Here is a 72089-nt window from a genome sequence, read left to right as displayed (position 1 = left end):
TATCAGAGCGGTATCGAAGACATACTGCAAGGTCTCTTGGAACTGTGGGAAGTCGTGCTCACAGAGCGCCCTGCCAGGGAGAATGACAAGGCGCAAGTGAGCTGCCAGGCAATGTCCAGCACGCCTGGGTAATGCCCACTTTCCTGGCGTTTGGAAGCTCCTGGATGAAAAGAATGAGAAGTTAGGGTATTTCCTCATCAGAATTTCACACTCATCAGAGCAGGGGGGTCCCAGTGTCTCCTACCCCAGGCCCAGAGCAGGTGACCCCAGATCAGCGCTCGCTCCCTTTTGTGTACTGTACTCGATGGAGACCACATTGGGCTTAGGGGCCACAAAGGCATGTGACTTCAGATGAACTTTGCTTTACATGCCCTGTGGAATAGAGGGCCCGAGTCTTTCCTGTCCCATGTGTGGGTCAGGTGGGGATGTCAAGACTGGAGTAAAAATTGGCCAAGATTCCATTTAGCAGAAGTCAAAGCGACAACATGGTGAGGGAAAGAATTTTCCTTGCATGCAGCCAACCTGGGTTTGATCCCTGGCATCCCATTGGGTCCCCTGAGCCTACCAAGACTAAGTCCTGAGTGCCACTCGGTGTGACCCAAGAACAACAACAACAACAACAATGTACCCCCAACCCCTCAAAAAAACAAAACAAACCCCTTCCGCAGATTCCAGACTGAGGAGGGCCACGAAAGCCAGAATCTCTCTCCCTCCATGGCATCCTGGCACTGATTTCTGTGCCCTGCCTGGAGTGGAAGGAACCAAAGGCTCTGCCATACTCCATGCCTCAGCTTCAGGATGGGAACCATGAATGTGCTGACATAGCGGGGCACTGGGATGTCTGTCCTTGTGTGAGCACCACCAGTCTGCCAGATATTAACAGACTGTGGGCCCAGACAGGCCAGAAAAGAGCCTCCCTTACATGTACCATAGTCAAGCACGTTCTCACAGTGGAATACAAGCCCAAGTCTGCAGGCCCCAAGACTCTGGGCTGCCCAGATCGACCCACAGCCCCCTTGACTCTCCTTCAGGAGCCCAGATACCTCTTCTCTTGCACTGCTGCTGAAAGGCACACCTCCTTTCCCCCTTGTTTCTAGGGCAGAGAGCACCATGCTGTTCTTTGACACCGCCCTGTGCCATGGCCACCCAGTGCCAAGGTGCCCGGGCAGAGGCAGAGTAGCCTCCACTCCTAGGCTGCCCCTTTAGGGGATAATCCTGGAAAGACTCAGCTCCCCAGGGAGCCATGTGAAAGGGGGAGAAGGATTTTGAGCCCCCAACGCTCTGTGGGACCCCCACATCACCCTCGTTCTTACTTGACCACCAGAAGGACCCCTTTCTTGTGGAACAGGACTTCGGAGAACTGAGCCCAACAGTTTTTCTCCTCCAGCTTCGTGTCCACATCCTGGAGCCCCGAGCACTGCAGAAGGACTCTCAGTGCCTCTTGGGCATAGCTGGGTACCCCCAATCAGAACAGAGACATTAGCACTTGAGGGGGCCTGGCACACACCAGGGGGGTCACTGCCCTCTCATCACAACCCAAGATGAGAGGAACATGGATGATGTCTCTCCTCCACCCACACAGGATCCAACTAACTAGGCCTCAAATCTGGGAACCACCTCCCCAGTGCCCTATTGCTGCCTCAGGCTGTGTCACCCCTAAAGTTTCTGGGAGCAGGTACAGCTGAGGATCAGGACAGCATGCCCTACAGCCACCTGTGCTTTGCTTCCATAGAGGCTCCAGATGAATATGGTGGGGTGCGACCCTGGAAGACCTCGGGAGGGATGGATCTGCATGGGGCTGGCTGGCTTCGTGAAATCTGCCTCATGAGGAATACGGGGATCCCCCAAGCAGTCTGAGACGGGGCCTTCAGGATCCCAGGAAGCAGCACAACTGAATAGAGCATCACTTCCCATCAGAGGATACAGGGCAGGAAAGCACTGCCCACCCCCTCTGGGTGTCCCCAGGACATGGTGGCTGGTCTCCATGTGAAGTCATGGCTCTGCCTCAGGGCCTGCTGCTCCTCCCTGCTCCCCTTCCTGGGGTCTCCACCACTATGGCCCAAGGGAGAGCACAAAGCATGGGCCATGCGCCACTCACCAGAACTCTGCCTCTTACCTGAGACTCAGTTTACTGTGGAAGAGGATCTGCAGCAGCAACGCCATCAGCAAGTTGGGGAACAGCCGTGCCACTGCCTTTCTGTAGGTTGCCAAAGGCAGCAGCGTACAGAGGGCCTGGCAGGCCTGTGGAGGGAGGGAGGATTCTGTGGGCAGTGCTGCCTGGGGTCTCACCATGCAAACCATGTCTTCTCTAGAACACTCTAATTTATTTTCTTGCTTTGGAGCCACAGCTGCCTGTACTCAAGACTAACTCCTGGCTCTACACTCCAGGAATTATTTCTGGCATTACTTGGGATGGGGCGGGGGGAGCCTATGGGATGCTAGGGATTGAACCCAGGTTGGCTGCATGCAAGGTAAATGCCCTCCCCACTGTGTTCCAGTACCCAAGTCTAGAACATTTTTGCCCACTCGACCTGTCTGCCTCCACTTGCACCCCCAATGTGCTGCTGCTGTTAACCACAGTGCCTCTGGCTTTCGCCTGTGTCTCTCCACTGGGAACAGGAGGGAGAGGAGCAGGCATGGAGGAGAAAGGGGGGTTGAGTGGCCTCCCCCAGCTGACCGTCACAGGCATCATGTTCCTGGGGTTGATGGAGAAGTCCGGGTGATCCTCTGGTATGTCTTGTGGCTTGTCCTTGAGCATTATCAAGATGCATTCGAGCACCTTCAGGGCACTGCTGGACTCTCCACCCATCGCCTTCCACATCAGGATCAGAGTCCTGCCAACACAGACATAGCAGTTGTATGTCTGTGTTAAAAGCCTGAAGCCCTGACAGACAGAAGATTGGTCCCAATTCCAAACGATTCTCTGTACCCCCCACACCACCCTATCCCACCTCACCCTTGTCTTTGGAAACAGAGAGGTTTCAATACAGGAAAGTGTGTGGCCCACATATCCTCCTTCAATTCCCACACCAAACTAGGCTGCAGGGCTCCTCCCCCTTGGGCTGAATTTGCTCATTCGAGTGCGTTTTCTTCATTGTGACCCTGGGTCACAGGTTTCACAGGAAAAGTTAAGGGACCAGGGGCCCCAGATTGCATATGAGAACTTGAAACTTTTCCACTGGCAGATGGAAATCTCTTGACTGGTGCCACTCCCCAGAGATGCCCAGGAGTCATGCCAGGCCACGATGGGATGGGACACAGGACTTTGCACATCAGGGACTCCCTTTACTGCTTGAGAGCACTATTTTCCCCACCCTCTCTCCCAAATCATCATGCCTCTGCCCTTTAGAAATTAGAAAGGAGGCTAGAGTGGGTAGTGCTCTTGCCTTGCCAACTCCGGTTCAATCCCTGGCATCCCATATGGTCTCCATGGCATGAGCTGGCCAGGAATGAGTTCTAAATGCGAGCCAGAAGTAATCCTTGAGCACTGCTGGTGTGCCCTCACTAATGTACTACACAAAACTAGAAGTGAGAAAGTTGCTGTACTTTTGACCCTAGGTAGTGATGACCCCTCTATAGACCATGGATATTGGAAAAACTTCAGGGAAATCTTAAAGTCAGCAGTGGTCCCTGGAGGATGCATGTGCTGGGTACCATCCAGAAGGTGAGAGCATCTGGGGGGTGTACAATCCAGACAGCTGGGCCCCATAATGCTCAGGCAGACGCACTCCAGGAAATGAGAATCCCCATTGTATCCTCAGAGAGATAGCATGGACATAAGGCCTTTGCCTTGCATACAGAAGGTTAGTGATTTGAATCCCAGCATCCCGTATGGTCCCCCGAGCATAGAGCCAGGAGTAACCCCTGAGCGCTGCTGTGTGTGACAAAAAAAAAAAAAAAAAATAAGCCCGTGTGTGGTGAGCTGCACCAGACCTTACCTGTCCACTGGAGAGTTCCATCTCACCAGCTCGAAGATGACATTGTTGGGATCGGTGCGGGTGAGCAGCGTGACTACCTGCAGAACGGCCTCCCTCAGCTCAGGCGAGGACAACTCCAAGAGCTGCTTGTAGATGGTTTCCAGGATCTGGGCCACCTGCACATAAACACCGAGTCCACTGCCCGCCCAACTCGGTGAGGAACTGTCTTCTGCTCGATTTTCATGGTGACATGAAAATTGCGACTTAATGACTTTATTCCTCAGGGGCCTGTTTCAGGCCCGCAACCCCAATCCTATCACCACTAGCATGACCTTCCCATCTGGGACATCAGTTTCCCACCTACCTGGGACCCCAGCAGGCGCGAACACATTAACAAATTAACATCCTACTGTTTGAGACAACACAAAGGCCAATGAAATTATCAAAACTTAGATCAACAAGATTCCCCATCAGATTGGCTATGATCCTCTGTGAATTCAGGCATTTCTTGTCCCAAGAATGCCCAGGGCTGCGGCGAATACCCTTTCTAGCTCTTTGAAGAAGCTACCCCACCTCTATTTTTGCATAAGAGATATTATCAATTCTCTAGTGAGCAGGGGTCATGCCATCTCTCCTGAAAGGTACCCATGGAGGTGTGTGAGCAGAATCATTGTTTTTATTTTTGCTGGTTTGTTAGTTTGGGGGCCACACCCAGCAGTGCTCAGGAACCACTCCTGGTAGTGTGCACAGAACTATATAGGATGCTGGGGATCGAAAGTGTTTTGGCCCAGTGCAAGGCAAGCACCCTCCCAGCTGGGCTATTGCTCTTGCCTCAAACCGACTGTGATATTTTGTTGTTATTATGACTTTAAAATATGTCTGCCACAATACGACTTCATCGTGGCTTGGTATGATATGTGAATGGACATTGTTGCTCCAGGTACCTTATCTCTACAGGGGAAAAAGATTTCACAGAAAAAGGCAGCTCTTGATTTACATCAACAGACTAAGCAACGTGGATGAAAAAGTCTGAAGAGGTGTGTGACAAAGAGGAGCTTTCTGGAACAAGTCAGCCCAGGGACTTAGACAGTGACTTGATCATGGTGGCCATATGTACTGTACTGTGGTGGTCTTGTGCATCTCACATCCCCCCTGGAACTGCACATCCACCCAGTGCTTTTGCTGCTTACGTCCCACACTTTACAGGAGTGAAATTCCAGGGTCAGATGAAGGATGCTGGCTGCCTTGGATGCTGTCGTGAAATCGTCCTCCGATATTTTTAAAAGGAGAGTCCACACGAAGTCGACCACAAAGTCTTTCACTAAATTTTGGCCTATATACTGAAACCAGGAAAGAGCGCTGTGATCTGGGCCTTCAGCTGTGGGTGCCTATAATACTTGCACCCAATATAAAGACACAGACACAGAAGCCAGAGAACTAAGCTTGAGCTGAATTACCTGAATGCTAAATTTATTGAATGTTAAATTTACTGACTGAATGTTAAATTTATTTCTGTATAACACATGAGGTTGAAATTCTGTCTCAGAGGTAGAAGGCAGGCACTGGTCGTTTCTGGAAAATTTCTTGTCTGGATAAAGGTCTGAAATGAGTTCACAATTGTTACTGGATACTTTCAAATAAGGAAACAAATGCAAATTTTTAGTTGGTTCATTTTCATGGGTTCTTTCCCCACAGCATCGCTTTTTTTTTTCCCCTTCAGATTTCTTCTACCCAATTCCAAAGGTCTGTAATGGGAGGGCTGGTGCAAAGGAACAGTTTACTCCCTCACTAGTATCACATGTGTGACTTGCCCAGACCCCAGTCTCTCAGTGTTTGAGAGCGGCCTCTGTGAAGATGAATGAAAGACAGGGACCGTTTTAGTCTTTTTTGGGGGAGCCACATCCGGTGTGTATGTACTATGTTTTGTTTTGGGGGCACACCTAGTGGCACTCAGGGTTACTCCTAGCTTTGTGCTCAGAAATTATTCCTGGCAGGCTCAGCGGATCCTACGGGATGCTGGAAATCAAATGCTGTTTCGTCACAAGCAAGGCAAACCCGTGGTGCAAGGCTCCACCTCCAGTAAATAATTGTTTGTATACATACAGACAGCCAAGGCCTCAAAGCACAGCTTTTCCTAATTCTGGTGCAGTGCTTGGGGTACCTTAGGTGATGCCAGGATCAAGCTTGGGTTGGCTACAGGCAAGTGCCCTCCCTGCTGTGCTATTCCTCTGGCCATCTGAGTATTTTGTAGGCCAACACAACAGACGATACTGTGACCCTTTGAAAGACCCCTGGATAAATGAATCGGCAATAATCAAAGCTGAGGACTTTCATGGCCTGGGAAATCTCTGGGTCCTGCTTTTAGAAATTCTAAAAAGGTTTTTATTTTGTTTGGGGGCCACACCAAAGGTGCTCAGAGGTTACTCTTGGGTTTGCACTCAGAAATCACTCCTGGGACCATGTGGTATGCTGGGGATTAAACCTGGGTCGGCAGCCTTAAGGCAAACACCACGAGCTGTACACTATTTCTCATGCTCCAGATTATTGTTTTTAAAAAACCACCTCTTCAAAAGAGAGTAGAGCAGTTGACCTGTGGCTGGAGTCAGAACCCCACAGACACCACCCCCAATACTGAACGAGCAACCATAGTACTGCCTGGTCCTTACCACTGTGGTGCTTGGCAATGCAGAGCAGGTGGTAAAGGGCCACGGATGCATGCTGAGCCACCTGCTCATTTCGATGGAAACACAGGAGGGACAGTTCTGCTGCCAGGACACCCAGACACGGGGCGTAGATGCTCTTCTGGAGTGGGGGATAAGAAAGGAGGGTCAGCTGTAGCCACACACGACCGAGTCTGTCTGCAGTACAGAGGAGAATCGAAAGAGGAGGCACCCCAGGATCACAGAAGCCTGGTTCTGAACCCTGGCTGGATGGCTCCTGTCCTTGTACCCCTCCTTGGACAAGGCCAGCAGATGGCGCCACCCCGGCTTCGTTGTCATGGGCACCAAGTGGAAGCTCCAGTGGATGTGCACAGAAGGAAGAGTGGTTTTCTCAGAGGCTTTATAGTTGCTCTGAAAAAGTTGCTCTTTCGGGGGCACACCTGGTGGCACTCAGGTGTTACTTCTGGCTTTGTGCTCAGTTGTTACTCCTGTCAGACTTGGAGGACTCTGGTAGCATTTTAGGGCTCCTGAGCTATGCAGGAATTGGACTCCGGTGTCTATGTATACAATCCCCCTACCAGGAGCAGGGTTGCCAGTGACGGAGCCTGACATTTAAAAATGAAAACCAAGCCCAGCCAGCAGGCACGGGAGCCCCGCTGCAGAAGAGAGCCTGACTGCGAGGACTTACGCTTCTGGAGGCTGTTTCGGAGGCAAAACTGAGCACCTGGCTGATGATCATCACAACCCCGACCTCCTGGCAGGTGCCGTCCTGAGACATCCAGGTGATCATTTCCTGAGGGAAACGAAAGTATTAGCACAGAGACCAGATGCACAGTTCCCCACCCCCCACCAGCATGCCACAATGTAAACACCTGGGGTATCGGTAGGGGTCACCTGAACCTTTATGGGGTGTTCAGCTACCTCCTGGGATGCAACCAGCCATGTTCGAGCACTGTGTGGTGTTAGGGATCTAGCCTGGGAAGGTGCACTAACCACTGTACCATTTCTCTGGCCCCTACACCACTCATTTGTCTTCTCTGTGATTTCGCCCCTTCCACCCTCCTCAGATAAATTTGGGTGAGGGCACCTGTGCCCATCATGGCTCCTAAAACAAGCTGCTGTGCCACTGTCATGGTGACTAGTGGGAGGGCCAGGTGAATCAAGCCCAATGTTTTCCAGAGAAACACAACCAAGGGGCCAATTGGCTTTTTACCTTTAGGATCTGCATTTTGTGGAGGTTTTCGGAGACAAGGATGAGGAGAGTGTCCAAAAATATATTTAGGACCCGTCGATATAAGTTCTGAAAAATAAAATCAGACCCAACACAAGCATCAAGAGAGGCTGCACCATTTTCCCCCTGCTCCCCGCAAGGTACAGAAGACATTTGCCCTGACTGTTTTTATTCTGATGCACCGAGTCCCTCCCAGAGAGGGAAGGAGGGAAGGAGAGAGGGCCCCATGGAGCCCAAGAACCCGCACTGACTTCCAGGTCCTCCATGTACTCTTCGGTGGCCGCTGCTTTCATCTCCTCCAGTTTTGTGGTGGAGAAGACCTCATGGAAATCGCGTTCCAGTATCTGAACCTGCTCCTGGTATTGCTGGTCTAGATTTTGGCTGCTGTCAAGGGAAGGGGGGGTGGGAGGTGTGTTAAATGAGGAAGAGAGCAGGTGGCCTTCCTGTCCTGCTCTCTCTCTCTCTTTTCTTTCTCCTGCTCCTCCTCCTCTCCCTTCCCCTCTCTCTGTACTTGTTGGCCATAGTCCACCATTCTGTCCTAATGTTAGAGTTCCCCTTAGTAGCCCTGTGGATCTCCAATGAACATTTGCTAATTAGACGTGCTTGAAAGTAGAACCCAGGCTTGCCTCACAAGGTTTGCTTGTAGCCTCCAGGGTCTTAGAATGCCATGATACTTCAGTGAAAATATTGCAAACAACAGAACTGCCATGCAGAACATTTGAAGAAAGAAAAAAATATTTCATCTCATTCTTCTCTTTCTTTAAGCTCAAGAAGATACTTATTTTAAAATTCAAGCTAGAGTTAGAATACTTTCAATTTTTTCTGGTTTAAAAAAATGAGAGGGAGCTGAGCAATAGTGCAGCAGGTGGGGTATTTGCTTTGCATGTAACCGATCCAAGTTCCTCAAGCCTGACAGAAGTGATTTTTGAACACAAAATTTTGAGAGATTTTGATTTTGATTGGAGAGTGCTGTTTTCTCCTTAAAGATGCCATTAGTCTCAATGTCATGGAGTGTTTTATCTACATATTGTTTTATATACCTTATAGTTTAAGATCTGATATCAAGGTCTTTGATCCATTTGGATTTTACCTTCGTACATGGTGTTAGCTGGGGGTCTGAATTCGCTTTTTTGCAAGTGGCTAACCAGTTGTGCCAACACCACTTATTGAAGAGGCTTTCCTTGCTCCATTTTGGATTTCTTGCTCCTTTATCAAAAACTATGTGGCTATATGTTAGGGGAACATTCTCTGATTACTCAACCCTAATCCACTGATCTGAGGGTCTGTCTTTATTCCAATACCATGCTGTTTTGATTACTATTGCTTTGTAATACAGCTTAAAATTGGGGAAAGTAATGCCTCCCATATTCCTTTTCCAAAGGAGTGCTTTAGCTATTCGAGGGTGTTTATTGTTCCAAATGAATTTTAGAAGTGTTTGATCCAGGGGCCGGGAAGGTGGCGCTAGAGGTAAGGTGTCTACCTTACAAGTGCTAGCGTAGGACGGACCGCGGTTCGATCCCCCGGCGTCCCATATGGTCCCCCCAAGCCAGGGGCGATTTCTGAGCGCATAGCCAGGAGTAACCCCTGAGCGTCAAACGGGTGTGGCCCAAAAACCAAAAAAAAAAAAAAAAAAAAGAAGTGTTTGATCCATTTCTTTGAAGAATGTCATGGGTATCTTTAGAGGAATCGCGTCAAATCTGTACAATGCTTTTGGAAGTATTGCCATTTTAATGATGTTGATCCTGCCAATCCATGAGCAGGGTATGTATTTCCATTTCTGCGTGTCCTCTCTTACTTCTTGGAGCAGTGTTTTACTGTTTTCTTTGTATAGATCCTTCACATCTTTAGTCAGGTTGACTCCAAGATATTTGAGTTTGTGTGGCACTAGTGTGAATGGAGTTGTTTTCTTAATGTCCATTTCTTCCCTATCATTATTGGTGTATAAAAAGGCCATTGATTTTTGTGTGTTAATTTTGTAGCCTGCCACTTTGCTATATGAATCTATTATTTCTAGAAACTTTTTGGTAGAGGCTTTAGGGTTTTCTAAGTAGAGTATCATGTCATCTGCAAACAGTGAGAGCTTGACTTCTTCCTTTCCTATCTGGATTCCCTTGATATCTTTTTTCTTGCCTGATTGCCACAGCAAGGACTTCTAGTACTATGTTGAATAGGAGTGATGAGAGAGGAGATTTTGATTTTGAAAGAAAGGAGTAACCCCTGAGCACTGCTGGGAGTGGCCCAAAACCAAACCAAAACCACAATTAAAAAAGAAAACAAAAGGCCAGAGTGGTGGCGCAGGAGATAGGGCATTAGTCTTGCGGGCGCTAACTTACGACAGACCATGGTTCGATCCCCTGGCATCCCATATAGTTCCCCAAGCCAGGGGCGATTTCTGAGCGTATAGCTAAGAGTAACCCCTGAGTGTCACTGGGTGTGGCCCCAAAACCAAAAACCAAAAAAATAAAATAAAATAAAAGGAAACAATAAGTGAAGCTTCTAGATTAGGATTTTGAAAGAATTACAGTGCAATCCCTTTGAAGGGGTGGAGGCCAAATGAGTAGAGTATAAAGTGCAAGAGAGGATGATTTCAAAAACATAATAGTCCTGGCAAACCCCAAGCAAGGTTTTCTGCCTTGTTATCGTTTTGATGATGGGGAAGTGTGCTCATGGCTGAGATGCTGGGACCACATTTCAGTTCTCATGCTCACATAATTTGTTATGGAGCTCAGGTCCCCAAATGCCAGTGCCTCAGGATCACACTTTGACACAGAGGTAGTACAGGGGATTGAGCTCAGTGCCTTACGCCTGCAAGGTACTTGGCCACTGAGCTACATTCTTGTCACCCTAGTAAAGTTACTTTTGGCTTTTGGGCCTACACCAACTGATGCTCAGAGATTACTCCTTGCTCTTTGCTCATAAATTATTCCTGGTAGCTTCAGGGCATTGTATAGTTGCCAGAGAGTAAACTCCAGTAGGCCGTGAGCAAGGCAGAATTCCTGCCTGCTGTGCTCTCTCTGTCTGGCCCCTACCTAAAGTTGTTTAAAAGAAGAAAAGTGGAAACAAATCAAGTGATAATTTAGCCTCAACATTATCTTTTATGTGTTTGTTTTGTTTGTGGCTACACCAGGTGAGACACAGGGCTGACTCCTGATTGCACTCAAGAATCAGTCCTGACTTGGCAGTGTTCGGGGAACCTGATGGGATGCTGAGGATCAAACCTAGGTTGGCTGCATGCAAGGCAAACAGCCTCTCTGCTGTACTATGATCTCCAGACTTCAACATCATCTTCTAAGGGGGAAAAAAAAAAAACCATAACTAAGAGAACTAGGAAGGCTGCCATCCAAATGAAAATTAAATAAATATAAATATTAAATGATAAATATTAAAATAAATATTAAATAAGTATTAAAAGAATGTGCTAAAAAAAAAACCTCCAGAAAGAAAGTACAAAAGAAAAGCAGCTCTGAGGCTCTCTTCTGCTTCTGGCTAGCGGCTGGGCACTAACTGGCCTTCCTAGTGATGGACTGAGAAAGACATGCCCCCTCCCCGCAGAAGGTAGCCACGGCTGAATCAGACTGATGGAGCCCATGAAGCACTGGAAAACATTTTGCGAGTGTGATTTCTTCCCCCCAGAATCCTGATTGCGCATTAGAATGCACATCGGTGAGATCAGGGAGTGCAGCAACTTTCTTACCTGGTGCCGCTCAGGATCTTTTTCTGATTGTCGCGCACCTTCTCATACATCTTGTAACATTCCTGGAGTCTCCCCTCTTTGTGAGCCTGAAAGTGCAGGGACTAAGAACAAATTTTGTTGTTCCCGGAGCTCTCTGGCTCCTCGACCATAGAATGTTTTCTCAAAGGGACCCGCAGGACTGAAATGCAGCCTGTATTTTCCAAATTGCATTGATTCCCCAAAGTAACTTAACTGAAAAAAATTTTTGACACTGGGTCACCCCTGGCAGTGCTGAGTGCTTAGGGATCACTTCCAGTGGGGCTCAGGAATTGTTGGTGGTGCTGGGGGTCAAACATGGGTCGACCATGTGCAAGGCAAATCCCTTCCCAGTTCCCTTAGGGCTCTGGCCTTAGCTATGCATCTCTGCACAGGACTGGAGAATTAGCCCTGGAGATGAAGGTTCTTGTATCCAGGCTTCTCCAGCATGGGTGCATGGCTGGCCCTCTAGGGGTCCCCTTCGAGTGAAGGTCACTCCACTCTAGATATGCTGCCATCTGACACTCGCCTGATGCACCTGGGGATCCTGGTCTGGGCAGAAAGAAGAGATGGTTAGAGGGCGGCCACCCACCAATGGGACAGAACCTCGAGGACCTGAGCAAGGGGAATCATGGTAGAACCCAGTGTGTGAGGGGTGGGGTGGGGAGGGGAGCCTGAATTTCATCATGAGGAAGTTACAGATTCTGAACAGATTCATTCATCCTATTATCTTATTAAATGCACACACACGTGTTTCAGACTAATGTGAAAAGGACCGCCACCCTTCACGGAAAGATTCTCACAAGGAGTAATTCCGTACCACGGTCAAGGCTGTTGACTCATAACCAGGGGGACATTTATCCATTCCACCCCTGCCCGGGCCACCCTCTCTCTCCTCAACATGGCTTAGCTTCTTATGTTTGTTGATTTTTGGGTTTGGGGAGACACCCAGCAGTGCTCGGGGTTACTCCTTGTGCTGCACTCAGGAATCAACTCGGACAGGCTTGGGGACCCTTTGCAGTGTCAGGACTGAACCCACAAGACTGGTGTGCAAGAAAACCTTCCAGGCCCGGAGAGATGGCACAGCGGCGTTTGCCTTGCAAGCAGCCGATCCAGAACCAAAGGTGGTTGGTTCGAATCCCAGTGTCCCATATGGTCCCCCGTGCCTGCCAGGAGCTATTTCTGAGCAGACAGCCAGAAGTGACCCCTGAGCACTGCCAGGTGTGGCCCAAAAACCAAAAAAAAAAAAAAAAGAAGAGAAAACCTTCCCCACTGAACCAAGATTCTGGTTTCGTTAGCAGGTTTTCTTGGGCAAGTGTTTTGTAATGGGTCCTTCCATTGACTTTGATCAGATGGGTTTTTCCTTTCTAGTGATTAGACAGGGAATACAGTTTTTAACTTTCACCCAAGAAACTGTTTTGTTCATAATGAGGAAGGTCCAGATTCTGAATTTCTTCATATATCTTATAGTTTCACCTTTCTGCATGCCTTCTTTTTTTTTTTTTTAATTTCCTTAGGTTGACTTTGCTGCTTTTTATGCCATGTCTGAAACTTAAAAATTGGGTGGGGTGCGTGGAAAGAAAGCACAGTGGTAGGGCATTTGCATTCATGCGGCCTACATGGGAGGGACCTAGTTTTATTCCAGGCATCCTATATGGTCCCCCAGCATTCCAGGATAAATTTCTGAGAGCAGAGCTAGCAGTGACCTCCAAGCACTGCTGGGTGTGGCCCAGAAACCAATCAATCAATAAATATAAATAAGTAACATTTAAACATTATTTTGGCTTGGAATTTTGGTACACTTATTTTCATTCTTTCTGATTGATTCTCTGAGACTATACATTCTTATTTCTGTTTCCTTTTGTCTATTTGCTGTCATTTCTTCTTTTTTGGGGATCACACCTGGTGATGCTCGGGATTTACTCCTGGCAGGCTCAGGAGACCATATGGGATGCCGGGGATTGACCCAGGGTTTGTCCAGGTTCAGCAACGTGCAAGGCAAAAGTCCTACCACTGTGCTATTACGGAGTGATCAGAATATTTTGCTGTTTAAGAATTTATCCAGACATTTGTCATTCACTTGCAGAACTGCTTTATGAATATATTTTAGGTTTGGGAAAACCTGTTGTTGCTTTTATTTTCATGAGCTGAGACTGCTATGCAGGTCTCCCTTCCCTCTCTCTGTGTCTCTTGTTTCTTGTCTCTCATCCCCTACACCCCTCTCGTATAGACAAGCATCACTTACTTGTTTTCTGGTGATGTTCCAGAGGCATACTGTGCTTGTGGTCCTTCGACATGGTGCCAGGAAAGTCAAGGTTCTTCTGTTTCTTTCTGCAATAGAATGTTTTGTATTAGCACAAAACCAGAAACCACACTTTTCTCTGCTTCAACAGCTCTGTTACTATAATCCATAGAGCCTATTATTTTTCTTTTTTAAAATAAATTTTGTGACCAACATGAATTACAAATCTTTCATGAAAATATTTAAGGCAGAGAGTGACAACGAATCAAAGGTATTCCCACCACCACTGTTGTCCTCTCTCCAACCCTGTTTCCAGCATCCCCTCCTTCACCCCCCGACTGCCAGTATAACTGGTCCCCTCTGTGTATGGCTTGTTGAAGATTGGGTATCGATTCTGTTGTCATTGACTTTGGATTTGGTGCTTAGGTCTGATCATTTTTGATTTCTACTCAATGTTCATACAGCTGTTGTTGGTTCTGGTACCACCCATTTCCCCCCCTCAATTTATGAGGCAGAACAAGATGATTCAAGTTATGTGGTTTTGTTTGAAAAAAAAATGAACCTAAACACACAAAAATAAAAACCCGAGAGGAGTCCGTCTAGAGGTTCTAAATATCAGTTTAAAAAGAAAGGGAAAAAATGAAAACATAACAACAACAAAAAAAAAAACCCACAAAAAAACCTCCAAAAAAAACCCATCAAACAAAAGACCAAAACCAGCATCTACAAAAAAAGCAACAAACACAACAACCAAACAATAACCACGTGAATGAAAGAAGAAAAAGAAAAGGAAGGAAAAGGGAAGGAGGGCTGGTGTGGCAAGCTGTTTTTTCTTGTTTTTCTTTTTGCTTAGGCACAGCAAACATTGGGGCAACTCGAAAGGGGATCCCCTTGGCCCAAGAGCTCAGGGTGTCTCCGCCCTTGAAGCATCCTGCCATCCAGGGGACCCACCCCAGGCTCCTTTTCACCCCCCCCAAGGCCTTGTTATGGTGCCAGGCGACTTCCAGCTCAGCAGTGGATGTGAGACTAAGGTCTCCAACTCGAGATCTCAGCATTCGCACAAGTCGCAGGCCGAAGCCTAGGGGAGAGTCTTTCTTGGCCATGCTGTGGGAAGGGAAGGCCGCTCCCTGGGCCCTCTGGGCGTTTGCCTTGCACGCAGCCAGCCCTTGGCAAACCCTGCTTCGAGCCTGCCAGGGGGACTTCTGCGTGCAGAGCCAGAGGAACCCCTGAGCACCCCAACAATCGAATCCAATGATGCCCAGCTGCCCCAATAGCCCACTGGCGGCGCTGTCTTCCTCCCACCATGTTTCCAGAGTCCCCCCACACCCTCCATCCTGCTGGCAGCAAGTGACTGAAGTTTGGGGTCAGGCTTCCTCACAGGAACAAGCTCCGCCCCCAAGCTCCAGACGCATGCGCAGAGAGCTTTGCTTGTGTGTAGGGGAAATTCCTGCAGAAGCCCAGGGAGCATGCGCAGTGGCTCTCAAGTGCAATTTGCACGTGTGCGGAATTCTGAAAGAAGTCCAGGGAGCATGCGCAGGGGCTCTCACGTGCAGTTGGCACTTGCAGGCATTCTGGCAGCGGGTCCAGGGAGCATGTGCAGTGGCCCTTACGCACGTTCACACGTGCTCGGGATTCTGACACAAGTCCAAAGAGCATGCGCAGTGTCACGTGCACTTGGCACGTGCTTAGCAGATGTCTTTTCTGGCACTGGGCATGCCCACACTGTGGCTGTGGCGCCAGAGGGGCGTGGCCTGCCAGGAGCCATCGTCTCTCTCTCTGCAGCCTGGGCTGCAGGCAACCAGACCTCGAGTCTCCCAGACCTTGGCGAGAGACAGCTCAGAGGTCTCTGATGCCGGATGCCTGTCCCTGGTCCCGCCTGGGGGCGGGCAGAGCAGGAGAACCTGGTTTGAAGTGGAGAGGTCCAAACCCTTTTGGGGGTTGCTTTTTCTGTTTGGTTTTTGGGCCACACCTGGTGGCACTCAGGGGTTCCCCCTGGCTCTGCACTCAGAAATCTCTCCTGGCAGGCCCAGGAGACCCTGTGGGATGCCGGGGATCAAACCCAGGTCCGTCCCGGGTCAGCGGCCTGCAAGGCAAGCGCCTTCCATCTGTGCTATAGCTCTGGCCCACCCTCAAATATTCTTTGGAAAGTTTTGCAGGTTTTGTTTTATTTTGGGGCCACACCTGTGAGCTCTCAAGGGTTACTCCTGGCTCTGTGCTTAGGACTTATCCTGACAATGCTGTGACCCTGACACTATGTGAGGCCGAGGATCAAGCCCAGGTGGGCCTCACCCGCTGTGCTATCACTCCAGCCCCAGATATGCAGTGTGTTTCTTTTTTAATCATGAAAATAAAAGCAGAGATAGCCCCGCAGAGTGCTTGCTTTGCACGCAAGAGACCCTGGTTCTCTCCCCAACACTCCCTATGGTCCTATTCTCTCCCAGAACCTCACTCCAGGCCCTGCACCACCAGGTGGGACCCCAAAACATGAACATTTTATATAAAAGTGAAAATACTCAGCATACAACCCAAAACTCAGTTCCTAGGTATTATCCCAGAGAAACAAAATTGTATGTTTATAGCAGCCTTACTTACAACTCCCAAGCCCTGGAAACAACATAAATGCTCCCTGAGTTGGAATAAATAAACCAAGGGTGGTACATTCATATAAGTTTCCTACGCAGCAATAGAAGAATAAGTCTAATGGTACAAGAAGCATCTTGGTTGAATCCTAAACACATTAGCTACGTAAAAGAAACCAACAGTGTGATTTTATGAGCTCCAAGGAAAGGCAAAAATAGGAACAGAAAAAATATCACTGATGGCCCTGGATCAGGCACGGGAAGTGGTTGGCTTTAAGGAGCACAAGGGGATTGGGAGGATGTGATGCAGCGATTCTGCATTGGATGGTGGCAGTGGTGGCATGTGTTTGCAACAAGAAGGCTGAGTTTAAATGTTGCATTTAAATCATGTTTAGAAGGCCCAGAGAATAGTAGAGGTACATAACTGTGTGCCTCTCTTGCAAGTATATGATCACAAGTTCAAATCATTGGTGTCCTACATGCACCAAGAACCAAAACACCAAAAGCCCCCAAGAAAAAATAAATTAAACATAAGGGCTGGAGCAATAACAGTGGTAGGGCGGTTACCTTGCACACAAAGGACTAGGTTTGATCTCCAGCATCCCATAAGGTCTCCCAAGCCCACTGGAGCTCAGAGCTACAATTAAACCCGAGCACCACCAGATGTGGCTCAAAAGCAAAAACAAAAACCAAAAACACACACACAAAAACAAACCAAAACAAAAACCTCCAAAAGAAGCTCAAGAGACTGGGCAAATATAGGGAGAAATGAGCAAAGAACAGAAAATATTTTCCCTGAACTAAATTATCTAAGTGTCCAGATTTGAAAAGCCCATGAAAAAAGGCCAGTGATCGATATTCTAAGTGCAGAGCCAGGAGTAAACCCTGAGTGCCACCGGGTGTGCCCTAAAAATGAAAAAAGGCAAGAAAAAGAGAGAAGGAGGAAGAACAGAAGGAAGGAAGGAAGGAAGGAAGGAAGGAAGGAAGGAAGGAAGGAAGGAAGGAAGGAAGAAGGAAGGAAGGAAGGAAGGGAGGGAGGGAGGGAGGGAGGAGGGAGGGAGGGAGGGAGGGAGGGAGGGAGGGAGGAAGGGAGGGAGGGAGGGAGGGTGAGGGTGAGAGGGAGGAGGGAGAGAGGGGGAGACGGAGGAAGGATTGAAAAGCCCATTAAAAGAGTCAAAGAGTGGGTAGGGTGCTTGCTACCTGTGATCAACACCTGGCATCTAAAATGGTCCCTCAAGCAACACTGGGATCGATTACTGAGTATATAGAGGCAGGAGTAACCCCTGAGTACCCCCCAGGTCTGGTCCAAAAACCAAAAAACAAAGGAGGGCAGTAAAGAAGATAGGCACTTGCCTTGGATGCAGCACACCCAGGTTTAGTTGCCAGCACCATATTATACTCCCCTGTGCACTACTGGTATGGTTCAAATCCACCCCCCCCCAAAAAAAAAGAAATGCAGTTCTGATATAAATCACAGCCTATAATGTCTCCAACACTGTAAAATGTTATGAGCTGAGAATAAATATAATCAAAATTCTTTTAGGGCCCATCTGCGAGTGGAGCAAGTCTGCTAACCAGCAGATCACAACACTGTATTAGTTATGGGAGTTATTTTTTATTTTTATTTCTGTTTGGGGGGGGCCAAACCTGATGGTTCCCAGGGCTTTCTCCTGGTTCTGTAGTTAGGGATTACTCCTGGTAGGGCTCAGGGGACCATATGGAGTCCCAGAAATTGAACCCCAGATCGGGTACAAGGTAATCACCCTACACTTTGTATTATCTCCCCAGTCCTAGAACTGTTTCATTCTTCAGCTTCATAGGAAGATGCTACCTTGAGTAGGAAAAGGAAGGACTGGCCTTTTTCACAGAGTAGGCCTTCTTTCCCCCTGATTCAGTCAAACTCTTTGGGGCCACTTTGGGAAGCATCTAGATGAACTTAAATGCTCTCATTTCCCCTACGTTCTCTCTCCCAAAGATTCATGACACCATGACTCTGAGTCCCTTCCCACCTGACTTCAGATCTGGTGTAGAGCGGTCAAAGACAGTACAATGGGGAGGGCATTTGCCTTGCACATGGGTAACTGGAGTTTGATCCCTGGTATTGTCTCCTGAGCACTTCCAGGAATAATTCATGAGTATAAAGCCATAAGTAACATCTGAGCATCACCAAATATGGTCCCCCCCAAAAATAGAATTGGTACAGAGGCCAAAGAGAGAGGACATCAGGTAAGGTGTTACCTTGCCTGAGTCCTATACCTCAGCACCCTGTGTGGTCTCTTGAACCCCACCAAGAAAGATCACTGAGCATAGAGCCAGTGACTGTGGCTGGTGAGAACGAACAAACAAGAACTGCTATAGAATCTTTCTAAACAAACCAATGGTGTTGTCCACTGGGAAGATGGCCTTTCAAGACCTTTGAGAGATCTCAAAGGCCAAGCACATGTTTAGCATAGCCTCGAACCATGCACAAATGCCTAAGAACTGAACTGGGAGTAGCCAAAGACAAACCAAAACAACAGCAAGCACAAAACTAAAAGATCATTTGTAATGGCACCATAGCAGTTCACTTCCTTCTGATACCTTAGGTAGAAATGGAAAGATAGTATAGGTTTAGTACAGGAGGTTACCATTCTTTTGAATAAAATAAATTATATATGGACTAGATAGTGTAGGGTTAATTTTTTTGTTATTGTTTTTGGCCATTTTATTTTTATTTTTTGGCCACACCCAGTTGCCCAGATCTGCTGTGCAAGACAAAAATAGACCTCGGTAGTGTGATTTCATGGTCTAATCTAAGACCTTATGTCTTCATTGCTTACTGCCCCTCCCTCTGTTCTTCACAATATAACAACAAGACATGATCTGTACCTATAATAAATTTGTTATTATCATTAATATTAATTAGTTTAGTTAAAATAATGCTCCATCAATATGCATGATATCTAAAGTCAGTTTGGGGGTTATTTTATATCAGAAGTATATTTTGATTGGTAAGTTTATACTTTTACTCTTGGATAGATTATAAATAATGAGAACATAAATGAATTTATGGGATTAAACAAAGTTCATATTTTCTAGATATGTCATTCTGAAATAAAAGTTTGCTTTTTTGTTTTATAGGTACCTATTTCTTTTTTTTTTTTTTTGGTTTTTGGGCCACACCCTGTGACGCTCAGGGGTTACTCCTGGCTATGCGCTCAGAAGTTGCTCCTGGCTTCTTGGGGGACCATATGGGACGCCGGGGGATCGAACCGCGGTTCGTCCTAGGCTAGCGCAGGCAAGGCAGGAACCTTACCTCCAGCGCCACCACCCGGCCCCTAGGTACCTATTTCTTAAAATTAATCCTAGTTCTTAAAATTGGGTTTTACCTTATTTTTTACTGGTTTACACATGCAAACTGTGTGTACATACATATATTCTATATAAAAAATAAAGGTATTAGTTGTAAGAATATTGAGGGCCCGGAGAGATAGCACAGCGGCATTTGCCTTGCAAGCAGCCGATCCAGGACCAAAGGTGGTTGGTTCGAATCCCGGTGTCCCATATGGTCCCCCGTGCCTGCCAGGAGCTATTTCTGAGCAGATAGCCTGGAGTAACCCCTGAACACCGCCAAGTGTGACCCAAAAACCAAAAAAAAAAAAAAAAGAATAAAGGTATTAGTTGTAAGAATATTGAAACACATGCAAATAGATTTATAGTTGAGACAATGTAAAGAATACTCTCCAAAATAAGCATTTTTTATGAGGGATGTAAATAGTCATATAGCAGAACAAATAAATTTTATCATAGCTGAAGTCTTTAACACAGATATCTGAGGATCTAGTTTCTCCCCTAGAATCAGCCTCCCTTTCCTGGTAGATGCATTAGTTAGATATATACTTTTAGATACTATTTTTAATTCCAGAATAAGTTCTCATTACATAGCTGTGTGCACTTAACTATTACATCTGTTTCATAGATATTCATTGAAATATTGGCCAGAGAGATAGCATGGAGGTAAAGCATTAGCCTTTCGTGCGAAAGGACAGTGGTTTGAATCCCCGCATCCCATATGGTCCCCTGTGTCTGCCAGGGGCGATTTTTGAGCATAGAGCATAGAGCCAGGAGTAATCCCTGACTTTTGCAGGGTGTGACCCAAAAACAAACAAAAGAAAATTTTAGATTATTTTGGTTTTACCATTTAAAAAAATCCTCAGAGCAAATTTAGTACTCAAGTTATTAAAAAGAAATTAATATATCAGATTAAAATTCAAACAGTTCTTAAAACTAGACTCATTGGGCCCAATAATAAATTCTTATCTGGCAACTTTGGTTATATTAAAGTTGTTCTTCAAAAGAGTTATTTTAATGTGTTTTCCTACTAGCAGAAAATTGTGGTTTATCTTTTATTTCAATTAATCTCTTTATTTTGTTAATATATCTTGATTACTAATATTGTCATAGATGTATAATCTATCAGTAATTAGTATTTTGGAAGTCATATGCACTTATTTACGTGACTATCCCTATAGTATATATATTTAATTAAATTATTAGTAATATTAAAAATATGTAATTTCATAGATACTTCTCCATTAAATTCTAAATTTATTTTAATATACTTAATAGAAAATTTGATTTAATAAAAATCTTGCAAAGATACAATTTTCATATATTAACCCCTTAAATTAGGTTTGGGTATGTTTATTATAATTAATGATCTTATATTGTTTATTATTATAATTAGAATATATGTTTTATTTATTTTTTAAACTTTATTGATAGGCCTTTATTTTATGACAACAATAAGGATAACCTTCTACAGGAAATACCTGCATTTGTTTACAGTATCATTTAAAATTCATTCCTTGACAAATAACCCAAAACAAAAGTGGGGAAAATATATGAATACACATTTCTTCAAAGATAGATAGTCAATAAATGCACAAAGAGATATTCGTCTGGGCCCGGAGAGATAGCACAGCGGCATTTGCCTTGCAAGCAGCCGATCCAGGACCAAAGGTGGTTGGTTCAAATCCCGGTGTCCCATATGGTCCCCCGTGCCTGCCAGGAGCTATTTCTGAGCAGACAGCCAGGAGTAACCCCTGAGCACCGCCAGGTGTGGCCCAAAAACAAAACAAAAAAAGAGAGAGAGAGAGAGAGATTCGTCTTTGGGTGTTGTGGAAATGCAAATCTAAGTCACATAGAAAGGTCTGGAGAGAGTTCACTGGTTGAATGCATGCTTTCATGTGGGAGGCCAGGATTTGACCTTTAGCAACACATATGATTTCCCAAGCTAGTGGTAACTCCTGAGCATAGAGCCAGCAGCAGCACCTGAGCACCACTGGTAATGGTTTCCGAAATAAAACCAACTTTTATATCCTTTATATCCAGGAATTCCATCAAGTATAGCATTTTTCTTTTAATTTTTCACTTTTGCTGTTGTCTTTCTTTTCTTATCAACTCCATTTTCCCCTTATACTTGATGACCTGTGAAGCTTTAATGAGTACTTATGAGTATTTGTAAATTTTCTCTTACCAAAATGTATCTGATATTTTATTCATCATTAGGCAGGACTCAATATTTGCAAAACAAATTCAGGGACAAAGTATATTTTTTTCCACTCCATGTCAAGAATATGTTACCAAAATTGGGGCCGAGTAATAGCATAGGTAGGGCATTTGCCTTGCATGCTGCCGACCTGGCATGAACCTGAGTTTGATTCCCGGCATCCCAGATTTATCACTGAGACTGCCAGAAACAACGCTGAGTGCAGAGCCAGGAGTAACCCCTGACCGCCGCTGGATGTGGCCCAAAAACAAAACAAAACAAAACAAAATTATTTATTACTGTTGAGGTTGTATCACAGTCAAAAGTTTTGTTTGTCAGGATGCTCCAATATAAAATTTCTCCACTTTGAAGAACCCACATGGATAAGGAGATTTTCACCTTTTCCTTGAAAACAATTTGTTTAAATAAAAGATCAATAGGAGATATTTATTTATTTTTTTTTTTTTGGTTTTTGGGTCTCACCTGGCAGTGCTCAGGGGTTACTCCTGGCAAGCACGGGGGACCATATGGGACGCCGGGATTTGAACTGATGACCTTTTGCATGAAAGGCAAACGCCTTACCTCCATGCTATCTCTCCGGCCCCAATAGGAGATATTTAAATTTAAAGAAGATTCTGGAGGGGAATTTTGATTGATAATAAACATATTATTCTGTAATATGTCAGTTATGAGTACATCGATCATTATTTCATATTTTGTGTTATAGACAAGAGATATTTTATTGTTCAAATTTTGTCTTTGACTGTTAGAAGTTTTTTCAGTGAATTATTTGACATTCCTCTATCATTCTAGGTGTTTGCTTAGAATGTTCTTCATTCTGACAATGCTAAATTTTCCAAACCTTGAGAATCATGTTTTAGCTTTCCTTTATGAGTTCTAAATGTATTACTTTTATCATGTTGGTCCTTTCTTCCACTTCTTCCAATGATACTCCCAACATAGTACTGTTGTTCTAGATCACATCAACATTGATACAATAGGGCCCGGAGAGATAGCACAGCGGCGTTTGCCTTGCAAGCAGCCGATCCAGGACCAAAGGTGATTGGTTCAAATCCCGGTGTCCCATATGGTCCCCCGTGCCTGCCAGGAGCTATTTCTGAGCAGACAGCCAGGAGTAACCCCTTAGCACCGCCGGGTGTGACCCAAAAACCAAAAACAAAAAAAACAAAACAAAACAAAAAAAAACATTGATACAATAAATAAGCATATATATATATATATATGTTATATAACCAGTATATATGCACACAAACAGAACTATTTTTTTGGGGGGGTGGGTTTGGGCCACAACCAGCAATGCTCAGGGGTTACTCCTGGCTGTCTGCTCAGAAATAGCTCCTGGCAGGCACGGGGGACCATATGGGACACCGGGATTCGAACCAACCACCTTTGGTCCTGGATCGGCTGCTTGCAAGGCAAACACTGCTGTGCTATCTCTCTGGGCCCACAGAACTATTTTTGACCTAAAGATACTATTACCTACATCTGTAATTCATCAACACATTGGGAAAAATTACTTCAAATAGTAATATTAACTTCTATTTACATACCAAATATTTACTTGTTCTTCTAGTATATATGCATAACGATATCAAAACATTTTTACCATTATTTAGAAAAACGACTTTAACTTTCTATTGATTCTAATTTTATCATTCTAAATTTACAATTTTACTAATTTTTAGTACGTCATATGTGGGCTACTTTTCCTTCCACCACCCTCCCCGAGATTGTTTGTATATTTAAAACAGAAAAAAAAAATTTTATTTTGGTTTTTGGGTCACACCCAGCAGCGCTCGGGAGTTACTCTTGGCTCTATGCTCAGAAATTGCTCCAGGCAGGCTCAGGGGGACCATAGGGAATGCCGGAATTCAAACCACCATCCTTCCGCATGCAAGGCAAACACCCTACCTCCATGCTATCTCTACAGCGCCAGAAATTATTTTTCTTAATTTTCTTTTCCCCTGTGATCTTCAGAGTCTTCAGAGTCTTTCAGATCTTCAGAATATTAAAAGAGAAAGAGTGTTGGGCCCGGAGAGATAGCACAACGGCGTTTGCCTTGCAAGCAGCCGATCCAGGACCAAAAGGTGGTTGGTTCGAATCTCGGTGTCCCATATGGTCCCCCGTGCCTGCCAGGAGCTATTTCTGAGCAGACAGCCAGGAGTAACCCCTTAGCACCGCCAGCTGTGACCCAAACACCAAAAAAAAAAAAAAAAAAAAGAGAAAGAGTGCTTTTATTAAATTTTTGTTGTAAAATATAAGGCTTTTGACTAAGGTAGATCAGTGAGTATTCACCTCATAAAATGATAAAGAACACATTTATTGTTCTAAACAATACCTTAATTCCAACCTATTCAATTAATTCTGAAACAGTAGCAGTCACAAGAACTCTACTACATCATTGGCCAAAATACAATATGCCTGTGCCACGTTCAAAACCGAGTTTAGCAATTATTTCACAGAGTTAAACATAGCTTACAAAATAAGACAGCAATCATACTTCATTTTCACAAATGAATTGAAACTTTATATCCACATTAAAGCCAAGACACTAAAGTTTACAACAGCTTTATCCTAAGTAATGTATGGCAACCATGGCAACCAATAGTTCCTTCAATAGATCAATGAAAAAGATTCTGTAGTGCAACTATATAACAGCATATTATTCAGCATTAAAAACAAATAAGCTACCATAAGACATGCACGAACTGTCAACGCACATTGATACATGAAAGAAGCCGTCTGAGCAAACTACAAACCACCAAATTCCACTTACCTAAGTTTTAGAAAATAACAATAGAAATGGTGATTGCTTACCCCCATGCTATCTCTCCGACCCCCAGGACTGTTTTTCTACAAAAAAAAAAAACAATGACAACAAGGTTGCTACGGAAAAAGAAAACTAAATATATAACCTTGCCCACAAAATAAAGAAAATAATAGATCTATAAAATAAATCATAAAACAAATTATTGAGAGGAGAGAAAACAAAATAAAATAGTATATGTGACCCGGAGTACATAAGAAAATTGCCATAAAAAGTTATGAGTGTGTTGAGACCAGAGAGATAGTGTGGAGGTAGGGCATTTGCCTTGCATGCAGAAGGACGGTGGTTCGAATTCTGGCATCCCATATGGTCCCCTGAGCCTGCCAGGAGTAATTTCTAAGCCAGGAGCCAGGAGGAACCCCTGAGCACTGCCAGGTGTGACCCAAAAACCAAAAATAAAAAAGGTATAAGTGTGAAATAAAAACTTGAATTATATTTACAGTATTATAGGATAAAACTAGAGCATACTAGACCATAAAGATAGTTCAGCTGGCAAGATGCTTGCTTTGTACACAAATAGCCCTTGTTAGATTTCTGGACTACATATAGCCCCTGAGCAACATCAGGAAGAATTTCTAAACACAATCAGGGTAAACCAGAAAACAGCAAGTTATGGCCCAAAACTAAAATAGTAATGCCCTAACGAAAACTTAGGATTAAATCAATGAGGTAAAATAAAATATTGAATGCAGTCTTCCAGAACACAGATAAAATGGCATTACAGTAAAGAATTGCTCTCCTGTAATATACTGTCTGTGTGGAATTCATGTGGTTCTCTTCAAGTCCCTCTGTGAGAAAAGGGATCAAGAAATGGTAGACATTGCCCACACTTCCTGCAAACATGGAGTAAATAAATTGTTTAAAAAGCTAAAAAAAGAAAAGAAAGAAAAAAAGAAATGGTCGACATTCTAATTCTCTGGTTAATGTTATTTCTGTGATTGGTAAGCTGCATTGTGTCACACACGAAGCTGCGCCTACGTTTAGCTTGAAAGGTACTTGAGGGCCCGGAGAAATAGCACAGTGGTGTTTGTCTTGCAAGCAGCCGATCCAGGACCAAAGGTGGTTGGTTCGAATCCCGATGTCCCATATGGTCCCCCGTGCCTGCCAGGAGCTATTTCTGAGCAGACAGCCAGGAGTGACCCCTGAGCACTGCCAGGTGTGGCCCAAAAACCAAAAAAAGAAGAAAGAAAAAGAAAGAAAGAAAGAAAGAAAGAAAGAAAAAGAAAGAAAGAAAGAAAGAAAGAAAGAAAGAAAGAAAGAAAGAAAGAAAGAAAGAAAGAAAGAAAGAAAGAAAGAAAGAAAGAAAGAAAGAAAGAAAGAAAGAAAGAAAGAAAGAAAGAAAGAAAGAAAGAAAGAAAGAAAGAAAGAAAGAAAGAAAGAAAGAAAGAAAGAAAGAAAGAAAGAAGAAAGGAAGGTACTTGAATTTGAGATACATTTCTATTCTATACTGTCTTATTGAAAATCTCTAAGGAAATAAAAATAAAGAAAATAAATTAAGGCAGTAGCTAACACACAAATTAAGGCGATGGCTATCCTGGGAAAGATAGAAAAGAGAAGGATTTGAGAGTGGAAAGATACTGTGGTGTTTCTGAAGTGTGGATGATATTCTTCACCTGATTAGCAGCTAAATGAAGGCTGGTTTTACAAAATTTGTCTATTTTTAGCTTATGTGCTAAAGATATGTGCTTTATGTGCTTTCTTTATGTTCTCATAATAAAAATTGTTAAAGTAGTAGATAGGTACTCTGTGTGGGCAATATATTTTAAGGCTTTAGTATAATAAATGCAAGAGTAATTTTATAGTGAAATCATTTTAAATATATTATTTACATAGAAGTATATAAAATGTAAAGCAATTAGACTAGACTCAAACAAAAAAGAATGATAACATATTTATCTTTGAATAGCATTGATATAGATGAGTTTTCTCTGTAATTTAATTTTATTCTTTTTTTTTTTTTTGGTTTTTGGGCCACACCCGGTAACGCTCAGGGGTTACTCCTGGCTATGTGCTCAGAAGTTGCTCCTGGCTTGGGGGACCATATGGGACACCGGGGGATCGAACCGCGGTCCGTCCAAGGCTAGCACAGGCAAGGCAGGCACCTTACCTTTAGCGCCACCGCCCGGCCCCTTTATTCTGTTTTTAAATAAATTTTTTAAAAAGTAGTGAAAACTCCCTTACCAGGTAAGTAAGTAATATAGAACTGTTTTATTCTTTTTTTGTTTGTTTATTTGTTTGGTTTTTTATTGTTGGTTTTTGGGGGGCCACACCCATTTGATGCTCAGGGGTTACTCCTGGCTAAGTGCTCAGAAATTGCCCCTGCCTTGGACCATATGGGACGCCGAGGGATCAAACCACAGTCCTTCTTTGGCTAGCGTTTGCAAGGCAGACACCTTACCTCTAGCGCCACCTCACCGGCCCCTGTTTTTATTCTTATTCTTGGTATTTTTTGTTAATAATTATAAATTGTAAGTGCAACGGGAAATGTGTCTTAATTTAATCAAAAGAAATCTAAGAAATTCCTTTGTCACCTGGAACCTCTACCAATATACTGATAGACCTGAAGCAATGACCAATTTATGAGAAATTATGTCACCTGTAACTACAATAGCTATTCATGCTAGAAACATGATGAATAATTGAAGAAAAAGAGGAAATTTAATTTAGATATCTGAAGTAGAAATAAAAGATCTCCATATAGAATGGATACAACTGATAAGAGTACTTTACCAGGAACCCAAGTTACAAGCTATATTCCTGCCACAAATTTCCCAGTCACAAAAATGTTCTTTCTTTTGATTAGACATTATAGTGGTGGATTAAAAATGATATTTATGTAAATGTGCAACAATATATGGATAGACAGCATGCTGCCTGAGGTGGTAATTAGTATAACGCCAAACTGCATTGCTGGCACAAAGTCATTAATTTGATACCTAGAACATCCACGCGTATATTTTGTGTTCATAGGTGCTACAACAAAGAGTATGCAAATCCCAAAAAAGCCAGGTTGGTGGTGATCAACATGTACATGTACAAACATCAATAATCTCATTAGCAAAAATAACAATGAAGAAAAAGGAAAATATTGATAATCAACATTTATAGAGTATTAACTTAAAAGTATGATGATAGCACTTTACTATATATATATAAATTTTTCTCATATTGATTCAGTCAATTCAGAGAACTAGCGGTCTTATTTTATAAATATGAATCAACTAGAAGCAAAGGAGTTTACAGTAACTAATCTCAGATCACACAGCTGATCTGTCACCTATTACAGTGTATTTCAGATTGTTGACTCAAGAGACAACACATCTAAATAGGACATAATAAATTAAAATGACTGAGAAAATACAATGGAAACAAAAATATGAGAATTTTCTGTAGAAAATATGCCACTTAAGTGGGCTATGGTATTGGACAGGGAAGGGAAAACGACTATGGCAGAGGGAGGGAAGCTTTCACCTGGTAGAAAGGTGTCATGTTTGAAACCTTATTAGCAAATAATACTATAAACTAGAATGCCAAAATATAATTAAATTATATTGCATCCCTCACAGATGCAGACTGGTGGGTGGGAAGCCAATCAGGGGCTAGAACTTTCAGTGGGAAATGGACCCTAGTGAAAGAATCAGTGTTGAAACATTGTGTACTTGAAACTCAGTCATGAATAACTGTGATTTAATGGTGACACATAAATAATAAATGGATAAACAAGTAAGCAAATAAACAAATGAGTAAATAAATGAAATGACTAGGTATACTACATTAAGGTGAGTCGGGTTCATTTTTAATTTTTGGGACATACCTTCCATTGTTTTATATTGTTTTTGGTTTATGAAGGGAGGATAAAATCAACATTCTATTGGGAAATCTGGCAATAAATACGTGTCGGGGCCGGAGAGATCAAGAATGGGTGTTGGACCTTATCAGATGCTTTCTCTGTGTAAGATCTCCTTACACCTATATTTATTGCAGCACTATTTACCATAGCAAGACTCTGGAAACAACCAAGATGCCCTTCAACAGATGAATGGCTAAAGAAACTGTGGTACATATACACAATGGAATATTATGCAGCCTTCAGGAGAGATGAAGTCATGAAATTTTCCTATACATGGATGTACGTGGAATCTATTATGCTGAGTGAAATAAATCAGAGAGAAAGAGAAAGACGGAGAATGGTTTCACTCATCTATGGGTTTTAAGAAAAATGAAAGACATTTCTCAACAATTTTCAGAGACAAAAGAGAGGAGGGCTGGGCATTACAGCCGATCTCATGAACCTCACCACATAGAGTGATGAGTTTAGTTAGAGAAATAACTACATTGTGAACTATCCTAACAATGAGAATATATGAGGGAAATAGAAAGCCTGTCTAGCGTACGGGTAGGGGCGGGGAGGAGAGGAGGGATATTTGGGTCATTGGTGATGGGAATGTTACACTGGTAATGGGGAGGGGTGTCATCTTATACGACTGAAACCCAACCACAATCATGTTTGTAACCAAGGTGTTTAAATAAAAAATATTATAAAAAAATACTAACTACTCATTGAGTCTTCTTTTCATCTGCCAAGTTCTATAATAAAATCCACAAGATTCCTTATGATTGCTAAAATGTGATAGTTGAACAAAGTTCCTGGTTTTATAGAAATTAGTGAGATTAGGGCGGGAGAAATAGCATGGAGGTAAGGCGTTTGCCTTTCATGCAGGAGGTCATCGGTTCGAATCCCGGCGTCCCATATGGTCCCCTGTGCCTGCCAGGAGCAATTTCTGAGTCTGGAGCCAGGAATAACCCCTGAGCACTGCCGGGTGTGACCCAAAAACCACAAAAAAAAAAAAAAAAAAAAAAGAAAAGAAAAGAAAAGAAAAGAAAGAAATTAGTGGGCCCGGAGAGATAGCACAGTGGCGTTTGCCTTGCAAGCAGCCGATCCAGGACCAAAGGTGGTTGGTTCGAATCCCGGTGTCCCACATGGTCCCCCGTGCCTTCCAGGAGCTATTTCTGAGCAGACAGCCAGGAGTAACCCCTGAGCACCGCTGGGTGTGGCCCAAAAACCAAAAAAAAAAAAAAAAAAAAGAAAGAAAAAAGAAAGAAATTAGTGAGATTATAAAAACAAAAACAAAAACAAAAACAAAAAAAAACACAAGGGCCCGGAGAGATATCTTGCCTTGCAAGCAGCCGATCCAGGACCCAAGGTGGTTGGTTCGAATCCCGGTGTCCCATATGTGTGTCCCGGTGTGCCTACCAGGAGCTATTCTGAGCAGATAGCCAGGAGTACCCCTGAGCGCTGCCAGGTGTGGCCCAAAAACCAAAAAAAAAAAAAAAAAAAAAGAAATTAGTGAGATTACTCTATGAAATCATAACAACTGAAAGGGTAAAGAGAAAGTAAAAGGGTAAATATCTGGTGTTTTTCGTGTATATTCACTTATTCTCTTAGAATAACTCATGAGTTCTCTCATTCAAAAACTACAAAATTATAACTTTAGAGGCCGCATTATTTCATTGAAATATATAATGTAGGGATTTGTTTATTTTCTATATTTGTGTATTTCTGTTTTCAAATCAGTAAGCAGTAATCCTTTAAACTTAAAATCTACACATCAACTCCCTGGAGCATCATTGCTCCCCCCCCCCCCACAGCATCCTCGGATTCCCATCACCCCTAAGAGCATCCCAGGACCCTCTACTTCCCACGAGCATTCCTGGATGCCCACCACCCCCACAAGCATTCTTGGACTACCACTGCCCCCCCCAAGCATCCCAAACCTCCTCCACCCCCTACAAGCCTTCCAGGTCCCAGGCCACCAACAAGTATCCCAGGACCCCCCATCCCTCATGAGCATCCCCAAGCCCCCCACTCTACAAATGCAGCCCGGGACCCCCACCACCCACTATAAGCATCCCAGAACCCCCTCCTCCCAAAAGCATCCCCGAACCCCTCCAACCACCACAAGCATCCCAGGCTCCACACTGCTCTTCATAGCATTCCAGGCCCCCCTATCCCCCCCCACAAGCATCCCAGGACCTCCTCGGCCCCTAAGAGCATGCCCCCTTCACCCCCCCCAAGCATCCCAGACTCCCTGCTGCCCACTCTGCACTTTTTCTTTCCAAGGGCTTTCCTTGCTCGATAGGTTTTTCAACCATTTTTCTCAGCCTAGAGACATTCACGGTCCTTTTTACTAGTTCACACTTGCCGAAAATGTTAGAGTAGTATAAAATAACATTAAAATGATAGACAGCATTGTTCCCATTTTTCTTTCTTATTTTTATGATCCAAATCTTTCATCCAGTTTTTGGTCCTTTTTTTTTTTTGGTCCTCTTTTTGAGAAAAAATCTTTTGGTGTCATGGGTCTCTCCACTTTAAAAAAAAATTAATAAACTGGGGGAAAAATCAAATACTTTGAAAATGGGCAGAGTCCTTCTAGACACTCTCATCCTAGGTTTGAGAGACGAAGGGGGAAAAGAAGGTGAAACACCACAACAGTACACAAAGAAGTGTCAAATAAAATATCCAGTGAGCACTCCAAAAAAAAAAAAAAGATAAGCACCACATAAAAGCCATGGTATTGAGATAAAAAATGTGGCAGAGCACATAAAGGAAGAAAAGAAAAGAAGAAAATAAATAAATAAATATAAATGGAGACAACAACTTTAATAACCAAACCAAAACAAAGAAATCGACAAAAACTAGATAAATAAATAAATAAATAAATAAATAAATAAATAAATAAATAAATAAATAAATAAATAATTTTGTGCTTTTTGCCTTTTTTTTTTCTTTTTTCCTTCCCTCCTGCACATGCACAGTAAATATTGGGGTCATTCGAAAAGGAATTCCATTGGCGTAAGAGATACAGGAATTCTCCACCCTTGAAGTATATTGTTAGGGGATTAACTATAGACTCCTTTCAGGTTCATTTACTCTCCCCTTGTTACTTTTCTCTTCTTCAAACAAAACCACATAACTTGAACTATCTAGTCCCGCCTCCCAATTAGAGGGGGAAATAAGGGAGGTACCAAGACCAAACAGGTGTAAGACCATTAAGTAGTAAGCTAGGCACAGAGGGGACCACTTATTCTAGCAGCCCCGGGGGTGAGGGAGGAGGATATGGAAGGTAGGATGGGAACGAAGGTGGAGGGAGGACAATTCGGTGATGGGAATTCCCCTGATTTTATGTTAATATGTACCTAAAATATTATTGTCAATGATATGTAAACCACTATGATTAAAAAAAATTATGTTAAAAATTATTTTATCTCTGGTCTCATCTTTATTCTTTCCTTTCCTCTGCTAGCTTTATCCTGTTATGGTGAGAGAAGAAATGTTGTAGACTATGGACTTTTTTGGGGGTGGTGGTGGTTGGTTTCTGGGCTACACACGGCTGTACTTGGAGCTGATTCTGGCTCTAGGTTCAGGAATCACTGTGGCAGGCTCAGGGAACTCTTATGTGGTGCCAGGGATTGAACTGTTAAAAATGGACCGAATTACTATATGCCTTGGTGTTGGTCTGTTAGGGTTAATTTTATTAGGGACTCTTTTTGCCTCCTGGATTTGTATAGGTGTCTCTTTCCAGAGGGTGGGAAAATTCTGTTGTTAATTCCCTCACTATTTGTTCTTCTCCTTTCCCCCTTTTCCTCCCCTTCTAGTATTCCTACAATTCATAGGTTATTTATTTTATCTTTGTTCATTAGGTACCTAACTTTTTCTTTTTTTTTTTTTTCCTTTTTTTTTTTTTTTTGGTTTTTGGGTCACACCCGGCGGTGCTCAGGGGTTACTTCTGGCTGTCTGCTCAGAAATAGCTCCTGGCAGGCATGGGGGACCATATGGGACACCGGGATTCGAACCAACCACCTCTGGTCCTGGATTGGCTGCTTGCAAGACAAACGCCACTGTGCTATCTCTCCGGGCCCCTAACTTTTTCTTTCAATGTTTTTTCTCTTGCTTTCTTATTGACTTCTTTTTCAATGTTTTGTAGTTTTTCTTCAAGTTCCTCTATGCATTCTTCTAATTGTGTAATTCTACTATTATGGCTTGTCAACATGTTTTTTTTTATCTCCCCTAGTTCCAATTGTATGGATTCTTTCATCTTCTATAAAAGTTATTCTTTGAATTGGTTGAATTGTTCGTCTATAAATTTCTTAACCTCACAGGCTAGTGATTCCTTGATTTCCATTGCTAGGGTGTTCATTGCTGCTTTTAGGTTCTCATCTATTGTGTCCATGTGTTTTGGTGGGCTTGGAAACTTAATAGGATTTCTCTCCATTTCCTCAGCTGCTAGTGTCTTCCTTGGTTTTGGCATATTTCTTAGCTTTTCGTAGTTTTGAATGTTGAGTGTTCAGGTTATTTAACAAAGAGGCCTGCTGTACTAATTGTATTAGAGGTGCTTGAAGGTATATTCAATTTAGAGTTTATTTTTCCTAACCAGCTGGCTTGTCTAAATTTGATATAGATATTTCAAGCTGGCTCAGTGTTTTGCTGTCCTGTTTTGCGGGCTGTGGATTATCTGAGGAAGTTGGGTGTTAGGTGTGAGCTGGCTAGACCTATATGGTATAAGTTAGACTATCTTAAACGAGTGAGCACAGTTCACGAGTTCCACGGGAAGGGGCAGGGTGTTTCCGACCTAGCTGGATGTCCAATCAGCTGGCCCCGGCGTGCGCACAGTTCATGGGTTTGACTTTTTTATGATTTCCTTCCTTTTCCCCTTTCTTTTCTTAAACTGATTATTATTATAGTCTCTAGAACTACTCCCATTTTTGCTTGTTTGAATTTTTGCCCCCCCTTTCTTTCTTTTCTTTTTTTCTTACCTTCAAACAGAACCACATAACTTGAACCATCTTGTTCTGCCTCACAAATTGAGGGGGAAATAATGGAGGGCACCAAGACCAAACACTCATATGACCATTGAGTAGAAATAAAAAAAAAAAAAAGATCAGACTTAAACACCAAATCCAAAGCCAACTACAACAGAATCAATTCCCAATCTAGAACAAGCTAGACACAGAAGGGACCACTTGTACTAGCAGCCCTGGGGGCAAAGGATGGGTGATATGGGATGCATGCTGGGAACAGGGGTGGAGGGAGGACAACATTGGTGGTGGCAATGTCCCTGACTCAATATCACTATGTACCTAAAATACCTAAAATACTTTAGGCCTAGGGCCGAAAGAGGGCCCAAGGAGAGTCCAGGGGTCCGGGAAAACCCACTGCCTCAATAAAGACCACGAAACTTCAGAGATGTAAACAACAAACGCAAGGTTGAATTATAATTACCAGAGCTCTGAGTCCACAGCAAACCTTCTGCTCCTCTTGCAGCAGGAATTCCGTCTGCAGTGACCCCGAGCTCAGTAACTTCCAGATGCTTATAGAAATTCGTATGATAATGAGGTTACATGCAGTTACATTTCAAAACATTCCACAGGTCTACATAAATTCTAGTTTACACCATTCAATAGAAAAAGATGCAGCCCCTCAGATCCCCTTCCTGGCGCCACTATCTCAGCTCACATTCTGATGGTCTTTTGGAGATAATGGTCTGCATCCTCTAAAATTCACTGGCGTCACTAAATTGTTTTACTGCCTCTGGCTGGAAATGGCAGGACAGTAAATTATTTTACTGCCTGGCTGCCAGGGTCCTCAGGGCAGAGGGTCCGACCTGGCTGAGAATGGCAGGACAGTAAATTTAGAAATCAGAAGCTAACTGTGGTTAAATCTAATAAAACTATGAACTTACTACTACTTGATAAAACTATAGAATTGCTTATAAGAACTTCAACAGAACCAGCTTCAGCTGCATGCAAAGCAAGTGCCCTACCCTCTGAACTCTCTAGCCAGCCCAGATTCTATTTGTTTTTAAAACTCTGGGGATTTGATTTATAGCCGGACGTACCTTCCTGGTGGGAGAATATTCCACATTTTTGAGAAATATGTACATTCCGTTGTCAGGGAGAATGTCCTGTGTGTATCTCTTAAATATGTTTATTTTCTGTGCTCAAGTTCTCTCCTTCCTTCTTTTCCTTCTATACGGCTATACTATACAAGGCTGAGGATGAGATATTGAACTGATCAACAATTACAGAATGTTCTGTTTTGCTTTCAGTGGTGTGTAGATTTAGATCTGATGTACCCAGAGACTCACATGCAAAGTATGCATGCTATCACTAAGTTACCTACCTGATTCATCTTTACTTTCTGTTCATCTTTACTTAATATAGTTTGATGGTATTTAAGTGCAATATTTTATATTATATTTTATGTTACATTAAATTTCTTACTATATTCAATATTTATTTAGTTTGAGTTTGGGACCACACAGAGAGATGCTCAGGGGTTACTCCTGAAGCTGCATTCAGGAACTACTCCTGGTAGTGCTTGGGGGGACCATATGAAATGTCAGGCAAGATTGTTTTGAGTTTTTTTGTTTTGTTTTGTTTTGTTTTTTTGGTTTTTGGTTTTTGGGTCACACCCGGCAGTGCTCAAGGGTTACTTCCTGGCTCTATGCTCAGAAATCGCCCCTGGCAGGCACAGGGGACCATATGGGATGCCAGGATTTGAACCGCCATCCTTCTGCATGAAAGGCAAACACCTTACCTCCATGCTATCTCTCCGGCCCCACATCAGGCAAGATTGAATCCAGGCTGGCCACATGCAGAAAAAATGCCCACACTCCCTGTACTATCACTCTGGACCTATATTGAATATTTGTTAATATAAAATTCCCTCCTTTGTCTCTAAAATGTTTTTAATTTAAAACACATTTTCTCTGAAACTATATTTTAAATATATTTTCATAAGTATATATAGTTATATTCTTTGTGTTAAGATGAAATTTAAATGGGGGAAGGAATGAAGGGTTTGGGTCATATCTTAAGAGTATTTGGGGTTGGGCCGGTGAGGTGGCGCTAAAGGTAAGGTGTCTGCCTGGCAAGCGCTAGCCAAGGATCAGGATCACGGTTCAATCCCCCAGAGTCCCATATGGTTCCCCCCAAGCCAGGGGCAATTTCTGAGTGCTTAGCCAGGAGTAACCCCTGAGCATCAAACGGCTGTGGCCAAAAAAACAAAACAAAAAAAAAAGAGTATTTGGGGTTACTTCTGGCTTGTACTCAAGGTCACTCGTGAGCATAATGTTAGATCATATGAGATGCTGGGGATTAAAACATAGTTGGCTTTGTGCAAGTCAAGTGTCTTATCCCCTCCTATCAATTGGGCTTGAGACGAGTTGAGTTATACTAAGAATATAAAGTATAGCCAGTCTCTAGTAAAGCATCTGCTTTGGGATGCACAAAGTTCAATTACCAGCACCACACCCTCCCAATCACCCACAGAACTCTGATGCTACCTACTGTTGGACATGTTTCTCAAATTAAAATATAAAAATAAATGTAATATTATACTTGGAACTTGTATTTATTCAAGTATATCTTGAGTTTTTTTCTGAGACTTAAATACCTGTTATAACTTTATTTATTTATTTATTTATTCATTTATTTATTTAGGCTTTTGGATCACACCCGGCAGCGCTCAGGGGTTTCTCCTGGCTTTATGCTCAGAAATCGCTCCTGGCAGGCTCGGGGGACCATATGAGATGCCGGGATTCGAACCACCGTCCTTTTGCATGAAAGACAAACGTCTTACTTCCATGCTATCTCTCTGGCCCCCATAACTTTATATTTTTATATTTTTATTGTCAGTAAATTGATTGTAGAACGATGCTAACTTGGATACTTTTGGGGGGGTCACACCCAGCAGTCCTCAGGGGCTACTCCTGGCTCTGAGCTCAGAAGTAGCTCTTGGCAGGCTCAGGGGACTATATTGTATGCTGAGATTTGAACCATTGTCAGTCCTGGATAGGCTGCATGCAAGACAAACACCCTACTGCTGTGTTATCTCTCCAACTCCTGCCTTTGCTTTTTAAACATATTTATAAGTATTTTTCTTTTATAAAATCATACAAATTATGAAAAGTTATGGTCTAAAGGAGAGAACACATACTTTGTCATCAAAGGAAGGGTTTCTACGCTGCTTAGGTTAAAATACACAGACAAGTTAGCTTGCATCCTTGGGTAAATTCTCCTAACACTCACAATCCAGGACTGATTATATTATTAATGACTCAATCCCAAATTTATTTCTGTCTCCCCCACTTCCCTTGGCTCTCTTTTCCAGGTATGTTCTATTCTAGTATTGCATCACACTTTCTCATCTGGAATTTCTGTTTTCTTCCTCCTCTAATATTATTACAGTTTTTCTTATTGTCACCTTAAAATTATTTTTCAACCTCTCATAGACAGGGACCCAGTTTCTAGAAAGAATCTCTTGACTTTACATAAGAGAAGCCACAATGTGTGATGACCATAATTCCCTGGAAATAAAAAATTGCTAAATATTGTGCTGAGCTTTTTTTTTTTAGTTGTTTTTATCTGGGCTTTTGATTCAACCAGACAGCACTAAAGCCCAAAAACAAGCTATTGTGTCAGTTTGTTAAATGATTATTCTAGGAGCAGAATATTTCTATTAGAGAGCCAGGGTCAGATTGATGGTCCGCTAGAGCATAATGCCTGTGTTCAAACAGAACTCTCAGAACAGAGAAGTGGGAACCCCACACCTATTGGAGAGATTAATAAAGTGATTATCTTATTATGGTTAGACAAAGTCCCAGTACAAAACCATTCACCTCTCTGCTACAATGACTCCCTTCTTGGTAGTCAATGAGAAGCCAATGGGAGCAGATAGCTTGATGTAAGCACCAGCCAGTGCATGACGGGTAAAGAAAGAAGAAAGCATTCAGTAACCAAAATGGCTGCCACAAACTTGATTTCAAGCAGCAGGTGTTAGGGAAGAGTGGGCAAATCCAAAGACTGGAGCCCTGAGTCATTTTCTTTATAGTAGCCTATTGAGGAGAAACCAGTTAATTTTTTCTGTATTTAGATGCCATTTTTAGCATTGGTTTGTGTCTACACTTTAGTTGGGAAGCTAATCAGGAGTCATGGAATTTAGTTGTGATGCTCCCATACAGTTAATTGCAGTCTACCTGAGATGACACAATTATCTGTTGTGGCGACAGTTATCCTAGCAGTGCCATCAGTTGTGCACTTAGAGTGTAAAATGATATCAGGGTTGAATATGCAGCCTCCTTCCTATGCAGGTGCCCTACTGTTGAGAAACCCCAAAACTCCTCAAAATAGGAAAATATTTTAAGATTCTCCTGCTTTTTAAAAAAATAATAATAATAATTTATTTAAGTACTATAGTTACAAAAATGTTCATAGTTGACTTTCAGTCTGTGATTCAAATTGACCCTATACTAGGGTCTTTTCAGCATGAAAGAAGACAATTTAGAGTGGTGATGCAATAAATTAATCAACTATATTTTTTATTCATTAAGTTTACTAACACAAAGATAACATTGCAGGGTCAGTCTTATTGTGTAAAATATGTGTTGCGTACTTTGGCTTGAAAAATCACAAGAGAAAAGGATTTCTGAGCAACTATTCCCAAAGTAATCCAATTCATGTGCAGTTTCAAATAACTGTCCTTCCACTTTCATTGGGATAAAGAATGAGCCTTTTTAATCCCTGTGACTCTGGATACCATTGCCACCCTCTCTTTGCCTGCCCTTTCTTATTTTGAGTGGGAACTGCAAAGGTATGATTTTGGGGGGTGAGGATGGGCTTTTTTGGACACATTGTAGGGTAAAGCAGTGCTTCTCAATTATTTTCTGCCATGCCCCCTAGGAAGAAGAAAACATTTTTCGCACCCCCTGTTCGACTGTAAATAGTATCTTTATTAAAAAAAAAAAACAACTTTGTATTGTTATGGTGTTTCAATTACCTTTTTCACATCCTCTCTCAAACTGAGGTTGGAAGCCTCTAGAGGGACTCCGCCCATTTTCAGCGTATTTGACTTCTTTTTTTTTTTTCTATTATTTTGTACTCCAATCTATTGCTTTTCTTTCCTTCAAACAAAACCACATACCTCGATTTATCTAGCTCTGCCTCTTAAATAGAGGGGAAAACAAGGGAGGGTTCCAGGACCAAACAGATATGTGATCACTAATAGTAAGCCAGACAAAGAGGGGTCCACCTACTCTAGCAGCCCGAGGGGGTGGGGGGGTGATGGTGGGGTATAAGGGTTGTAGAAAGGGAACTGGAATCGGGGGAGGACATAGTTGGTGATGGGTATTACCCTGATTCAATGTTAATATGTACCTAAAATACTACTGTGAAAGATATGTAAGCCATTATGAAAAAAAAATTTGTTTTAATCAGAAACTTTCTTTGATTTACATGTATTATATTATATTAATTATATTATATCTTATGTTATGTTACTATACCTCATTATGTTAATCAATTTTGTCTCTTGAATAAATTCTTACAATAAAAAAAAACTTTGACCTGCAAAACAAAAATATATAAAATAATTTGAGCTGATTTTTTTGTTTGTTTTTTTTGAGCCACACCCGTTTGATGCTCAGGGGTTATTCCTGGCTAAGCACTCAGAAATCGCCCCTGGCTTGAGGGGACCATATGTGACGCCAACTGCGGTTCTTCCTTGGTTAGCGCTTGCAAGACAGACACCTTACCTCTAGTGCCACCTCACCGGTCCCATTTTTGAGCTGATTTTTTAATCAGAGGTGATGTCTGGATGAATGGCTCCAATGAGCACGTTTTACAATGTATAGCTTTTCGAAGGGAGGTTTGAAGCAGGACACAGTGACTCTCAGCTCCAGAGACATACAGAGACATAAACACCAGTGTTTGCCAGTGTTTGCCAAGGTCAAACTTTTTTATTTGGCGGGGGGGGGGGGGGGATCACACCCAGCAGCACTCAGGGGTTCCTCCTGGCTCTGTGCTCAGAAATCGCCCCTGGCAGGCACGGGGGACCATATGGGATGCTGGAATTCGAACCGCTGTCCATCCTGTGTTGGTTGCATGCAAGGCAAATGCCTTACCGCTGTGCTATCGCTCTGGCCCTCTTGTTTATGACTGAAACCCAACTAAAATTATGCGTGTAATTACGGTGCTTAAATAAAAAATTTTTTAAAATATTTAGAAAAAGTGTTTACATAAGAACTGGCCCTTGGGGCCGGAAAGATAGCATGAAGGTAAGGTGTTTGCCTTTCATGCAGAAGGTCATCGGTTCGAATCCCAGTGTCCCATATGGTCCCCCGTGCCTGCCAGGAGCAATTTCTGAGCCTGGAGCCAGGAATAACCTCTGAGCACTGCCGGGTCTGACCCAAAAACCACAAAAAAAAAAAAAAAAAAAAAAAAAGAACTGGCCCTTGACATTAAAGACTGGAGAGAACTTAAATGAGGAAAGGAAAGAGGCTACTTGCTTGTTTCATGAAGACCATTTCACGAAGTTTCACTTTTTTTTTTTTTTTTTTGGTTTTTGGGCCACACCTGGCGATGCTCAGGGGTTACTCCTGGCTGTGTGCTCAGAAATAGCTCCTGGCAGGCACGGGGGACCATATGGGACACCGGGATTCGAACCAACTACCTTTGGTCCTGGATCGGCTGCTTGCAAGGCAAACGCCACTGTACTATCTCTCCGAGCCCGAAGTTTCACTTTTTCAACAAGAAAATAAACTTCAGTGACCAAATTACTATGCATTTCTCTTGTCACTGTCTTCCCTAACCCCGAGATGATTTGATCCCTATCACTCTGAAGCACTTTTTCCATTCATTTTATAATTCCTACACTCCAATGTTGATCTAAATATATATTTTGCATATTATGTTCAAGTCACTTCAATGATATCATAAAAATAAATGTATTAATAAATGACTACATTCAAACTCTATTTCAAGGACAGTTTGTCGAGGCAATTGTTAGATAAATGCAGCTGAAATCACAAAAATAATGATAAAAATAAGAAATACCAATAAAAAGGGCAGCATTACTCTTTGATGATATAAAGATCCAAACTTGGTGGTTATCAAACTTCTTTTTTTTTTTTTTTTTTTGGTTTTTGGGCCACACCGGGCGGCGCTCAGGGGTTACTCCTGGCTATCTGCTCAGAAATAGCTCCTGGCAGGCACGGGGGACCATATGGGACACCGGGATTCGAACCAACCACCTTTGGTCCTGGATCGGCTGCTTGCAAGGCAAACGCCGCTGTGCTATCTCTCCGGGCCGGTTATCAAACTTCTAATGTAGAAAATATTAACCAATTTCAAAGCACAGCATTTGTTTCACATAAGCACCTACACTGTTTCATTGGATTTTCTCAACGTAAGTAGATAAAAATTAATTTGACTTTTTGAAAGATATTTTCATTGATTTATCATTGTTCTACAACTATAGAATGTCAAGGTCATTTCTTCACACCTATATTTATGCATAACTCATTGCAACTACTAAATGAGTTTTAGTTTAGAAAGTGATTTTTCGTATCTATAGAGTTTTAGTTTGATTTCGGAGGTAAATATGAAAAATTTTGGTCTATCTCTCCAACAAACAAAATCGCTAATGAAGATAGCCTTTCCAAGCTTGCAAAATAATGGTGTGAGTTCAGGAGTCTGAAATGAAGATGATTCAGTGACTATTCCAACTCAATGGGGGCTGCAGGTTCAATAAAGAGACTTCTGTATCGGTGATGACAACTCAGCTTTTCAATCTTGATTGCAAATCAAATACAACTACACAGATACTCAAACAAATATCTTGTTTATTGAAATAAGAATTTTTAGAAACAGACTTCCACAGCACTCTGAGAAGTCCTTCAATCACCTGCTGGGATGATGCTTGATGACCCACCTTAACTTTCAATGGCATAGCTATAATTTCAGAAAGAAGCATGAGAGAAGATACTATAAGAATCTGATCTTTGAGCCCGGAGAGATAGCACAGCGGCATTTGCCTTGCAAGCAGCCGATCCAGCACCAAAGGTGGTTGGTTCAAATCCCGGTGTCCCATATGGTCCCCCGTGCCTGCCAGGAGCTATTTCTGAGCAGACAGCCAGGAGTAATCCCTGAGCATAGCCGGGTGTGGCCCAAAAACCAAAAAAAAAACAAAAAAAAAAGAATCTGATGCATTGGAACTATGGGCAAATTGTTATTTGAAGGACCAATAGGAAGTCTGTTTTTTGTTTTCCTTTTTTCCCCTTTCCCACCAGTTTTGATTAAATTATCAACTTAATGTTCAGCTGGCCTGATTGCTGAAGAGAATGATTGCATTATTCATTCTCATAAAAAGATTTTTAAGCCTCTCAAGGATCCATAGATTTAAAAAAAAAAAAAAAGAAAAGAAAAAACAATTCTAGAGTTAGCATGGTTAATTTATTCTTCTATTCTTTCAAAGTGAAAGTGATAAATAGAACCTGAACAGTAAAACTTTTTTTTGGTGAAACTAAGCTTAAAAGTTCTGTATTATATAGGGCTAAGTGACTCTCTCTTTCTTAATTTCTTTTTTTTTTTTTATTTACTTTTCCCTTTCTACTCCTCTTTCGGATAGATAGTCCATCTTCTAAAAAAGTGGTGGGGCGGACAAAATCAAAATTAAACAAAAATTCTTTTGTTAGCTAATTCTCTATGAAACAGTTTCATCTACTGGCAAAAGGGAGAAAGCTCCTGTGACTTGACATTTTGTTGTTATAATTGTACCATAATTTAAGACCACCCTTCAAACATACATAGAATATGTATAAATCAAAAGAGGCTGATCAAATGCTTCACTTTGCATTTGATTTATCCCAATAATATACACTTGCATTTACTATGTAGGGACTCACATATGTGATATCTGTATAAAAAGAATTAAAAATAAAACTCAGCTGTACCACAGAGGACAGATTGTTAAGAGAAAGGAACAGGAAAATGGACACAGATAGGGAAGAGATGGTGTCTTTGGTGACAAACCCCTTAGTATATTTTAATAATAATATTATTAGATAAGAATATTAATATGTTAATAATTAACATTATCTAATAATAATATTGTATTATAAAGAAAGAAAACTCTGGAGACAAAAATAGAGTCAGACCAAGATAACTACATTTTCTCTAAGAAAAGAACTTTTACAAAATCTTTAAAATCTTTAAAGACATGAAATTTCCTCAAGTTTATTTATCAAAGAGCCAACCCTTTGATAAAATGTCATTCTGAAGTCAGGTTTTTTTTCTTCTTTTTAAAAGAAAATATCTGAGGAATAAATTCAGATACTGAAATGTGGAACAATTTGCAGTCTATTAGAGAAACAATATGGGATTATGGAATCAGAAATTTGTAGTGTTTTGAAGCTGTAAGGAATGTAAATTACCAGTTCAAATTCTTCCTTTTATTGATGAAAATATTAGGATTAGTGGATCATGGGAAACCTGTCTAAAAACTTATATGTCAGAATTAAATAAAATTGAAGACTATATTCATGAATTTAAGTCATATAATCTTCCAACAACCATTCCTTTACCAATGCTCATTTCCTGCCACCAACTCAGTTTCCCTCCCACCTGCCACTGTAGGTAGACTGTTTTCTTCTCTCAGAAAACATTTGCTATTACTTTATATTTTAGTTTTATGGGAGCAAGGAACAGGGGCTTGGGAGACCATACGAATGGTAGGAATCAACACCAGTGAAATGCAAGGCAAGTTTTAAAGAGCTCCCTCACCTATCTCTCTGGTCCCAAGGTATTTCACTTTTCTTTCTCTTATACTCCTGGCTCTGCACTCAGGGATCACTCCTGGTAGTGCCCAGAGGAACATATGGGGTTAAGTATCAAGGATGTCCAACACTGAAAAGGCTAACACCCTACCTGCTGTGTTCCTGTTCCAGCCCATGAACTAGGAACTTAAAATTCAACAGACATTTTCTTCCAATTTTGGCAACACCCTGATTGTGCTCCAGACCTATGCTTGGCTCTGTGCTCCAGGAGCTAACCATGCAGCTGGAAAAACCCAGTCTTTCTGCATGCAAACATGTCTTCACCACACTAAATTATCTGGCCCCTGGCTACATTTTTTTAAATTGACCTTCTAATCAATCTTTAGCTGTATGGATTTTGGCCACTGGAGAAGGAGGTCCTTCCACTCTACCCAGGGCCTTGGGCATGCAAGCTGCAGTCCTTGACAGGTGGGCTAACATCCAACTATCTTAACCTGCTCTGGAAGTGACTCAGGAATAGGGTGACTCTTTTTCTTTCTTTTTTTTTTTTTTTTTTTTGGTGGAGAATGGGCACATTTGAGCAATCTTCCTGACCCGGGTCTGTGTGATTTACTTTTAAAATGATTTGTTCATGGGGATGGGTCAGTTGGGGCTGTACTTAGTGGTGCTTGGGTTTTTTCCTGCTCTGTTCCTGGGGGTCACTTCTATGGTGCTGGAAACCGTGTGCTGGAGAACTAACTGGGACCTACACGCAAGGAAATCACCTTGGTTGTTGTACCATCCCCGCACTGAGGGTCTGGGTAACGCAGCACCTCTTCCTTGATGTGTCTCTCTTTGGCTAAAGTCGCTCATGCCTTGTGTTAATGCTGCTTCTCATTTTGACATTGCAGGTTTGAGCTCACTTCTGGAATCACTGCTGGATTTTTATTTTTTATATTTAATTTTTGAGATCACATCCAATAGTTATCAGGGTTTACTCCTGACACTGCACTTGGGAGTCACTCCGGATAGTATTTAGGAGACCGTATGGGATGCCAGGAGCCAAACGCAGCTTCGCTGGGCGCAAGCAAATGCTCTACTAACGACTATACTATTGCTCTGGCTCTGGATTTCGTTGGAGTTTTGTTTTGTTTGTGGACCATGCTCAATGGTGCTCATGGGTTACTTCTGGCTCGCTCTCAGGGGTCTTTGCTGGCGGTGCTTGGGGGGCATATTAGGGATGCCAGGATTAAACCCAGGTTGGCCGTGTGCAAGGCAAATGCCTTACCCACACTGTACTATTGCTCTGCCCTGAATTGATTGAATTTTGAAGAAAGTATTTCTGTTAAAGCACCTTCCGCTCTGTGTGTTTTGTAACCCATGAATGTGCAGACCTTCTAGTGGCTGTGCGTGCAACAACCACAAGGGCCCAGCCCACAGGCTGTGGCAACCAAGTCTAGCCTCTGCCAGAAAGCCATGAGCCACACCTGCAGACACACTCTGGTCCAGACCACAGGTTTGTTTTGTTTTGTTTTAGACTAACACTCAACTCTGATCTGGAGAATTTTCCCAGTATGATGCTAATCCTGGTTTGATCCTTGTACCACATAAGGTCCCCAAATCCCACCTGAAGTGATCCCTGAACACAGAACTGGAAATATACCCTGAACACTCTCTGGTGTGCCCCTTTCCCTTGCCAAACCATTGAGCTAGAGATATAGTACAGGATTTGGGGTGTCTGCCTTGCACCCCATCTGGGCATCATCAAATCCCTAGCATCACCCCATATGACCCCAGGTTTCCATCAGCGGTCACTCCTGAGCACAGAGCCAGGACTAGCAGTGTCTGAGCACCAAAACCAAAAGGACCAGAAAAGATGTTTGTTCTAAAACCCAAGGGGCCAGGCTCAGGGGTCTGAGTGTGTGCTGTATGTGTGGGGTTCAGTCTCTGGCACCTGTATGGTCCCTGAAGTACCACAGGAAGTGATCTCTGAGCACACTGAGCAAGGAGCAATCTCTCAGCACCACTGTGTATGCCCCCCGCCAGTCAACTAAAAGGAAAGGAAACCAAATGGACCAGAGATAGTACAGAAGGCTACACTTACACTGCATGTGGCTGATCCAGGTTCAGTCCCTGGCATCCCATATGGTCCCCAAATAGTGCCTTTGAGGCCGAGTGCAGAGCTAGTGAACACCTGAACACAGTTAGTGTGGCCCCCACAAAAAAAAAAAAAAAAAGCCCAACAGGAAGATTTGGTTAGAGCATTGCACATGGTGAACTCTTGATTTATTCTCGCATGTTTAAAAAACAGGGCCTGGAGAATAGCGCGTTTGCCTTGCAAGCAACCAATCAGGACCTAAGGTGGTTGGTTCGAATCCCGGTGTCCCACATGGTCCCCCGTGCCTGCCAGGAGCTATTTCTGAGCAGACAGCCAGGAGTAACCCTGAACACTGCCGGATGTGGCCCAAAAACCAAAAACCAAAAACCAAAAAAAAAAAAAAAACCAGAACAAAAAACAAAGCACCCCCCCAAAGAAAGTAATAACCTGAAATAAAAAACTAAATACTGGGGCCGGAGAGATAGCATGGAGGTAAGGTGTTTGCCTTTCATGCAGAAGGTCCGTGGTTCAAATCCCGGCGTCCCATATGGTCCCCCGTGCCTGCCAGGAGCGATTTCTGAGCATAGAGCCAGGAGTAACCCCTGAGCACTGCCGGGTGTGACCCAAAAACAAAAAAAAAAAAAAAAAAAAAACTAAATACTGGAATCAAGGTCAATTTTCTTTTTTTTTTCCTTTTTCTTTCTTTTGTTCTTTCTTTATTTCTTCTTTCTTTCCTCTCTCTTTCTGGCTTCTTTTTCTTTTTTTTTATTTTTAGGCCACACCCAGTTGCACTCAGGGGTTACTCCTGGCTCTAAGCTCAGAAGTCACTCCTGGCAGACTCGGGACCATCTAGGATTCCGGGGGTTGAACTGTGCTATCACTCTGGTCCTCCTCATGGCTTTTCAAGACTGGACACCAGATAATTTAGTTCAGGACAAACATCTTCTGTTCTTTGCTCATTTCTCCCCATATTTGCCCAGTTCTCTTGAGCTTCTTTTGGTGGTTTTTGTTTTGTTTTGTTTGTGTGTGTGTGTGTGTGTTTTTGGTTTTTGTTTTTGCTTTTGGCCACATCTGGTGGTGCTCAGTGTTTAATTTTAGCTCTGAGCTCCAGTGGGCTTGGGAGACCTTATGGGATGCTGGGATCAAACCTAGTCTGCTGTGTGCAAGGTAAACGCCCTACCACTGTTATTGCTCCAGACCTTATGTTTCATTTTTTTCTTTTGGGGGGGGGGGCTTTTGGTGTTTTGGTTCTTGGTGCATGTAGGACACCAACGATTTGAACTTGTGAACAAGAGAGGCACACAGTTATGTACTTTTACTATTTTCTGGGCCTTCTAAACATGATTTAAATACAACTCACCTTCTGTTGCAAACATCACACTGCCACCATCAAATGCAGAATCACTGCATCACATCCTTCCAATCCCCTGGTGCTCCTTAAAGCCAACCACTTCCCGTGCCTGATCCAGGGCCATCAGTGATATTTTTTCTGTTCCTATTTTTGCCTTTCCTTGGAGCTCATAAAATTATACTATTGGTTTCTTTTACGTAGCTAATGTGTTTAGGATTCAACCAAGATGCTTCTTGTACCATTAGACTTATTCTTCTATTGCTGCGTAGGAAACATATATGGATGTACCCCCCTTGGTTTATTTATTCCAACTCAGGGAGCATTTATGTTGTTTCCAGGGCTTGGGAGTTGTAAGTAAGACTGCTATAAACATACAATTTTGTTTCTCTGGGATAATACCTAGAAACTGAGTTTTGGGTTGTATGCTGAGTATTTTCACTTTTATATAAAATGTTCATGTTTTGGGGTCCCACCTGGTGGAGCAGGGCCTGGAGTAAGGTTCTGGGAGAGACTAGGACCATAGGGAGTGTTGGGGAGAGAACCAGGGTCTCTCACGTGCAAAGCAAGCACTCTACGGGACTATCTCTGCTTTTATTTTCATGATTAAAAAAGAAACACACTGCATATCTGGGGCTGGAGTGATAGCACAGCGGGTGAGGCCCACCTGGGCTTGATCCTCGGCCTCACATAGTGTCAGGGTCACAGCATTGTCAGGATAAGTCCTGAGCACAGAGCCAGGAGTAACCCTTGAGAGCTCCCAGGCGTGGCCCCAAAATAAAACAAAACCTGCAAAACTTTCCAAAGAATTTTGAGGGTGGGGCCAGAGCTATAGCATAAATGTAGGGCGCTTGCCTTGCGGGCCACTGACCCAGGACGGACCTGGGTTTGATCCCCGGCATCCCACAGGGTCTCCTGGGCCTGCCAGGAGAGATTTCTGAGTGCAGAGCCAGGGGGAACCCCTGAGTGCCACCAGGTGTGGCCCAAAAACCAAACAGAAAAAGCAACCCCCAAAAGGGTTTAGACCTCTCCACTTCAAACTAGGTTCTCCTGCTCTGCCCGCCCCCAGGCGGGACCAGGGACAGGCATCCGGCATCAGAGACCTCTGAGCTGTCTCTCGCCAAGGTCTGGGAGACTCGAGGCCTGGTTGCCTGAAGCCCAGGCTGCAGAGAGAGACAACGGCTCGCAGCAGGCCACGCCCCTCCGGAGCCACAACCACAGTGTGCGCATGCCCAGTGCCAGAAAAAAAAAAATCTGCCCAGCACGTGCGAACGGCACGTGAGAGTCAATGCGCATGCTCCCTGGACTTCTGTCAGCATCCCGCGCATGTGTGAACTGCACGTGAGAGCCATTGCGCATGCTCCCTGGACCGCCACCAGCATTCTAAGCACGTGCGAACTGCACGTGAGAGCCATTGCGCATGCTCCCTGGACTTCTATCAGTATCCCGGGCACGTGTAAATTGCACATGAGAGTCACTGCACATGCTCACTGGACCTTCTCCAGAATTTCCCCCACCCCCACCCCGCACGTGCGAATTGCACGTGAGAGCCACTGCGCATGCGCTTGGAGCCTGTGCGCGTGGCTTGCTCCTGCTGTGAAGAAGCCTGACCCCAAAGTCTCTCAGGTCCGACTACACAGCAGCGAGCTCAGTGGGAGAAAGCTGCTCCTGCAACGTCTCCTTCCTCAAGTGAGGTCCTGAACTCAGTTGCTGCCAGCAGGATGGAGGGTGTGGGGGGACTCTGGAAACATGGTGGGAGGGAAGACAGCGCCGCCAGTGGGCTATTGGGGCAGCTGGACATCATTGGATTCGATTATCGGGCGCTCAGGGGTTCCTCCGGCTCTGCACGCAGAAGTCCCCCTGGCAGGCTCGAAGCAGGGTTTGCCAAGGGCTGGCTGCGTGCAAGGCAAACGCCCAGGGGGCCCAGGGAGCGGCCTTCCCTTCCCACAGCATGGCCAAGAAAGACTCTCCCCTAGGCTTCGGCCTGCGACTTGTGCGAATGCTGAGATCTCGAGTTGGAGACCTTAGTCTCACATCCACTGCTGAGCTGGAAGTCGCCTGGCACCATAACAAGGCCTTGGGGGGGGGTGAAAAGGAGCCTGGGGTGGGTCCCCTGGATGGCAGGATGCTTCAAGGGCGGAGACACCCTGAGCTCTTGGGCCAAGGGGATCCCCTTTCGAGTTGCCCCAATGTTTGCTGTGCCTAAGCAAAAAGAAAAACAAGAAAAAACAGCTTGCCACACCAGCCCTCCTTCCCTTTTCCTTCCTTTTCTTTTTCTTCTTTCATTCACGTGGTTATTGTTTGGTTGTTGTGTTTGTTGCTTTTTTTGTAGATGCTGGTTTTGGTCTTTTGTTTGATGTTTTTTTTTTTGGAGGTTTCTTTGTGGGGTTTTTTTTTTGTTATGTTTTCATTTTTTCCCTTTCTTTTTTTTTTTTTTACTCTTTTTTTTTTTGTTTTTTGTTTTTTGTTTTTTGGGCCACACCTGGCGGTGCTCAGGGGTTACTCCTGGCTGTCTGCTCAGAAATAGCTCCTGGCAGGCACGGGGGACCATATGGGACACCGGGATTCGAACCAACCACCTTTGGTCCTGGATCGGCTGCTTGCAAGGCAAACGCCGCTGTGCTATCTCTCCGGGCCCTTTTCCCTTTCTTTTTAAACTGATATTTAGAACCTCTAGACGGACTCCTCTCGGGTTTTGATTTTTGTGTGTGTGTTTGGATTTTTTTTTCTTTTTTTCAAACAGAACCACATAACTTGAATCATCTTGTTCTGCTTCATAAATTGAGGGGGGAAATGGATGGTACCAGAACCAACAACAGCCGTATGAACATTGAGTAGAAATAAAAAATGATCAGACCTAAACACCAAATCCAAAGTCAATGACAACAGAATCGATACCCAATCTTCAACAAGCTATACACAGAGGGGACCAGTTATACTGGCAGTCAGGGGGTGAAGGGGGGGGGATGCTAGGAACAGGGTAGGAGGGAGGACAACACTGGTGGTGGGAATACCTTTGATTCATTGTCACTCTCTGCCTTAAATATTTTTGTGAAAGATTTGTAATTTATGTTGGTCACAAAAATTATTTTAAAAAAGAAAAATAATAGGCTCTACAGATTATAGCAACAGAGCTGTTGAAGCAGAGAAAAGTGTGGTTTCTGGTTTTGTGCTAATACAAAACATTCTATTGCAGAAAGAAACAGAAGAACCTTGACTTTCCTGCACCACATCGAAGGATCACAAGCACAGTATGCCTCTGGAACATCACCAGAAAACAAGTAAGTGATACATGTCTATACGAGAGGAGTGTAGGGGAGAGACAAGAAACAAGAGACACAGAGAGAGGGAAGGGAGACCTGCATAGCAGTCTCAGCCCATGAAAATAAAAGCAACATCAGGTTTTCCCAAACCTAAAATATATTTATAAAGCAGTTCTGCACAAGAATGACAAATGTCTGGATAAATTCTCAAACAACAAAATATTCTGATCACACTGTAATAGCACAGTGGCAGGGCTTTTGCCTTGCACACTGCTGAACCTGGACAAACCCAGGTTCAATCCCCGGCATCCCATATGGTCCCATGAGTAAACCCCGAGTATCACCAGGTGTGATCCCAAAAAAAGAAGAAATGACAGCAAATTGACAAAAGGAAACAGAAATAAGAATGTATAGTCCCAGAGAATCAATAAGAAAGAATGAAAATAAGTGTACCAAAAATCCAAAGCAAAATAATGTTTAAATGTTACTTATATTTATTGATTAATTGATCGGTTTCTGGCCACACCCAACAGTCTTGAGGTTCACTGTTAGCTCTCTACTCAGAAATTTACCCTGGCATGCTGGGGGACCATATGGGATACCTGGAATAAAACTAGGTCCCTCTCGGGTAGGCCACATGCAAGGCAAATGCCCTACCACTGTGCTTTCTTTACACACACACACACACACACACACACACACACACACACACACACACCAATTTTTAAGTCTCAGACATGGCATAGAAAAACAACAAAGTCAACCTAAGGAAATTTTTAAAAAGAAGGCATGCAGAAAGGTGAAACAATAAGATAGTAGAATATATGAAGAAATTCAGAATCTGGACCTTCCTCATTGTGAACAAAACAATTTCCTTGAGTGAAAGTTTCCCCTAAATCTGTATTCCCTGTCTATCACGAGAAAGGAAAAACCCATCTGGTCAGAGTCAATGAAAGGACCCATTACAAAACACTTGCCCAAGGAAACCTGCTAATGGGACCAGAATCCTGGTGCAGTGGGAAAGGTTGCCTTGCACACCAGCCTTGTGGGTTCAGTCGGCACTGCAAAGGGTCCCCAAGCCTGTCTGAATTGATCCTGAGTGCAGCACAAGTAGTAACCCCCCGAACACCGCTGGGTGTTGCCCCAAACCCCAAAATCAACAAAAGAAGCCAAGCCATGTTGAGGAGCGAGAGGGTGGTTCAGGCAGGGATGGAATGGATAAATGTCCCCTGAGTTATGTGTCAATAGCCTTGACCGTGGTATGGAATTACTCCTTGTGAGAATCTTTCTGTGAAGGGTGGCGGTCCTTTTCACATTAGTCTGAAACACGTGTGTGTGCATTTAATAAGATAGTAGGATGAATGAATCTGTTCAGAATCTGTAACTTCCTCATGAAGAAATTCAGGCTTCCCTCCCCACCCCGCCCCCCCCACACTGGGTTCTACCATGATTCCCCTTGCTCAGGTCCTCGAGTCTCTGTCCTGTTGGTGGGAGGCACCCTCTAACCATTTCTTCTTTCTGCACAGACCAGGATCTCCAGGTTTATCAGGCGAGTGTCAGATGGCAGCATATCGAGAGCGGAGTGACCTTCACTAGAGGGGGGAGCCAACCGCCCATGCTGGAGGAGTCTGGACACAAGCACCTTCATCTCCAGGGCTAATTCCCCAACCCCTGTGCTGAGATGCATGGCTAAGGCCAGAGCCCTAAGACAGCTAGGAAGAAATTTCCCTTGCACATGGTCGATCCATGTTTGACCCCCAGCATCACCAACATTCCCGAGCCCCACTGGAAGTGACCCCTGAGCACTCAACACTGCCAGGGGTGACTCAGCATCAAGATTTTTTTTCAGTTAAGTTACTTTGGGATATCAATGCAATTCGGAAAATACAGGCTGCATTTCAGTCCTGCGGGTCCCTTTTGAGAAAACAGTCTGTGGTTGAGGAGCCAAAGAGCTCCAGGACCACCAAAACTTGCTTAGTTCCTGCACTTTCAGGCTCTCAAAGAGGGGAGACTCCGGGAATGTTACAAGATGTACGAGAAGGTGCGCGACAATCAGAAAAAGATCCTGAGCGGCACCAGGTAAGAAAGTTGCTGCACTCCCTGATCTCACCGATGTGCATTCTAATGCGCAATCAGGATTCTGGGGGGAAAAAATTACACTCGCAAAATGTTTTCCAGTGATTCCTGCGCTCCACCAGTCTGATTCAGCCATGGCTACCTTCTTTGGGAGGGGCCATGACTTTCTCAGTCCATCATTAGGAAGGCCAGTTAGTGCCCCCAGCCACCAGCCAGAAGCACAAGAAGCCTCGGAGATGCTTTTCTTTTTTTAACCTAATCTTTTAATATTTATTTGAATTTAATTTTCATTTGGATGGCAGCCTTCCTAGTTCCCTTGGTTATGTTTTTTTGCTGTTGTTTTTTTTTTGTTTTGTTTTGTTTTTGCCCCTTAGAAGATAATGTTGAAGTCTGGAGACCATAGTACAGTAGAGAGGGTGCTTGCCTTGCATGCAGCCACCTAGGTTTGATCCCAGGCATCCCATCAGGCTCTCCAAGCACTGCCAACCCAGGAGTAATTCTTTTTTTTTTTTTTTTTTTTGGCTTTTGGCTTTTGGACCACACCAGGCGGTGCTCAGGGGTTACTCCTGTTACTCCTGGCTATCTGCTCAGAAATAGCTCCTGGCAGGCACGGGGGACCATATGGGACACCAGGATTCGAACCAACCACCTTTGGTCCTGGATCGGCTGCTTGCAAGGCAAATGCCGCTATTCTATCTCTCTGGACCCGCATTTTTTCTTCTTTTAAACAACTTTAGGTATGTGCTAGAGAGATAGCACAGAAGGTAGGAATTCTGCCTTGTACATGACCTACCCGAGTTTAATCTCCCGCATACCATACAATGCCCTGAAGCTACCAGGAATAATTTATGAGCAAAGAGCAAGAAGTAACCTCTGAGCATCACTTGGTGTAGGCCCAAAAGCCAAAAATAACTTTACTAGGGTGACAAGGATGTAGCTCAGTGGCCAGGTACCTTGCAGGCGTAAGGCACCGAGCTCGATCCCCTGTACTACCTCTGTGTCAAAGTGTGATCCTGAGGCACTGGCATTTGGGGACCTGAGCTCCATAACAAATTATGTGAGCATGAGAACTGAAGTGTGGTCCCAGCATCTCAGCCATGAGCACACTCACCCCATCATCAAAACGATAACAAGGCAGAAAACCTTGCTTGGGGTTTGCCAGGACTATTATGTTTTTGAAATCATCCTCTCTTGCACTTTATACTCCACTCATTTGGCCTGCATCCCTTCAAAAGGATTGCACTGTAATTCTTTCAAAATCCTAATCTAGAAGCTTCATCTATTGTTTCCTTTTTTTTAAGGGGGGGGGGTCACACCCGGCAGCGTCAGGGGGTTACTCCTGGCTCTACACTCAGAAATCGCTCCTGGCACGCTCAGGGGACCGTATGGGATGCCCAGATTCGAACCACCGTCCTTCTGCATGCAAGGCAAACGCCTTATCTTCATGCTATCTCTCTGGCCCGACCTCTTAGTTTTAATTTTGTTTTTTTATTCTTTTGGAGGGGGTCACACCTGGCAGCGCTCAGGGGTTACTGCTGGCTCTACGCTCAGAAATTGCTCCTAGGGTCCGGAGAGATAGTATGGAGGTAAAGCATTTGCCTTGCATACAGAAGGTCGGTGGTTCGAATCCCGGCATCCCATATGGTCCCCGAGCTAGCAAGGAGTAATTTCTGAGCACAGAGCCAGGAGTAAGTCCTGAGCGCAGGTAGGTGTGACCCAAAAAACCACAAAAAGAGGGGGGCCGGGCGGTGGCGCTGGAGGTAAGGTAAGCCTTACCTGCGCTAGCCTAGGAGACGGACCGCGGTTCGATCCCCGGCGTCCCATATGGTCCCCCAAGCCAGGAGCGACTTCTGAGCGCATAGCCAGGAGTAACCCCTGAGCGTCACCGGGTGTGGCCCAAAAACCAAAAAAAAAAAAAAAAAAAAAAAAAAACCACAAAAAGAAAAAAATGAAAAAAAAATGAAATCACTCTTGGCAGGCTCGGGGGACCATATGGGATACCGGGATTCGAACCACTGTCCTTCTGCATACAAGGCAAATGCCTTACCTCCATGCTATTTCTCTGGCCCCAATACCTCTCAATTTTTTAAACCAGAAAACTTTGAAAGTATTCTAACTCTAACTTGAATTTTAAAATAAGTATCTCCTGAGATTAAAGAAAGAGAAGAATGAGATGAAATATTTTTCTTCAAATGTTCTGCATGGCAGTTCTGTTGTTTGCAATATTTTCACTGAAGTATCATGGCATTCTAAGACCCTGGAGGTTACAGGCAAACCTTGTGAGGCAAGCCTGGGTTCTACTTTCAAGCGCAAGTCTAATTCGCAAATTAGATCCACAGGGCTACCAAGGGGGACTCTAAGGTTCAGGACAGAATGGTGGACTGTGGCCAACAAGTACAGAGAGAGGGAAAGGGAGAGGAGGAGCAGGAGAAGGAAGAGAGAGAGAGAGAGAGAGAGAGAGAGAGAGAGAGAGAGAGAGAGAGAAGGACAGAAAGGCCCACCTGCTCTCTCCCCCGTTTAACACACCTTCCCACACCCCCTTCCCTTGACAGCAGCCAAAATCTAGACCAGCAATACCAGGAGCAGGTTCAGATACTGGAACGCGATTTCCATGAGGTCTTCTCCACCACAAAACTGGAGGAGATGAAAGCTGCAGCCACCGAAGAGTACATGGAGGACCTGGAAGTCAGTGCGGGATCTTGGTTCCCATGGGGCCCTCTCTCCTTCCCTCCTTCCCTCTCCGGGAGGGACTCGGTGCATCAGAATAGAAACAGTCAGGGCAAATGTCTTCTGCACCTTGCGGGGAGCAGGGGGGAAATGGTGCAGCCTCTCTTGATGCTTGTGTTGGGTCTGATTTTATTTTTCAGAACTTATATCGACGGGTCCTAAATACATTTCTGGACACTCTCCTCATCCTTGTCTCCGAAGACCTCCACAAAATGCAGATCCTAAAGGTAAAAAGCCAATTGGCCCCTTGGTTCTGATTCTCTGGAAAACGTTGGGCTCGATTCACCTGACCCTCCCACTAGCCACCATGACAGTGGCACAGCAACTTGCTTTAGGAGCCATGATGGGCACAGGTGCCCTCACCCAAATTTATCTGAGGAGGGTGGAAGGGGCAAAATCACAGAGAAGACAAATGAGTGGTGTAGGGGCCAGAGAAATGGTATAGTGGTTAGTGCACCTTCCCAGGCTAGATCCCTAACATCACACAGTGCTCGAACATGGCTGGTTGCATCCCAGGAGGTAGCTGAACACCCCATAAAGGTTCAGGTGACCCCTACCGATACCCCAGGTGTTTACAGTGTGGCATGCTGGTGGGGGGGGGGGGCTGTGCATCTGGTCTCTGTGCTAATACTTTCATTTCCCCCAGGAAATGATCACCTGGATGTCCCAGGACGGCACCTGCCAGGAGATCTGGGTGGTGATGATCATCAGCCAGGTGCTCGGTTTTGCCTCCGAGACAGCCTCCAGAAGCGTAAGTCCTAGCAGTCAGGATCTCTTCTGCAGCCGGGCTCCCGTGCCTGCTGGCTGGGCTTGGTTTTCATTTTTAAATGTCAGGCTCTGTCATTGGCAACCCTGCTCCTGGTAGGGGGGTTGTATGCATAGACACCGGAGTCCATTTCCTGCATGGCTCAGGAGCCCTAAAATGCTACCAGAGTCCTCCAAGTCTGACAGGAGTAACAACTGAGCACAAAGCCAGAAGTGTAACACCTGAGTGCCACCAGGTGTACCCCCAAAAGAGCACCTTTTTCAGAGCATCTATAAAGCCTCTAAGAAAACTACTCTTCCGGGCCCGGAAAGATAGCACAGCGGCGTTTGCCTTGCAAGCAGCCGATCCAGGACCAAAGGTGGTTGGTTCGAATCCCGGTGTCCCATATGGTCCTCCGTGCCTGCTAGGAGCTATTTCTGAGCAGACAGCCAGGAATAACCCCTGAACACTGCCGGGTGTGGCCAAAACAAAACAAAACAAAACAGAAAACTACTCTTCCTTCTGTGCACATCCACTGGAGCTTCCTTACCCACGGCTGCCCACTTGGTGCCCACGACAACGAAGCTTGGGTGGCGCCATCTGCTGGCCTTGTCCAAGGAGGGGCACAAGGACAGGAGCCATCCAGCCAGCGTTCAGAACCAGGCTTCTGTGACCCTGGGATGCTTCCTCTTTTGATTCTTCTCTGTAGTTCAGACAGACTCGGCCCTGTGTGGCTGCAGCTGACCCTCCTTTCTTTTTTTTTTTTTTTTGTTTTGGTTTTTTTGGGGTTTTTGGGCCACACCCGTTTGATGCTCAGGGGTTACTCCTGGCTAAGTGCTCAGAAATCACCGCTGGCTTGGGGGGACCATATGGGACGCCGGGGGATCAAACCGCGGTCCTTCCTTGGCTAGCGCTTGCAAGGCAGACACCTTACCTCTAGTGCCACCTCTCCAGCCCCTGTCTTAAATTTTTATATTTCATGTAGGATTAATTTTCTAGTAGCCAAACTCTGATGATGCTCTTTTTTTTTCTTTTCTTTTTGATTTTTCGGGCCACACCCGTTTGATGCTCAGGGGTTACTCCTGGCTAAGCATTCAGAAATAGCACCTGGCTTGGGGAGACCATATGAGACGTCAGGGGATCGAACCATGGTCCTTCCTTGGCTAGCGCTTGCAAGGCAGAGACACCTTACCTCTAGCGCCACCTCACCGGTCCCTGACCCTCCTTTTTTATTCCCCACTCCAGAAGAGCATCTACGTCCCATGTCTGGGTGTCCTGGCAGCAGAACTGTCCCTCCTGTGTTTCCATCGAAATGAGCAGGTGACTCAGCATGCATCCATGGGCCTCTACCACCTGCTCTGCATTGCAAAGCACCACAGTGGTAAGGACCGGGCAGTACTATGGCTACTCATTCAGTATTGGGGGCGGTGACTATGGGGTTCTGACTCCAGCCACAGGTCAACTGCTTTACTATATTTTGAAGAGGTGCTTTGTTTTTGTTTTTTTGTTTTGTTTTGTTTTGTTTCACAATACAGACCAGGCAAAGGGCCTGTGTTGAGGTGTATATGGGATGCATTTACTGTACCTCCTCTTTCTATACAGTCAGTGTAAAGAACACAGCCTGTGGTAAGAATTGGGAGGCATTATCTTTTCTTTTCTTTCTTTTTTTTTTGAGTTTATATATATAAAATCCTTCACCAGTACAACACTCCCATGACCAATATTCCAAGTGTCCTTCCTCCTCACCCCACACCGGCCTGTCCTCTAGACAGGCTTTCTACTTCCCTCATTCAGTCACATTTTGTTATGATAGTTCTCAGTGTAATTAAGAGGTGGTTTTTTATTTTATTTTATTTTTTGGTTTTTGGGCCACACCCAGCGGTGCTCAGGGGTTACTCCTGGCTGTCTGCTCAGAAATAGCTCCTGGCAGGCACGGGGGACCATATGGGACACCGGGATTCGAACCAACCACCTTTGGTCCTGGATGGGCTGCTTGCAAGGCAAACGCCACTGTGCTATCTCTCCGGGCCCAAGAGGTGGATTTCTTAAAAAAACAATAATCTGGAGCCCGAGAAAGTGTACAGCTCAGTGGTATTTGCCTTGATGCTGCCGACCCAGGTTCAATCCCCAGCATACCACATGGCCCAAGGAGTGATTTCTGAGTGCAAATCCAAGAGTAACCTCTGAGCGCCTTTGGTGTGGTCTCCCAAATAAAATAAAAACCTTTTTAGAATTTCTAAAAGCAGGACCCACAGATGTCCCAGTCCATGAAAGTTCTCTGCTTTGATTACTGCCGATTCGTTTATCCAGGGGACTTTCAAAGGGTCACAGTATCGTCTGTTGTGGTGGCCTACAAAATACTCAGATGGCCAGAGGAATAGCACAGCAGGGAGGGCACTTGCCTCTAGTCAATCTAAGCTCGATCCTGGCATCATATAAGGTACCCCAAGCACTGTACCAGAATTAGGAAAAGCTGTGCTTTGAGGCTTTGGCTGTCTGCATGTATACAAACAATTATTTACTGGAGCCGGAGCAATTGCCTTGCACCACGGGTTTGCCTTGCACGTGACCAAACAGCATTTGATTTCTGGCATCCCGTAGGATCCCCTGAGCCTGCCAGGAATAATTTCCGAGCACAAAGCCAGAGTACCACTAGTTGTGCCCCAAAACAACACATACTACGTACCTTTGTTTTTGGTTTTGGTTTTGGTTTTTGGGCCACACCGGCAGTGCTCAGGGGTTACTCCTGGCTATCTGCTCAGAAATAGCTTCTAGCAGGCATGGGGGACCATATGGGACTCCGGGATTCGAACCAATCACCTTAGGTCCTCGATCGGCTGCTTGCAAGGCAAACAGCACTGTGCTATCTCTCCACATACTACATACCTATGATGCTTACAAAGCTGTTAAAACCCAAACTCATGAAACCCCTGCCCAGTCCTGAAACTCAAGACAGCTACACCCAAGGCACTGCTTTTTGGGAGCTTCTGACTTTCTTTTTTTTTTTGTTTTTTTTTTTGTTTGTTTGTTTGTTTGTTTTTGGTTTTGGTTTTGGTTTTGGTTTTTGGGTCATAACCGGCAGTGCTCAGGGGTGTTACTCCTGGTTCTATGCTCAGAAATTTCTCCTGGCAGGCGAGGGGGACAATATGAGATGCCAGGATTTGAACCACCGTCCTTCTGCATCTAAGGCAAACACCTTACCACTGTGCTATCTCTCCAGCCCCAAGACTTTCTTGAAGAATTATTTTCCTCTTCTCTGAAAACCTCCCCCAATCTTATCATCTTCTACCCATAAGACTGTCCAATGTGGGGCCGGAGAGGTGGTGCAATGCTAGCATAGGACAGACTGTGATTCGATCCCCCAGCTTCTCATATGGTTCCCCAAACCAGGAGTGATTTCTGAGTGCGTAGTCAGGAGTAACCCCTAAGCATCACTGGGTATGGCCAAAAAAAAAAACTAAAAAAGTCCCTGTCTTTCATTCATCTTCACAGAGGCCACTCTCAAACACTGAGAGACTTGGGGCCTGGGTAAGTCACACATGTGATACTACTGGAGGAGTAAACTGTTCCCTTGTACCTGCCTTCCCATTACAGACCTTTGGAATTAGGTAGAAAAACCTGAAGGGGGAAAAAAAAGCAATGCTGTGGGGGAAAGAACCCATGAAAGTGAACCAACTAAAAACTGTGCATTTGTTTCCTTATTTGAAAGTATCCAGTAACAATTTTGAACTCATTTCAGACCTTTATCCAGACAAGAAATTTTTTAGAAATGACCAGCGCCTGCCTTCCACCTCCGAGACAGAATTTCTACCTAATGTGTTATACAGAAATAAATTTAACATTGCTCAGGTAATTCAGCCCAAGCTCAGTCCTCTGGCTTCTGTGTCTGTATCTTCATATAGGGTGTCAAGAATTACAGGTGCCCACAGCTGAAGAACCAGGTCACAGTGCTCTTTTCTGGTTTCAGTATATAGGCCAAAATTTAGTGAAAGACTTTGTGGTCGACTTCGTGTGGACTCTCCTTTTAAAAATATCGGAGGATGATTTCACGACAGCATCCAAGGCAGCCAGCATCCTTCATCTGACCCTGGAATTTCACTCCTGTAAAGTGTGGGACGTAAGAAGCAAAAGCACTGGGTGGATGTGCAGTTCTAGGGGGGATGTGAGATGCTCAAGACCACCACAGTACGGTACATACGGCCACCATGATCAAGTCACTGTCTTAAGTCCCTGGGCTGACCTGTTCCAGAAAGCTCCTCTTTGTCACACACCTCTTCAGACTTTTTCATCCACGTTGCTCAGTCTGTTGATGTAAATCAAGAGCTGCCTTTTTCAGTGAAATCTTTTCCCAATGCAGAGATAAGGTACCTGGAGCAATAGTGTCCATATCATACCAAGCCACAATGCAGTCGTATTTGTGGCAGACCTATTTTAAAGTCAGAGATTAAAAACAACAAAATATCACAGTTAGTTTGAGGTCAGAGCGATAGCCCAGTAGGGAGGGTGCTTGCCTTGCACAGGGCCAAAGCAGTTTCGATCCCCAGCATCCCATAGAGTTCCATGCAAACTGCCAGGAGTGGTTCCTGAGCACTACTGGGTGTGGCCCCAAAACTAACAAACCAACAACAACAACAACAACAAAAAACATGATTCTGCTCACACACCTCAATGGGTACCTTTCAGGAGAGATGGCATGACCCCTGCTCACTAGAGAATTGATAATATCTCTTATGCAAAAATAGAGGTGGGGTAGCTTCTTCAAAGACCTAGAAAGTGTATTCACTGCAGCCCTGGGCATTCTTGGGACAAGAAATGCCTGGATTCACAGAGGATCACAGCCAGGCTGATGGGGAATCTTGTTGACCTAAGTTTTGATAATTCCATTGGCCTTTGTGTTGTTCCAGTAGGATGTTTGTGTTAATGTGTTCGAGCCTGCTGGAGTCCCAGGTGGGTGGGAAACTGATGACCCAGATGGGAAGGTCATGCTAATTGTGATGGGATTGGGGTTCATTAAGTCGAAATTTTCATGTCACCATGAAAATCGAGCAGAGGACAGATCCTCGCCAAGTTGGGCGGGCAGTGGACTCGGTGTCTATGTGCAGGTGGCCCGGATCCTGGAAACCATCTACAAACAGCTCTTGGAGTTGTCCTCGCCTGAGCTGAGGGAGGCCATTCTGCAGGTGGTCACGCTGCTCACCCGAACCGATCCCAACAATGTCATCTTCGAGCTGGTGAGATGGAGCTCTCCAGTGGACAGGTAAGGTCTGGTGCCGCTCACCACCCACGGGCTTGAGGCCAGGTGACAATGAGGATGCGATGGGACTTGTCATTTCCTGGAGTGCGTCTGTCTCAGCATTGTGGGGCCCAGCTGTGTGGATTCTAGACCCCCGGATACTCTCACCTCCTGGATAGTACCCAGCACACGCATCCTCCAGGGACCACAGCTGACTTTAAGATTTCCCTGAAGTTTTTCCACTGTCCATGGTCCATAGAGGGTTCATCACTACCTAGGGTCAAAAGTACAGCAACTTTACAATTTCTGGACTTGTTTGGTGTATTGGGGGTTGGGGGGCACACCCAGAAGTGCTCAGGGATTACTTCTGGCTCTGCACTTAGAAATCACTTCTGGCCAGCTTATCCCATGGGGGACCATATGAGATGCCAGGGATTGAACCAGAGTTGGCAAGCGCCCTACCCACTCTAGCCCCTTTCTAATTTCTAAAGGGCAGAGGCATGATGATTTGGGGGAAAGGGTGGGGAAAATAGTGCTCTCAAGCAGTAAAGGGAGTCCCTGGTGTGCAAAGTCCTGTGTCCCATCCCATCATGGCCTGGCATGACTTTTGGGCTAGTCTGGGGAGGGAAACCAGTCAAGAGATTTCCATCTGCTAGTGGAAAAGTTTCAAGTTCTCATATGCAATCTGGGGCCCCTGGTCCTTTAACTGTTCCTGTGAAACCTGTGACCTAGGGTCACAATGAAGACAACGTGCTCGCATGAGCAAATCCAGCCAGTGGGGAGGCACCCTGCGGTCTAGCTTGGATGTGGGAATTGAAGGAGGATTTGTGGGCCACACTTGCTGTATTGAAACTTCCCTGTTTCCAAAGACAGGTGGGGTGGGGTGGGGTGGGGTCGGGTTGCAGAGAATCATTTGGAATTGGGACCATCCTTCTGTCAGGGCTTCAGGCTCTTAACGCAGACATACACCTGCTATATCTGTGTTGGCAGGACCCTGATCCTGATGTGGAAGGCGATGGGTGGAGAGTCCAGCAGTGCCCTGAAGGTGCTCGAATACATCTTGATAATGCTTAAGGACAAGCCACACGACATACCTGAGGAGCACTCGGACTTCTTTATCAACCCCAGGAACATGATGCCTGTGACGGTCAGCTGGGGGGAGGCCACTTGGAGCTTGATTCCCCTTTCTCCTCCCACCTGCTTCCCACCCTCCTGTTCCCAGTGGAGAGACACAGACAAAAGGCCAGAGGCACTGTGGTTAACAGCAGCAAAACATTGGGAGTGCAGGTGGAGGTAGACAGGTCAGGTGGGCAAAAATGTTCTAGACTTGGGTACTGGAACACTGTGGGGAGGGCGTTTGCCTTCCATGCAGCCAACCTGGGTTCGATCCCAGCTCTAGCATCCCATAGTCTCCCCCACCGCACTCTGAGAAATGCAAGAAACAATTCCTGGAGTATAGAGCCAGGAGTTAGTCTTGAGCACAGGCAGGTGTGGCCCCAAAACAAGAAAATATATTAGAGTTTTCTAGAGCAGAGGCGAATTTGCATGGTGAGACCCCTGGGAGCACTGCCCAGAGTCCTCCCTCCCTCCACAGGCTTGCCAGGCCCTTTGCACGCTGCTGCCTTTGGCAACCTACAGAAAGGCAGTGGCACGGCTGTTCCCCAACTTGCTGATGGCGCTGCTGCTGCAGATCCTCTTCCACAGTGAACTGAGTCTCAGGTCAGAGGAGGAGCCCTGGTGAGTGGCACATGGCCCCATGCTTCCTGCTCTCCCTTGGGCCATGGTGGTGGAGACCCCCAGGAAGAGGAGCAGGGAGGAACAGCAGGGCCTGAGGCAGATATATGGCTTCACATAGGAGATCAGCCTCCATGTCCTGGGGACACCCAGCAGGGTGGGGGGCGGTGCTTTCCTACCCGATATCCCCCTGATGGGAAGTGATGCTCTATTCAGTTCTGCTGCTTCCTGGGGTCCTGAAGGCCCCACCTCAGACTGCTTGGGGGATCCCCGCAGTCCTCATGAGGCAGATTTCACGAAGCCAGCCAGCCCCGTGCAGACATCCCTTTCGAGGTCTCCCAGGGCCACACCCCCCATGTTTATCTGGAGTCTCTATGGAAGCAAAGCACAGGTGGTTGCTGTAGGGAAGGCTGTCCTGATCCTCAGCTGCTCCTGCTCCCAGAAACTTGAGGGGTGACGCAGCCTGAGGCAGCTATAGGGCACTGGGGAGGTGGTTCCCAGACTTGAGGCCTAGTTGGTGGGATCCTGTGTGGGTGGAGGAAAGACACCATCCATGTTTCCCTCATCTTGGGTTGTGGTGAGAGGGCAGTGACTCCCATGTTGTGTGCCAGGCCCCCTCAAGTGCTAATGTCTCTGTTCTGATTGAGGCAACCCAGCTATGCCCAAGAGGCGCTGAGAGTCCTCCTACAGTGCTCGGGGCTCCAGGACGTGGACACAATGCTGGAAGAGAAAAACTGTTGGGCTCAGTTCTCTGAAGTCCTATTCCACAAGGAAGGGGTCCTTCTGGTGGCCAAGTAAGAACGAGGGTGATGTGGGGGTCCCACAGAGCCTTGGGGGCTCAAAATCCTTCTCTCCCTTTTCACATGGCTCCCTGGGGAGCTGAGTCTTTCCAGGATTATCCCCTAAAGGGGCAGCCTAGGAGTGGAGGCTACTCTGCCTCTGCCCGGGCACCTTGGCACTGGGTGGCCATGGCACAGGGCGGTGTCAAAGAACAGCATGGTGCTCTCTGCCCTAGAAACAAAGGGGAAAGGAGGTGCGTCTTTCAGCAGCAGTGCAAGAGAAGAGGTATCTGGGCTCCTGAAGGAGAGTCAAGGGGGCTGTGGGTCGATCTGGGCAACCCAGAGTCTGTGGGACCTGCAGACTTGGGCTTGTATTTTACTGTGTGAATGTGCTTGACTATGGTACATGTAAGGAGACTCTTTTCTGGCCTGTCTGGGCCCACAGTCTGTTCATATCTGGCAGACTGGTGGTGCTCACACAAGGACAGACATCCCAGAGCCCCACTATGCTCAGCACATTCATGGTTCCCATCCTGAAGCAGAGGCATGGAGTATGGCAGAGCCTTTGGTTCCTTCCACTCCAGGCAGGTCACAGAATTAAGTGCCAGGATGCCATGAAGGGAGAGAGATTCTAGCTCTCGTGGCCCTCAGTTTCGACTCTACAAAATGGGCTTCTTTTGGTTGTTTTTTGGTGGACGGGGGTATTTTGTTGTTGTTGTTCTTCTTCTTCTTCTTCTTTTCTTCTCCTTCTTCCTTCTTCTTCCTTCTTCTTCCTTCTTCTCCTCCTCCTCCTCTTCCTCCTCCTCTTCCTCTTCCTCTTCTTCCTTCTTCTTCTTCCTTCTTCTTCCTTCTTCTCCTCCTCCTCCTCCTCCTTCTCCTCCTCCTCCTCTTCCTCTTCTTCCTTCTTCTTCTTCTTCCTTCTTCTTCTTCTTCCTTCTTCCTTCTTCTTCTTCTTCTTCTTCTTCTTCTTTCTTCTTCTTCTTCTTCTTCTCTTCTCTTCTTCTTCTTCTTCTTCTCCTCCTCCTCCTCCTCCTCCTCCTCCTCCTCCTCCTCCTCCTCCTTCTGTCACACCCAGTGGCACTCAGGACTTAATTCTGGTTCACTCAGGGAACTGAATGGGATGCTAGGGTTCAAACCAAGGTTGGCTGCATGCAAGGAAAATTGTCTTCCCCCACCATGCTGTCGCTTCAACTACTGCTAAATGGAATCTTGGCTATTCTTTACCCCAGTCCTGAAGTCCCCATCTGACCCACACACGGGACAGGAAAGACTCAGACCCTCTATCCTGCAGGGCATCTAAAGGAAAGTCATCCGAAATACAGTACACAAAAGGGGAGTGAGCACTGATCTGGGGCTGCCTTCTCTGGGCCTAGGTCAGGGACCCCTGATCGGATGAGTGTGCTACTCTGATGAGGGAATACCCTAACTTTTCATTCTTTTCATCCAGGAGCGTCCAAATGCCAGGAAAGTGGATATCACCCAGGCGTGCTGGACATTGCCTGGCAGCTCACTTGGGCCTTGTCATTCTCCCTGGCAGGGCACTCTGTGAGCACAACTTCCCACAGTTCCAAGAGACTTTGCAGTATGTCTCCGATACCGCTCTGATAGGTTCCAGAAGTTCAGAAGCTACCATCATCACCGTGATAGTGCTCACAGAAGTGAGTCTTTGTAGAAGCTGGTAGGGGCTGAAGCAGTAGCACAGTGGGGATGAAATTTGCCTTGCATGCAGCTGACCTGAATTTGATTCCGTGCACCCCATAGGGTCCCCTGACCTTGCCAGAAAGTGATCCCAGTGTACAAAGCCAGGACTAAACCCTGAGCACTGCTCAGTGTAGAATGCCCCACCCCCCCAAAAAAGGAGAAAAAAGCCAACACATTGGTCTCCTGCCTTGTCCAAACTTACATGCCTTCTCCTGTCTGATTGTGACTCTGCATAGAGAAGGCCAGGTACCTGTTGGCAGTGACACCTGTCACCTACCTTCCTGCTTGGTCCAGGAGACAGTGTGTGCCATACCCTGCAGGGGACGATTTGCAAACACAGACTTTCTGAGGAACCAGATCACCAATCTTGGTATGGTTATTAGTAAATTGAGGACTATAACTGGGTTTACCACTGATAGAGAGAACTCCTAGCTTGAAATGATTCTTCAGACTAGGAATAAAAATTTTAATAAGCTGGATCAAATAACTGGGTAAGAAAAAATGCCCAACTATATAGAAATGTCACACCCACACTTAGCTCCTTGGCACTAAGAAATGAAAGGAAGATCTTTTGCCTACAAAAGCCTGTGACACTGGGCTGGAGAGAGTTCATTGCAATGGGGCACATGCTTTGTGCCCCAATGGCGCACACAAGAGTCCCATGTTTGATCCCACATTTGCTGCATGATTCCCAGAGCACTTGCAGGAGTAACCCCTGAGCAAAGAGCTGAAAGTATCCATGAGAACTGCTGGGTGTGACCTCAATTACCTATAGACAGTGTGTCCAATAATTATAAATACATATATGAGCACACACACAGATCCTCTCATCCTGTGGGAAATGTTAGCTCTTCCTAACACAGAGAAGAGAGCACAAATAGCATTCAGGCTTCCAACCCAGCCTGTGCTGTAGCCTCACTGAGTATCAAGACCATGATAATGGAAGCCTTCTGGAAAGGCCTTCATATTCACTCTGCATCCCAACTTCCTGTCTTCCAGCTCCTAAACAAGGACTTCAAGGAGGAATTCCCCAAGGAGTTTCTGTTTATCTACCAGAACTGGGTCAGTGACTCCTGCCCCATTGTGAGCGAAATGAGTCTTCGGACAATCACCCGGGTGGCTTCTATCATCAATAATGTGAGTTTGTGTGTGTGTGTGTGTGTGTGTGTGTGTGAGAGAGAGAGAGAGAGAGAGAGAGAGAGAGAGAGAGAGACCCGGGGTGTGGGGGGAACTCACGTCTGACAGCAGTGCTGCGTCCAATGACATCTGAACCAGACCTGAGGCTTCATGCTGCTTCAAGGCCTCACGGAAAACCAAGAGACTTGTTTTTGGTTTTTTGGTTACACCTGCTATTACTCAGTCTTACTTCTGGCTCTACACTTGGTTCACTCCTGGCAGTGATCAGGGAACCCTATGGGATTCCGGGGATGGAATCTGAGTTGGATCTATAAAAAAGGAAGCATCCTCCCAGCATCCAACTCTGGGCTCCAACTAGACACTTCATTGTCCATAGGAATGAGAAGACAGCAAAGCAGAGTGTAAGGGAATAGGCCTGAAGGGAAGTGTTAAGTCCATTCAGGGACTTTAGCATACTTCCATTTTCCACAGAGGCCCACACATTATACCAGGAATGTGTGCACATTGCCAAGCTGCTGCAGTCCTCTTATAGATGAAGGTGCGGATCACACACACTTGCAAGCACACATACGGACATGCACATACTCCTGCTCATCTTGGTGACTCAGAGAGCACTCGCCTTACTTATGGGAAGGCTTGAGTGCTATCCTGGCACAGCAAAAAGTTAACAAAGAAAAACTCAGACAGTAGCTCATGAACAGCTTTCTCTTTCCCCAGACCTGTTCACAACCCACCCCTGGTTCCAGACCAGCTCATGTCTGGTTTCACGGATGATTCTCATCTCTTAGGGCCCAAGGTCTACCCTTCCTCCCATACCCCATATGTTTCTAACACCAGTGACTTCTGTTGTAGATGTTGCCCACTTCCTCCCATAGATCTTCCTGACCTACCCCAGTGCTTAGCCATTCTCACAAATTCCAAAGATGCCATCAGTCACTGCAACTAAAGCACAGGAATAGAATTTCATAAACCCAGCTCCTCCCTGAGCATCTCTGAAAGCCAGAGGCCCTCCCCTGGGTCCCACTCTGCCTATCCACAATGCAAAGAGCCGTGGCTGCTTTGCTATAAATGGATCAGACAAGTTGGGTGCCAACTCAACTGGGTCCGCTCAGTAATAATAGACTCACAAGATTTCAGCTGTGGAGTGACTGTGGAGTGAGTGGCACTCTTCTGCTCCCTGCACCCCAAGTTCTCTAGTCTCCCCAGTTCCTGAGCCCTACCCACTTCCTCCCACCATGTTTGTGCAGATAGAAAATGCCAGAGGCCTGCTGACAACAGTTCTGGGCGCCTTGGACTCCAAAGACAAGAACGTCATCCTCCAGGCCCTCCACACCCTCCGCCAGCTCCTGAGCAAACTGAACAGGATGACTTACTCTTCCATGTTGAGCCATATCACCTCTAGATATTATCGACTAATGATACACGTGAGCGGGCAGTGAGGAGAGAGAACACCACCGCACTATTCCCACACCACACTATTCTATAGAGCCCCCATTTCTTTTTTTTATGTTTTTGGGTCGCACCCAGCAGTGCTCAGGGGTTACTCCTGGCTCTAGGCTCAGAAATCTCTCCTGGCAGGCTCGGGGACCATATGGGATGCCGGGATTTGAACCAATGACCTTCTGCATGAAAGGCAAACACCTTACCTACATGCTCTCTCTCTGGCCCCAAGCCCCATTTCTTTCCCAGAGAGAACAACATGACTCAAGGAAAACATGTTTTGTTTTAAACTATACCAAAGAATCTAGAATCTATTTAAAAAAAAAAAGTGGGCACCAGGGACAGAGAGAGAGGGGATTGGAGATGCCGACTCCCAAAATATCATCTGGGCTCACTACTGAGAAGAGAGCCAAAACAGAGCACCCTGAGCAATGCTGCCTGTGGCCCCAAACTCCTCAGTCCCTTTCTATAAAAAGAAATAAATTTTAAATAAATGCTAGAGAGTGCAGATGTTTAAGCACTTGACCTTCAGACAGCTGACCCCCATTTGGTACCCAACAGTGCACATGGAACATCCACATCCATGCGCGCACGCACACACACACACACACACACTCACTCACACACACAGCTAAGCGTGATCTCTGCCTATCGAGCTAAGACTAAACCTTAAGCACTGCTGGGTGTTGCCCCAATTCTCTACCTCCTCCCAAAAAAGAAACTTTTTTATAAATACTCCCAGTGAATCTTTCTTAGTAATAATAAATAACATGGTGCATAGAGGAGACAGCAGGACTTTAGAGTAAAAGAAAAAAAAAAAGAAAAGAAGAATGATTGGTAGGTAAATGAGTGCAGAGGGAAGGACAAACAGAAACAGACAGTGCAACAGCGCCCCCCTGCTGGTAGGGAGGAGCCTACCTCAGGCCTTGCTCTTGCAGGTGTGCCCTGAGATCCGCAGCACAGCCATCCGGAACCTGGGCCAGCTGCTCGAGGACATGAGCCAGAACAAAAAGAAGCAGAGAAATGTGGTCTTTGAGGTCCTGGTGGCCCTGGTCGTGTTTTTGGAGGACACGGAGATCGTGGTGGCCAAAGTGAGTTCCTGGGAGCCCTACACCCTGGTCTGGGTGGCATGGAGAAAGGCAGCCGTGAAGAGACCTGTAAGTGCTTCTCTCCATGCCCCAGGCAGCCCACGACACGCTGGACATCTGCGCCCTCCAACTCCAATGGAACCTGGGTGACCTGCTCAGATGCAAACATCTAAATTATGAGCAGGTGGTGCTCTCCATTTGTAACAACGTTGTAAGTGGCCCCTGAGGGTCAGGGTGTACCCCAAGGAGTGGGGGGAAGGATGTCCAGAAAGAGAAATTGTGTTGGGGAGAGCGGCATGTAGAGGTGCATAGAGGTCCCAATGAGCCATTAACTGAGGACTTGAGGCCAAAGAACACGGGGAAACTTTTTGTTTGTTTGTTTGTTTTTGGGTCACATCCGGCAGTGCTCAGGGGTTACTCCTGGCTTCAGACTTAGAAATCGCTTCTGGCACGCTTGGGAGACCATATGGGATGCCAGAATTCAAACTAATGACCTTCTGTATGAAAGGCAAATGCCTTACCTCCATGATATCTCTCCGGCCCCAAGGGAAACATTTCATTTCTTCCTCCTTGGCCCCCTAGTCTCTTCCCCCCTGGTCCACCTCCTCAGAGCAGGGGACGGAAAAAGTAGAGGCAAGGGCAAGGTGGGTGGGCAAGCTGAGCTTTTCCTGATGATAGCCATGAGGGCAGGGTTGATGGGAACCACTGGGCCAAAGGACACGAGTTCAATGGGTCAAACCCACTTTTGAACCCATCCCTATTTGGTCTCTCTTCACACACCCCTAACTCATTTATGTCCTTAGCTCATTTCTAAAGGACACCTCATCAATGAATTGATCGGTGGCACTTTGGACTTCCTGCCGAACTCCCGAGAATGTCTGAAGAGGGCATCTATCATTTTATTGGGTGAGAACAATTCGACACCAAAGGGGGTCTGGCCCATTACTAAGGGAGAGTGGGAAGGTAAATTGGATGGGGCACTGGCACCGAGGAATGGGCTCAGGATGACTGTGGAGGATACATGGCACCCTGTTGTTCCAGTAGCACATCTGAGGCCGATTCAACACAGAGAGCTTGGGGCTTTGTGATTGTGGCAAAGCTCTATTCCATCTTTACTGTTTAAAAGTCACAATGCTTGGAGGCCAGAGTGATCGTCCAGCAGGTAGGGTGTTTGCCTTGCACACAGCTGACCAGAATTCGGTGTCCAGCATTCAGTAGGGTCCCCTGAGCCTTCTGGGAGTGATTCCTATGCACAGAGCCAGGAATGACCATTTATTGCCACCAGGCAAGGTCCAAAACAAAAAAATCATAACAAATATTCTTAGCGAAGAGGCATCATAATGCTCTCACCCTCCTTCATGCACCCAGTTTTGCAACCAGTTGAGTCCAGAGTGACCGTTTCCAACTCTCATTGTCATTGTGGCCCCTTCTCTGCCCTATCTGCTTCCCCTGCTCTTTGTAGCAAGCTTTCTACCATGGACTGGTTCTCCTGGCCCTCATTTCTGGTGTCTCTGGATATTAATATACATTTTAGTATCCCATAAATGACTTCAATCATTCTATGTATATCCCTCTCCCTCGAAAAAGAAGAGAATGGATGAGAAGAGAGAGAGAGAGAGAGGAAAAGGAGAGGAAAAGTGTTGACCATGAAGCCAGAATGATAGTACTGTGGGTAGGATGTTTGCCTTGCACTCAGCCAATCCAAGTTCCACAGGTTCCATCCCCAGCATCTGATAGGGTCCATCCAGCACCGACAAGAGTGATTCCTGAGCACAGATTCGGGAGTGACTTTGGACCACTGCCCAAAAACAAAATCACACAAAAATGTTTGCCAAGGCAGGCCGGTGGGAGGGCAGGACAGAAACTGGGGACATTGTTGGCAGGAAAAACTCACTGAGGGGAGGGTATTGGATATTATGTGACAAAATTCAATCATGAGCAAATAACTGTGATCCCATTGAATTATTTACTTTTAAACAAGTAAACAGGGCCCACAGATCCCGGGCACATTGAGGCCCACGGTGCACATGGCTGACACCTCCCCATCTAATACTGCTCTGTTTGGGGGCTCATTTCCTTCACTTTGTGCTCAGGTTACCTGGTGAAGTTGGGGAGCCATTTACTCATCAGAGAAGAAATGGACGTCATCCTGGAGGGTGAGTGAGTCCAAGGGAGCAGGAGAGTGCAGAGAGAAATTCAGTGTGTGCAGGCTTATTTTCTTCCTTTTTTTTTTTTGTTTATTTGGTTTTGGTTTATGAGCCAACTCAAAAGCGCTCAGGGGTTACTCCTGGCTCTGCACTCAGAAATTACTCCTGTCAGGCTCAGGGGACCAAATAAGATGCTGGGGATAGAATCTGGCCACATGTAAGGCAAATGCCCTTCCTGCTGTGCTATTGGTTCAGCCCTGTTTGCTTGATTTTAGGGCTAAAAATACAAAACTGTTTCAAAAAGTAGCCCACTGCCTTGCTTTCTTTTGATTGAATATTTATTTGGTTTTTGGTACCACGCCCAGCGGTGCTCAGGGCTTTCTTCTAGCTTTGTGCTCAGGGTTTTCTTCTGGCAGGGCTCAGGGTACCTGAGGACACTGTAGGATGCTGGGGATCAAATCCACATGCAAGGCAATGGCCCTCCCTGCTGCTGTCCTCCAGGCCCCATCCTTTCTTTTTCAGAGCACATTTATTTAGAGTCACAGCAAAACTGGGTGGGAGGAATCAGCATTTATTACTCACTTCCTACCCTTCTGCCCCACCCCACATCCTGAGCCCCTTGGAGGCAAGGGGCCCACCTCACACTGAGGGTCTCTTCACCTTGGTAGCTGTGAGCCGCCTGCTCTTCTACGAGAACCTGGAGATCAAGGACCTGGCGAGGCGGACCTACAGCATCCTCGAGGAGCTCTCGCCCAACATCACCTCCTCCAGCTTCAAGAAGGCCTGCCGCCTGCTCCTCCACTTCCTATATACACAGAGAGTGATGCTCCTTTACAACTTGCCCCTGAAAGGGCACTTGGAATTGGAGCCCCCCCAAGGATGTCAAGACCGCCAGGAATGTCAAGACCTCTCTTGAGCAGGAGGCTCAAGAGAACCTGAAGGAGGAGACATCGGGCTGCCCCGAAGTGCCCCAGAGAGCAAGTGACTCCATTCCTGCTGGGGCTGCTGGGGTACTGAGTACTGGGAATCTACCAATAAAAATGGAAAATCAGAAAAGTGTTGGTAATAAGTTCTATGGGTCAGTCCAAAGCCACATGGGGACGTGTCCTCTGTGCAGTGGGGCCCCTGGGTCTTCTTGAAGAAGTTTTTCTGAGAGGCTGATGGCACCTGGGGTGTTGCTGAGTAGTGACTCTCCCCCATGATCACTCTGGCTGTAGGGGTGTGGTTAGGAAGAGATTTTCCAGCAACAACTCCCCCGGTGGCCCCA

At 45.0% G+C, this 72089-nt stretch overlaps 1 protein-coding gene and 1 non-coding gene across 2 annotated transcripts; one reads left to right on the top strand and one right to left on the bottom strand.

The window, feature by feature from the left end:
- Positions 1-48078: 48078 nt before the first annotated feature.
- Positions 48079-71878, top strand: MROH9 (maestro heat like repeat family member 9). The gene is made up of 19 exons (XM_049772477.1): positions 48079-48441; positions 52009-52094; positions 54644-54776; positions 54959-55045; positions 55465-55569; positions 56809-56944; positions 59466-59680; positions 60666-60820; positions 61787-61943; positions 62391-62533; positions 63187-63324; positions 64847-64967; positions 66010-66147; positions 67395-67571; positions 68526-68678; positions 68770-68886; positions 69479-69581; positions 70769-70831; positions 71491-71878. Exons 1-19 carry the CDS (start codon positions 48079-48081, stop codon positions 71736-71738), a joined length of 2838 nt encoding a protein of 945 aa, XP_049628434.1. The 3' UTR covers positions 71739-71878.
- Positions 57076-57206, bottom strand: LOC126007949 (small nucleolar RNA SNORA51). The gene has a single exon (XR_007495415.1). It is a non-coding gene; the product is annotated as a small nucleolar RNA SNORA51 (small nucleolar RNA).
- Positions 71879-72089: the final 211 nt, after the last annotated feature.

Source organism: Suncus etruscus, chromosome 4 (genome assembly GCF_024139225.1).
Source record: "Suncus etruscus isolate mSunEtr1 chromosome 4, mSunEtr1.pri.cur, whole genome shotgun sequence".
Lineage (NCBI taxonomy): Eukaryota > Metazoa > Chordata > Mammalia > Eulipotyphla > Soricidae > Suncus > Suncus etruscus.
Note: the sequence above shows the minus strand (reverse complement) of the source record. Positions and strands in the feature narration are given on the sequence as shown.

Excerpts from the sequence above, each read along its gene's own strand:
- MROH9 (XM_049772477.1), top strand. The coding sequence starts at position 48,079 with ATGTGTGAACTGCACGTGAGAGCCATTGCGCATGCTCCCTGGACCGCC. Across the intron at positions 55,046-55,464 it reads ACAAAATGCAGATCCTAAAG|GAAATGATCACCTGGATGTC; the intron begins GTAAAAAGCCAA and ends CATTTCCCCCAG. Across the intron at positions 63,325-64,846 it reads GGGGTCCTTCTGGTGGCCAA|GGCACTCTGTGAGCACAACT; the intron begins GTAAGAACGAGG and ends TCTCCCTGGCAG.